Source organism: Silene latifolia, chromosome 3 (assembly GCF_048544455.1).
Source record: "Silene latifolia isolate original U9 population chromosome 3, ASM4854445v1, whole genome shotgun sequence".
Lineage (NCBI taxonomy): Eukaryota > Viridiplantae > Streptophyta > Magnoliopsida > Caryophyllales > Caryophyllaceae > Silene > Silene latifolia.
The window spans coordinates 124,757,506-124,829,594 of NC_133528.1; the positions used below are offsets into that span (position 1 = coordinate 124,757,506).

The window sequence follows — 72,089 nt, forward strand, 5'->3', positions numbered from 1 at the left end:
TTCCCGGCCTAGTTGAGTGCACGCTTCTATGTCACCCATTAAACTGGCTACAATTAATCCTGGATCGAAAGATTGGACTAAATAGGCCTGCTATAAACAGTAGACTACCCTAATGAGGACGAAAGTTAAGTTAGTGGTATTTTAGGGTGGGAAGTGGACCGAAAGGACCTTCTAATATCCGTCTCGCATTAGTTCGTCTGAGTAATTTACTGCTAAGTTGTTGAACTACCGTAGTGAACCGAATTCCCGACATGTTCCCCTCTTATTGATAGTTTTAATTCACTTTCCTGCTTTACTGCCCTCTGCTTTATTTCTCTTTCCCTTCAACTCCGTAGTTTAGAAACCAAAATTCAATTCAACACCAATTGTTACCATAGGATTAGAATTAGATAGCTGTGTTGCATTACCTCCCTGTGGATTCGATACTCATTTGCCTCGCTACATTTTTAGTTGAGACCGTTAGGTTTTATTTTTGACAGTGCGCGACGACGTGTCAAATTTTGCGCGCGTTCGTTGCCGGGAGGCAATTGTTCAATTTACTAGCTGTTTTATTTTTAATTTTTCTTTTAGTTTAAGGAACATCGTTCCTTAGACTATTCTTATATCTTGTCTGTAGTTTCTTCTTATGCGCAGGTCGCAAGGTGGTACACTACTACCTTTTGATCCCGAGATTGAGAGATCTCTGCACGTAAAAAGGAGACTATTTCAAGAACAACAGGCAGAGGAAGAGCCTAGTTCTCGTGGTAGCTTTTACGAGAACAAGCTTTTCGAAGACAATCCACCGTCTTCTCCAGTTTCCAATTCATCAGTTGAATCTATTACTTTCCCAGATTTTCCCGAAATGGCTGAGGAAGCAACCATTGCTAGTCACTCCGAGCCCACGGCTGACAATCTCTATAAAGGGTTCGAATTACCGGGAGATGCTAGGAAGTTCGAGCCAAAGCCTGCATACATCAATATGGTCGAGAAAAATCAGTTCGGGGAGTCGCAATCAAGATGCGGCAAAGATATAGAGACCTTCATTGATTATCGCTGCTCCATACCTCCTCCCGCCGGCGTGACGGTGATCGATAAAAGAAACCATGTTCATCTTCTCACTCCGCGATCGCAAGGGAGTGGTACAGGATTTAGACCGAGCTGATCACGGCATAACAGATTGGAATTCGCTAGCATTGGCGTTTTATAAGAAGTACTTCTCTGCTTCGAGAACCATCGCCATTAGAGCTCAGATAACAAGTTTCAAACAAGGGCCTGACGAGAACTTCCACGAGGCATGGCTTCGTTTTAAGAAACTAGTGCGGACCATACCACATCATGGTTTCGAAAAATGGAGTTTGTGCAACCATTTTTACAATGGTTTATATGATGATCAGAGGGCCATTTTAGATGCTGCAGCCAATGGTCGATTTGCTGACAACTTGGGGGCAACCAAGGGATGGAAAATCATAGATGATTTAGCCACTCATAGGGCTGAATATGGGAATTCAAGAGGAAACCAAAGGAGAGCCGCTGAATCCTCTTCAGTAGCCGCATTAGAAGCCCTTACCGCGAGGTTTGACAAGTATGAATTAGGGGGAGCTCTCAAGGGAGGGATGTACCAGGTTAATGCTATGACAGACGGTCCTTTCGTCTGTACAAGGTGTGGGGTAGATGGACATGTCGCTGATTATTGTCCTAGTCCTTATGAGCAATGTGCTGCCTTCCAACATTACAGGCAAAACAACACTCATTACGAGCCGAATATCCACCCCAATTTGAGGTGGAGTAACCAGAACGTACTCAATCCCACCGCCTCTCCAAATCAGCCGCAACAGCCATACATTCCTCCACACCAGAAGCAACAAGGCTATCAGAAGCCTCCGTCTTTCAACCCTCCTAACCAAGGTGCTTCGTCATCTAGTGGGGTGAGTGAGATGGGTGAGTTAAAGTCCATGATGCAGTCCATTGCAAAGCAATTACAACAGAAGGACACGGCATTCAAGGCACTTGAGACTCAAGTTGCCCAACTTGCTGCAAATCAATCTTCGAGGAAGCCGGGTCATTTACCGACTCAAAACGAGAAGAACCCAAATGAGACGGTAAATCTGATAGAGTTGAGAAGCGGTCTTTCTTATGAGGGACCGGAAGTACAGAAATCAGACCCGAGGGAAGCTGTCGCTGATGATGAACAGTGTTCTGTTAAGAGAAAAGGACTCACGACAAATGAGTTACTCGATCGACTGAAGTCTGATGCTCGATCGAGTGGAAATGGTGAAGAATCTGGTCGATCGAGTAGAGTTCCTGCTCGATCGAGTGAAGCAGAAGATGAGGTTGGTCGATCGAGAGGTAAGTTTGCTCGATCGACTGACGCTGATGCAGAAACTGCTCGATCGAGCGAGCACATTGCTCGATCGAGTGATATTGCTGATGGGAAGCTTATTCGAGAGCCTGCTAGTGCTCGTTTAAGCGAGGAATTACCAGAAAGGCCTCGTTCGAGAGGTAAGAAGCGTCCAAAGGATACCGAACTTGCTCCGGAAGACACTTTGGAAGCGAGAAACAAGGGGCTCGAAATACCAATTACGGTTCCCTTCCCGAGGCGGCTGCAGAATACCAAAGTTAATCAACAGTTTGGCAAATTTGTTGAACTTTTGAAGAGTTTGGAAGTTTCCGTGCCGTTCATCGAATTCTTGACCAAGGTACCCTCTTATTTAAAATTTATGAAAGAAATTTTAGCACGTAAGAGGACTATTAATGATAATGAGACCGTAGCTTTGACGGAGGTGGGGTCAGCCCTATCTCAAAATAAGCTACCTCCTAAGCAATCAGACCCGGGTAGTTTTTCGATCCCTTGTCACATCGGTATGCAATTGATTGATAATGCGCTATGCGATTTAGACGCTAGCGTAAGTGTTTTACCCTTGTCTCTAGCTAAGAGATTTGGTGTGACAAAGCTGAGTTGCACCAACATGACTGTCCAGATGGCCGACCGTAGTTTATCACGGCCACTAGGTGTAGCAGAAGACGTACCTGTTCAGATCGGGAAGTTCTTTATTCCCGTTGATTTTGTCGTCTTAGATATCCCCGAGGATGTGCACACCCCTATCATTTTAGGGAGACCATTTTTGTCCACTGCCCGTGCAGTGATAGACGTCGGGGGGAAGACTTTGACCTTTCAGGTAGGGGACGAGGAGCTGACTTTCCATCAGTCCAAGTTCCGGAGGGCTCTCATGCAAGCTCAGCCTTGAAATGCCCTCTCTTCTGTTGACCCTATTATTGACACTCCAGATGAAAATTTGGAGAATATTGCTGTTATTGCTAACCCTCCGCCTCATACTGAGAGCAAAAAGGAGGAAAATTCGTCTGTTTTCCTTACTGCAGGTACAGATGAAAGCAAGAAAGGAGTTTTCAAGGGACAGGGTGCAACCATTATCAATCAAACTAGAGCCAAGGATGCCAAAGAAGATGACAGAGGGGCGAGAACGAAGACAGTTCGAACCTACATAGATTGGAACTATGTTCCTCCTCCTCTTGCAAACAGTAATTCAAGCTCATGGAAATCAAAGAGGATGGTCAGCATCGCTGAAGTGACGTCCTCCAGTCAGAAGCCCGCCAAAGGGCTACTGAAAGCTGATGGGAATTAAACGGGGAAATGCCCCGTGTAACAAATTGTAATAGATATTTGTTTGAATTTCTTTTGAATTTCTTTATTACGTTTTTAATTAGGACAATTAGTTTAGACAATCCTTTAGCTTAGACTGAGACTATAGACTGTGTTTTCTGCGTATTTGGTATTTTGGGATGTGTTTGGATATGTTTTACGCAGGTTTGGGGAAGATTCACGCAATTCGAGGAAGAACGGACGAAATCCAAAGAGTCTACAAGAGGAAGTCCTCGATCGAGTACTTTTTGTACTCGATCGAGTAGAAATGGGGTCGATCGAGCTGTCTGGTTACTCGATCGAGAAAGGCCAAAGTGGAACAGGTCGATCGAGAGGGTTCTTACTCGATCGAGCAAAGGGGACAGCAAAAGTCCTCGATCGAGTGATTAAAACCACTCGATCGAGTGAAATGAACAGTGGACGGGAGTTTTCTTTCTTAAAACTCTTATTTTCCTAATTCTATTTCATTTCACTTCTAATTTCCGTCTAACTCCCCCTTAATGTGCGATTGATTTCTCCCCAAATCCCCAATTTTCTTGCCCATTTTACCAAATCCGTCACCTACAATCTCTTCATAGCTAATTAATCTTCAATAGCCCCTTATTTTTCCCCTCTTTTGTGCTCGTTTTCGCGGTTTTTTAAAGGGAATTAGGGTTTGCGGTTTTTCGATCAAAATCCGCCTTTGTTGCTTGTTATTTGAAGTTTAATTGCTTATTGTAGGATAATCATCATCAAGTAAGTTTTCTTTCACACTCTTTGCAATTTCTCTTCATTTATTTCGAATTTCATGAGGTGAATTTGAATTAGGGTTCGAAAATCCATGTCTAGTCGATTTTGTTTCGATTTAATTGTGTTTATATGCCCTTAATTAGCTTGTTGATGATCTTATCCCTATTCCTCACTGTTTCTACATGTTTAATTCGAATGCGCACAAGATTTCCGCGATTAGGGTTCCTGTAAGTCGAAATTTGTCGACTGTCAGACGGTCTTATGTTGCCTTCTTTGTGCTTAACTTCAGTCCATGCTTCCTTGCTACCGTTGTTAACCGTTTCCCGTCCCCCCGTCGTTTTTACATGCTATAAACTGCTGGAATTCTTGTTCTGTGAGTCGACTTATTCGACTGTTAGGAGTCCTACACGCTCCCATATGTGGTTTTCATGCTGTGTTAGTCCCTTTAGCAGTCATTATTTTATCATTTTATCACCACTCACATGCTGCTTGTCGTTTTTTTTGAGGAATTATTGGGTTTTGCTTGCTGTAAGTCGATTTGTTTCGACTGATAGGGCCATTATTTACTGTCACATGCTGGTTAACGGTTGTTTTAACCACGGTTAGCAGCATCTTCTCTTATCATGCCCTTTTACATTTGCAGGATGGATGCTAGTTCTTTGCCTTCTACTAGTACGTCCTCCGCCCGTCCGCGAGCGAGTCGGTGGTCCCCTCTTTGTCACCACTACTTCGCCTGGTTACCACCATAGTTCCATTCTTGTCTCCGCCTACCAGACCTTTGTCCATGCTGGAACGAGGATTCATCCCTCGTTTTCCGTCTCCTGGCATGGCGCCACCCAGGCCGCATCAGCAGGCTAGCCAGTTAGCCATCACCTCCAGCCCATCAGCGGCTACAGCTACAGCTACAGCTACAGGAGAGGGCGACGTCACACCTTTACAGCGGATGCCCACGGTACGTTTTACTTCCGCGGCTCACCGGACTCGGTTAGCCGCTTTACTTCGTTGCCCCCTCTCCTCCACCCGTTTCCTTGCACGGACCGACCTAGAGACCTTAGGAATTTATGAGGAGGTCTGTAGTTTGTTGAACGGGACGGGTATGTCGGGTCTGATCACCATGCAGGAAGCTACTATTCGTACCCTTACGTACGAGTTCTTTAGCTCCTATTCCTTTGACACCGACTCTTATGATGCTGATCACTCCAGCTCTTGCATTCACTTTCGACTCCGCAACGAGTCACACCACTGGACTTTGGCCAAGTTTGGGCAGGTTTTAGGCCTAGTTAGTGACGGTCCCACCGACCCACCTCGAGACCTCCTTCAGCCGCTTTGGGCTGCACTTTCTCACACCCCCTTCCCTTCACGGAAGGGAGCTCACGTTCACTTACCCGCCCCCCGTTACTACTTGCGTCTGATAGGAGAGACCATCTTTGGGCGACCTGAGCCCAATAACGTGACCAACACTGAGCTAGCGATTCTCGCGGGGTACCTCAACATTGACTCCGGTACCCCGTTTGTTCTAAACATTGCCTATCCGGTAGCTCAAAGATTGGAACGGAATTGGGACTCGGGTCAAGACCGCTGTTGTCTGTGGCGGGCTAGTGACTAGGATTGCCCGCCACCTTTACCCCACATCGACCCTTCACTTATTGCACCCGATAGGAGGCTTACCTTGACTGGGAGCCATGACCGACTTCGTCGGTTCCCAAAGGCGAAGGGGAGCGCGAGGACGTGGAAGATCTGTGGTTCCACGTCTGTTACCTTGCCGTGCTCTACCCTTCCGCCACTTTTACCGCTCCCTACCGCCGCGAGGGAGCGAGGCCACCTACACCCACCTACCACCTTACACTTACCCCTCCTTCTTCTTCTAGGAAGAGGAAGCGGGAGGCCGGAGCATCGTCTAGCTCTCAGACTCCGGCCCGGACCCATCTCGCCTCGACTCGGGATCGGACCCACACGACTCCCACACCTCCACCTTCACTCACTCCACCTCCTTCGATCCCGGCCTTTCCGGCCAATTTTGTCCGCCCTCCTGTCTTAGAGGCGCCCGAGGTCATGGACCAAGGGCGTCGTGATGCCGTGCTTTCGGATATGTGCAGGTACATTACTGAGATGAGATGGGATATGGCTTTGGCTGTATTCCCGCTCTACGAGTTCCATATCCGAGCCCGGCGACCGATTCCATAGGGGTGGCCACATCCCTCCACTACCTTCTGACTCAGAGGAGGAGGCGGAGGAGGCACCGGTAGCACGAGAGGTGCGGTTACGGGCTGAGCAGGCGGCACGGTCAGCTGCCAGAGAGGAGGCGAGTGACCCTCCGTTCGTACCCGGTCCGGAGGATCAGCCTGGAGATGACGACTGAGTCTCCCACTTGTTTGTTGCTGGTTTGGGGAGACCGTTTTGTTGAGTCGAGTGCGGAGAGACGGCGGTGCCGACGACGAGTAGCCTCTTGGTCTACTCACTTCCCGATTTCTGGCTGGTTTGGGGAAGTTCGTGTTTTGTATGTTCTCTTACTCTTTTTATTTCGTCTCCTTTATTTTCCTTTTATTGGTTGTATACTCCCATCCCCCATTTTTTTCTTTGGTGTATCTTTGGAGGACAACGAGGGCGTTGTCCGTTTTGGTTTGGGGAGGGTATTGCATCCTTTTGAGTCTGCATCTGCATTTGTTTTGCATTCACGTTTAATTTTTCAGTTTGCATTTGTTGTTTATTTTCATAAAAATCAAAAATCCAAAAAATTAGAAAATGTCAAAATTCAAAAAATTTCACGTTTATTTTTGCATTTAGGTTGAGTCGGAACGGTAGATTCCCGTGATGAAATTGCACTTTAACTTGTCAATTTACTTGAGCCTTGCACCTTATTGATAGTTTTTAGCTTTGTCATACGCATAATCTACGAATTTCTGTTCAAATAATAGTGATTTGTCTAGACTTGACCTATAAACGGCAAACTACTTAAAAATTCGAGTTTTAGAGCCATAATGGTGACATTCATGACCAGTTCATTAGGAATTTTGAGAGTAGTACTCCTTGCATAGCATGTTTGTCTCATTTGCACATTTATGACATTCAATTTCTCGTCAAATGCACATATTCGGGTTTGTGGTTGGTGTGACATGCAGGGAGGGTCTTGCAAATTCCCCTTTCTTTATATCTTCACCCATTTAGCTCCACTTTAGCCAAAACTTGCCTTTTTGACCCATTAGCTACTTTCCAAACTAAGCCTGCCTAGTCAAGCTAGTTAGTGTGTCTTTTGTGGTATGTCTTCCATTGCAGTTTGGTCCGTAATTCTTGTTGGAGTTGGTGTATGGATTAAGGAAGGAGGAAAGAAAAAAAAAGTATTGAAAAAAGAAAAAAAAAAGAGAACGTGAAAGACGATAGAAAAAAAAAAAGGAAAAATTTACATGAGAAAAACAGAAAAAAAAAGAGCTAATACGAAAAGGAAAGAAAGAGAAATTGTGTAAAAAGTTGTGCCCTCTTGTCAGAGTTGAGAAGATGTTCGAAGATGTACAATCGACAAGAGGGTTGGTTGTTTCAGTTAGTTGCTTCAGACGATGTCTCTAAAAGGGAAGTTTGTGACCGTCTGACTCCTCCGTTCTATCCCACATTTTTTGAGGAGATTGTGCTTTGAGTATAGTGAGTTTTGTGCCAAGTGAAGGGCACCTGTGTTTAGTCTTTCAGTCAGTTGAGATCCGGATGGTTTATTGTGGTCCTGTTAGGAACTAGCTTGACGCTTTTACCTCCACATTTCCATAACTTGTTTTGCCTTTTCTCACCTGAACCTCACTATTCCCATATTATTTGCAAATCCTCGTCTGTGACGGACATTATTGGTTAGAGTGTGTGCATTAGTACTTGAATTGTCTTTCATTTTTGTTGCATGCATGCTATGTAGGTCGCAGTTAGGTGAGTGACTGCCTTTTCTTCTCTCTTTTACATATAACATTTACCCTTTGCTTCATGAGAGAAGAGTGACCACGTGAGAGTCCAGTTTTGTTGGTCTTGCAAGGTCGATAGGTCAGCTTTATTTCTGAACAGCTTATAATTCGTTTGCGTGTTGACTGCTTAGCTTTAACTGTTGATTTTTGTTGCATTAAATTGGTTCAAGTAGACAAGTTAAGCTAGCTCTGAGTTATCATTTCCGTTCCATTAGTTTAGTTTTGAGTTTACTCGAGGGCGAGTAAAGGTTTGGTTTGGGGAGATTTGATACGTGCCTAATGTATAGTCTTTTGGCCTATTTCAAAGACGTATTTCTATGCATTTCTATACTGTTTTTATAGTATTTTGCCCCGAATTGGCTACTTTGGTGTATTTGGTCCTTTTTGTAGGAATGATCGCGGAAGTAGCGGAACCATACTCCTTTTCGTCCTTTTTGCATGCATTTAGAGGAGACGGGATTGTCCCAGAGTAAGACATTGCACTTGGAAGTGTCGTTGCACGCATTACGAGGCGTTTGGGTGGAGACGTGAGCTGAATTGAAGATACAAGTGCTTGATCGAGCTGTTTGGTGGTCGATCGAGTGGTTCCTAGGCTCCCTGAGGCTCGATCGAGCTATTCCTTACTCGATCGAGTAAGCTGCACATGACCAAGTCCTCGATCGAGTAACCTGCTGGTCGATCGAGGGACTTCTGCTGAGATGATGGTCGATCGAGTGGTCTAATCTACTCGATCGAGAGGTTTTCACAGGCGTGGGCTTTTAATTAGTCCGTGGATGTTTTATTTCGCAAGTTTTCAGTTTTACCTTCTATTTCAACCTAAGTAAATTAGGTTAATAGACACCTTATTATCTATTATTCACTTTTTACTCTCTAAGTTTCCACAGTAGAATTTTTGCTACGTTACTCTTGCTCCTTCAACTGTTACTTTTACTTTGGGATTATTTCACTCGGACTCGGTTGTTCTTTACGCCGGAATCGCTTAGATTGTAATCTCCTCTCTTCTCTTAATAATAATTAACCTTCTTGTTGTTTTTAATTCTTGTTTGTGTTATTTATCTCTCTTGCCCTAATTTCCGTTATTGAATTCTATTATTATTCCATTATGTCATCTGCTGGGAAATTGTTTGCTGTTAGTTTTATTAAGAATATGAGTAGCTAAACCCTTTCATGTTGGGATTAGGGGATCTGCGGTAGGGAAATGACGACGTAGCGAATGACCTGGACGAATTGATTAAGAGGCTCTGTCACTATAGCAATTTAACTGTAATTCCCGACCTAGTTGAGTGCACGCTTCTATGTCACCCATTAAACTGGCTACAATTAATCCTGGATCGAAAGATTGGACTAAATAGGCCTGCTATAAACAGTAGACTACCCTAATGAGGACGAAAGTTAAGTTAGTGGTATTTTAGGGTGGGAAGTGGACCGAAAGGACCTTCTAATATCCGTCTCCCATTAGTTCGTCTGAGTCATTTACTGCTAAGTTGTTGAACTACCGTAGTGAACCGAATTCCCGACATGTTCCCCTCTTATTGATAGTTTTAATTCACTTTCCTGCTTTACTGCCCTCTGCTTTATTTCTCTTTCCCTTCAACTCCGTAGTTTAGAAACCAAAATTCAATTCAACACCAATTGTTACCATAGGATTATAATTAGATAGCTGTGTTGCATTACCTCCCTGTGGATTCGATACTCGACTGCCTCTGCTACATTTTTAGTTGAGACCGTTAGGTTTTATTTTTGACAGGTACGCGACAGACGTGTCAACGTGGTTGTCAAATCAAAGAAAATAGAAGACCATATCAAAGACCTTCGAACCGTATTTGAGAGACTTAGAAAATGTGAACTCAAGATGAACCCGTTGAAGTGTGCATTTGACGTCACATTTGGGAAGTTTTTGGGGTTCGTAGTCAGGCATAGAGGTATTGAAATTAACCAAACAAAAATCAAAGCCATCAGCAAAATTCTAGAACCAAAGACGCTGAAGGAGCTACGCGGATTGCAAGGACGATTGGCATACATTCGAAGGTTCATTTTTAACCTAGAAGGACATTGCCAACCGTTCAACCATCTTATGAAAAAGGATACTCCGTTCCAATAGGATGAAAAATACAAAAATGCATTCGATAGCATAAATAAGTACTTGGCGAGTGCACCAGTGCTAGGGGAACCAATTCCAGAAAAGCCACTTGTCCTTTACATTGCAGCACAAGAACGCTCGCTGGGAGCAATGCGTATTCAAGAGATTGAAGACCACAAGGAGAGAGCACTCTACTACTTGAGTCATACCTTGGTTGGAGCTGAGTTAAATTACTCCTCTATACAGAAGATATGTTTTGCATTGGCGTTTGCCATCCAAAATTTGAGGCACTACATGCAGGTGCATACTATACATGTGGTCTCAAAAGCTGACCCAATCAAGTACATACTCTCAAGACTTGTCTTATCTGGAAGACTTGCGAAATGAGTAGTGTTACTGATGCCCGTCGTTGTGTGCACCAAAGATAAATTTATACTCCAAACTACTACTATAGCTAGTGGCAGTCAGGGTCGAACCATATGGAGGCGATGCAATTAATAGTTGTCCGATTTTAGTCTTTAAGGTAACAAGTGTGGGGGTTTGATTTGATTTGGTCTATAGCTAAAGGCAATGAAAGTCAGTAAACTAATTAAACGGATGAAATCAAGAATTAAAAGGGTGCTAAGATGGTCAGTTCACTATATGTAACACCCCCATACTCCGAGTGCCTTACCAGGACCACTCAGGTATGAAGACATCACCATCTCGGTTGCCCGAGGCATGATAATCAAATAGACAAAACAGAAACAACATTTATTATAAGTAGTTTAATGAATGAGTACAATCCTCGAAACCAAACTGAAAGTACAATACATTATTCTAAACTAACTGTTCTCAACTGAAATGTAAATAAATGCTAAACTACAGCGGAAGACTCTATCGTCATGTCGTGGCCATCCCAGCTATCCCAGTATCATCTCTATACCTGTTCAATATCTGCTCACCATCCCCGAATGGATCACCGCAGGTTTTACAAAACAACACCGGGGTCAGTACTAATCACACAATCAATATAGATAACAACAATAAGACAAACAGACACAATTGAAATCACACACACACATACACCACCAACTCCCATCATCTCAACACATCGACGTCCCTTTGGACCACCCGCCGATGGGGGACCGCAGCCGTTCCCACCTAAGCCCCGCTCATCGTACGAGCGATAACCCTGTCCATTAATGTGCACATCCCCTTTCGTGGCGGGTTCCACGAAGGGCGAAACTAGGGCGTGAGATCACTCCCGCAAGTGACCCCACTCAGCCGAGAACGCATCTCGAGAACCATCAACAAACACAACCACAATCACAATCACAATTACAATCATCATATCAATCAACTAACTACAGCACATCACCAATATCCCATTATGGGACTAATGCGAGTAGGAAATCCTACCCGGAAAGCACAACACGCAGACGGTATCTACAAATTTGTCTCAAAACGCCTCTTCTATGAACTCTCCTTCTACCATACAACACATAGATACTACTATTCAATTACTATTCATAAAAACCCCCAATTCCTAAATTAGGGTTTCACTAATCTTAACAAAACATTATATAAATTACATTAAAAGCTTACCCTCGACGCAAGGAATCCAACGACACAAACTACGATGCAAACCGACCGTCGAACTCCGGAATTGTCAAGAACGCGATTAGGAAGAAGAACAAGTTGCTTTCTCTCTTAAACAGGTTTTAGGTTTTGTAAAAAGTGATTTAGAACAATGCCGAATAAGTTTAAATACCTTAATCGCGTAATTAACAAAACCCGAGAAAAACCCCAAAAACCAGGACACTCGATCGAGTACCCAAGGTACTCGATCGAGTACCCCTACTCGATCGAGTGCCCCACTACTCGATCGAGTGCCCAACAGGCAGAAACTATTTTATTCTCGCAACATAACCTTACTCGACGAGTAAGGGCTACTCGATAGAGTACCCCCAAGACCATAAATACGGAGTATTACAGTCTTCCCTCCTTAAAAGGAACTTCGTCCCCGAAGTTCAAACCACTACTAAACAAAGGTACTCCCATAAGCTTCCCGACTCGAAGGTCAAAACAAACACAACGTAAAACATGTTACTAACCCAACTTATCCCGACAAACATACCGACACAACATATAAAAGGGGTGTAAAAACTCTTAAAAACTCTCGCGATCATCTCCTACCCCCCTAAAAGAAACAAGGTTACGTCCCCGTAACCATACATACCTGATCAAAAAGGAAAGGGTAACGCTCTTTCATGATATACTCCGCCTCCCATGTAGCTTCCTCAGTCTCATGGTTAGACCAAAGGATCTTAAGCAAGACTGTCTCACCACTCCTGGTCTTTCTAACTTTTCGGTCTAGGATCTGCTTAGGCATCTCAAGGTATGATAAAGACTCATCCAGCTCTAAGCTCTCTGCCTCCAACACATGTGACGGGTCACTCACATACTTCCGCAGCTGCGATACATGAAACACATTATGCACTCTCTCCAAAGCAGCCGGTAAAGCCAAACGATAAGCCACTTCCCCAACTCGCTCTAAGATCTCATAAGGCCCTATAAACTTCTGGCTTAGCTTGCCTTTCTTCCCAAACCTCATAACCCCACGCATAGGAGACACTTTCAGAAGAACCTTGTCCCCAACCTGAAACTCTATGTCCCGACGATGTAGATCCGCATAACTCTTACGTCGATCCTGGGTCGCTCTTATACGTTCTCGATCATCTTGATCTGTTCCACCATCTCATGTACCATCTCTGGTCCTAAAACCACTTTGCCTCAAAGACTATCGTCCCAACAGATCGGACTCCTACATCTCCTCCCATACAAAGCCTCAAACGGTGCCATACCAATACTTGTGTGATAGCTGTTGTTGTAAGAAAACTCTATCAAATCCAACCTCTGCTCCCAGCTACCACCAAAATCCATCACACAAGCTCGCAACATATCCTCAAGAGTCTTGATTGTTCTCTCAGTCTGCCCATCTGTCGCAGGATGAAATGCTGTACTCATCTTCAAAGCTGTTCCCAATGATTCCTGCAACTCCTTCCAAAACCTTGATATAAACCTCGCATCTCTGTCAGACACTATGTCCTTAGGGACTCCATGTAACCTAAGCACGTTCTTTCGATAGGCTATAGCCAGTTGTGCCTTAGTCCATGTATCTTTCATTGGAACAAAGTGAGCTGACTTGGTCAAACGATCCACTATTACCCAAATCATATTGTTACCTTGCTGGCTCTTCGGCAAACCCACAATAAAATCCATGGAAATGGATTCCCACTTCCACTCAGGCACCTCCAAAGACTGAACCTTACCTTGTGGTCTTCTCTGTTCCCCTTTAACTCTCTGGCATGTCAAACAACGGGACACAAACTCAGCGGTCTCTTTCTTCATCCCAGGCCACCAAAACGTTTTCTTCAAATCTTTGTAAAGCTTGTCTCCACCCGGATGAACTGAATATGGTGTGCAATGCGCTTCTGTCATGATTGTCTTTTTCAACTCCTCGTCATTAGGAACACACCACCTACCATCAAACCTCAAGCTACCATCGGTATGAATGGAAAACAGGGACACTTTGTCCCTTTCTCTACTCCGACTCTCCACTCCACTATTTTAGGATCCAAAGCCTGTTTACCTCGAATATCGTCATAAAACTCCATGTGTACTGTCATATCACCCATAGCATCTCCTTTCTGCATCATATGAATCCCAAAGCTCGCTACCTCATCCCTCAGCCTCATCAAAGATAGAGCTGTACACAAGGAATGTACACTCTTTCTACTCAAAGCATCAGCAAGAACATTGGCCTTTCCTTCATGGTAGATGATTTCCATGTCATAATCACCAATCAGCTCCATCCACCTCCTCTGTCTCATGTTCAACTCCTTCTGCGTGAAGATGTACTTGAGACTCTTGTGATCAGAAAATACCTTAAAGATTGCTCCATAAAGGTAGTGCCTCCAAATCTTGAGAGCAAACACCACTGCACCCAACTCCAGGTCATGAGTAGGGTAGTTCTCCTCATAAGGCTTCAATCGCCTAGAAGCATAGGCAATTACTTTACCATTCTGCATCAACACACATCCCAACCCATTCTTCGAGGCATCTGTATAGACCTCGAAATTCTCGCTCCCTTCAGGTAATTCCAAGACAGGAGCTGTGGTCAAACGCTCCTTTAAGGTTTGGAACGCCGTCTCACAACTCTCATCCCAACGAAACCTGTTCTCTTTCCTCATCAACGCTATCATCGGTCTAGCTATCTTGGAGAAATCCTTCACGAACCGTCTGTAGTATCCAGCTAAACCCAAGAAACTCCTAACCTCAGCAACATTCTTCGGTGCTTCCCACTTTGTCACTGCCTCAATCTTCGCCGGATCCACAGCTACCCCATCTTTAGAGATTACATGCCCCAGAAAAGCAACTTTCTCTAACCAGAACTCACACTTGGACAGCTTAGCATACAACTCATGATCCCTCAAAGTCTGCAACACGATCCTCAGATGCTCCTCATGCTCCTCCTTAGTCTTAGAGTAGACTAAGATGTCATCGATAAACACCACCACAAACTGGTCCAAGAACTGTCTGAAGATCCTATTCATCAAATCCATAAACACTGCCGGTGCATTAGACAACCCAAATGGCATCACCACATACTCATAATGGCCATACCTCGACGTGAAAGCTGTCTTCGGTATGTCCACATCTCTAATCTTCACCTGATGGTACCCCGACCTCAAATCAATCTTAGAAAAGACTGTTGCACCGCTCAACTGATCAAACAGGTCATCTATCCTTGGCAAAGGATACTTGTTCTTTATCGTCACACGGTTCAGCTCCCGGTAGTCTATGCATAACCTCAAAGTTCCATCCTTCTTCTTCACGAAAAGAACTGGTGCTCCCCAAGGCGATACACTTGGTCTAATGTATCCCTTCTCTATCAAATCATCCAACTGCTTCCTAAGCTCCTCCATCTCCTTAGGACCCATACGGTACGGTGCCTTAGAGATTGGCCCGTCCCCGGGCTTCAACTCAACGGTGAAATCTATCTCCCTCTTCGGTGGCAACCCGGAATCTCCTCTCGAAAAAGACATCGCAAACTCTCCCACCACTGGTATCTCATCAATGCTAGGGCTCTCTATCCGGTCATCTCTCACATGGCACAAAATCAGAGGACATCCCTTCCTCAGATACGACTTCAAAGTGACAAATTTGCAATCAACTTAACTTTGGGTTTGACTAGAAACCCACGGTAAGACACACTTACACCCTTAGGACCTCTAAGGGACACTTTCTTTTGATGACAGTCTATCTTAGCCTTATACTTTCCTAACCAATCCATCCCAACTATCATCTCAAAACCATTAAAAGGAAACTCTAGCAAGTCTACGGGGAAATCGACTTGCCCAACTATCAAAGATACATCTCTAAACAACCTCCCACACGATACGAGACTCACCGAAGGTATGAAAACTTGCTCCCTAACGGACTCATATACTCTCAACCCCAACTGTTTTACATGACTCGAAGACACAAACGACTGAGAAGCCCCCGAATCAAACAAAACAAACGTAGGAATACCATTAACAAGGAATGTACCGGTGATAACGTGCGCATCCTCCTCAGCTGCCTTCTTGTCCATCATGAACAACTTGCCACATCGGTCTTCTCGCCCACCTCCCGGACAAGTACTAGGCGATGCGGTCGGCTTAGCACCCGACCCTTGATTGTTGTTGTTGTTCATCGGTGTCTTCGCATAAGAATTACCGCCGTTGCGGTTGCCTCCACTCGATAGCTCGACCTCCCGGTTTGGCCATGATCCACTGGTGCATGTTGCTCGCAAAGCTCTGTGCAGGTCTCTCGAAAAAGATCCGGTGCGCTCGTGCACTCATGTCTCTTGTGGCCTACGCCACCACAACCAAAGCGAGTCACTCCCGTTGTTGCTCACACTTCCACGACCTCGCCCAAAGGAAATTCCAAAGACTAAACCCGGACCCGGAAGAAAATCCCTTAGATTGATTGTGGTTGCCTTTCTTGAAATTAGATTGGCCACCACCCTCGCTCTCAGACTTCCTCTTCTCTCCACCCGACCTCTCCTGAGCCATCTCCACTAGCCTCTCAGCTCTCCCAGCCCTCTCATATGCTTCCTTCACATCAGTAAGGACTCCCACGGGTAACTTATCCATAATCTTCGTGGTTAGCCCTCTCTCAAACCTCAAAGCCAGATTCTCCTCACTCAAACCATGTCCTCAAAGCATATCTGGATTTCTCATTGAACTGCCTGTAGTACTCAGCCACAGACATCTCAGCCGTCATCTTAAACTTGTCGAACTCCTCTCTCAACTTACTCCTCACATGTTCTGGTACGAACTCCTTCCTCACAGCCCTACGAAACTCCTCCCAAGGTATAGCAGGTAACCCCTGGTTGGTATATATCTCCTTGGCACTCACTTTCACTGAATCCCACCATTTGCCAGTTTTGCCTCCCTCGGATAGAATGCGGCTGATCCACTCTCATCTCATCGGGAAAGCGAACTAAATCTAGTATGTTCTCCATCTCCCTCAGCCAACTATCAAGATGGTTAGGCTCCTCAACCCCCTTGTACTCCTTCGGGTTAAACCTCGCAATATAGAGGCTGACTTTAGCATGGTCAACCTCCTTCTCCTTACTCTTATCCTTGTCCTCATTCACTCTCTTCAGGGTCTCAGTAAGAGCGTCCTGGTGTTCCAACATCTTAACGATGTCATCCGTAGTCATAACCTCAGCTCTCGCGTACAAAGCATTTCTCTTGGGCGGCATCTTGAAGCTATATAAGAAAGGGATAAACATAAACACGCGTACTAAACCTCAAAACACGAAAACGCGCTGCCCAGAACCTACTCGATCGAGTATCCAAACCCACTCGATCGAGTAACGGGCTACTCGATCGAGTGCCCCCATGTACTCGATCGAGTACCCAAACTCCAGAACCAAATAGACCTTCTGATCTCTAACCCACTCGATCGAGTATCTAGGCTACTCGATCGAGTGACCCCCTACTCGATCGAGTACCCCTAGTTACTCGATCGAGTGCCCCAAAACTCGATTCTGGACTCAAAATCGCCAAAAACCTACCCGATCGAGTCAGCCTCACTCGATCAAGTACCACTAATACGTAAGAGCTACCCGCATATTACGTCACATACTAACATGCTAAATTTATAAATCATATTATATCATCGTAAACATGTTACGCATCCTTCTACTAACTACGAAATCATTTCATTACGCTATTAAAAGCCACATCGTAAATCATTCAACTTGTTATCACTCATTAACATGTTCAACATATAATCATTCTCTTTCACATGCTCAACCTCCTACTTCAACACCAAACAATCAACACACTTCATCACTTTGTTGCACAAGTTAAACAATCACACAGACGACTCAACAAACACGTTCCCATGTGACCGGTTCAAAGTTGTAGGGCGACCCCCGCGACTTTAGGACGTCTCCCAAGCCTTTGCACTAGCTCCTACAACTTTTACCCCGGGTTCATTTTAATTGACTCCCTATGTTCATTAAGTTCATTGGTTACGGGTTTCAGGATCGTCGCTCTGATACCATTTGTAACACCCCATACTCCGAGTGCCTTACCAGGACCACTCGGGTATGAAGACATCACCATCTCGGTTGCCCGAGGCATGATAATCAAATAGACAAAACAGAAACAACATTTATTATAAGTAGTTTAATGAATGAGTACAATCCTCGAAACCAAACCGAAAGTATAATACATTATTCCAAACTAACTGTTCTCTCAATGAAATGTAAATAAATGCTAAACTACGGCGGAAGACTCTATCGTCATGTCGTGGCCATCCCAGCTATCCCAGTATCATCTCTATACTGTTCAATATCTCGCTCACCATCCCCGAATGGATCACCGCAGTTTTACAAAACAACACCGGGGTCAGTACTAATCACACAATCAATATATATAACAACAATAAGACAAACAGACAATTTGAAATCACACACACACACATACACCACCAACTCCCATCATCTCAACACCGACCGTCCACTTTGGACCTACCCGCGATGGGGACCGCAGCCGTTCCCACCTAAGCCCCGCTCATCGTACGAGCGATAACCCCGTCCATTAATGTGCACATCCCCTTTCGTGGCGGGTTCCACGAAGGGCGAAACTAGGGCGTGAGATCACTCCCGCAAGTGACCCCACTCCGAGAACGATCTCGAGAACCATCAACAAACACAACCACAATCACAATCACAATTACAATCATCATATCAATCAACTAACTACAAAGACATCACCAATATCCCATTATGGGACTAATACCGAGTAGGAAATCCTACCTGGAAAGCACAACACGCAGACGGTATCTACAAAAATTTGTCTCAAAACGCCTCTTCAATGAACTCTCCTCCTACCATACAACACATAGATACTACTATTCAATTACTATTCATAAAAACCCCCAATTCCTAAATTAGGGTTTCACTAATCTTAACAAAACATTATATAAATTACATTAAAAGCTTACCCTCGACGCAAGGAATCCAACGACACAAACTACGATGCAAACCGACCGTCTGAACTCCGGGAATTGTCAAGAACGCGATTAGGAAGAAGAACAAGTTGCTTTCTCTCTTAAACAGGTTTTAGGTTTTGTAAAAAGTGATTTAGAACAATGCCGAATAAGTTTAAATACCTTAATCGCGTAATTAACAAAACCCGAGAAAAACCCCCGTAAAACCGGACACTCGATCGAGTACCCAAGGTACTCGATCGAGTACCCCCCTACTCGATCGAGTGCCCCAGCTACTCGATCGAGTGCCCAACAGGTCAGAAACTATTTTATTCTGCAACATAACCTTACTCGACAGAGTAAGGGCTACTCGATAGAGTACCCCCAAGACCATAAATACGGAGTATTACACTATAGTTTCGGCGGCAGTATACTAGGTAGGTCTAAAAAAAACACGTGAGACGGGAAAATAAGAAGTCCTCTCGGTCCATTCTTACAGGTAGCATCTTTCGATCTCGCTACAGGTCCCTAATATCACTAATCCTAACTTTCGACCTGAAAAGTGACTAAAAAGGCTAAATTAACTCATCTTTCGATCTCATTAAACTAGTCGTCTTAATTAGGTAGGCTATTTCCCTTCCCTATCTTTCGATCTTTATTAGGTCGGTCAACTCCTAAACATTCAACTAGTCGCGTGCACTCGATTCGTCAAACATGGCAATTAAATTAACTAAAACAAAACTAATACTCACGTGGACAGTCGATCGACCAGGGTGTGCGGTCGATCGACCGTGGCGCGATCTAGGTCTACTATTCTAATGCCGCCTACTCCTACAGATTCCCTACATCCTAGCACAAGGGGTTTAGCTACTCATACTGGAAATAATAACAACAATAAACTTAACAATTAAAACATTCGAATTCATGATTAAATTAATTAAACGAACAGTTAACATAAGACAATAAATTGGTTTTGGGAGATCTAACCTAGCAATTCTATACTACGAATGAAAGCAAACAAACTGAATATAGAACAGAGGAATACCGTGTAAAACAGGAAGGAAAGATCAAAACCGAATGCAAAGAGTAAACTTTATTGACGGAAATTAATCTAACTAACGAATGTTTAGAACTTGATGATAAAACTGAAGTAAAGCTTGATAAAAACTAGATGATAAAACTCAATAACCTAGGTTACGTTATATAGAAAATATACGTAGCACTTATTCCTTAACCTAATATACAATGGGCTTCTTAATTCTCGATCTTTTTATTTGCGTCAGATTAGCGGCTTGGTCGATCGACCACTGTAACCGGTCAATCGACTGGTCTGCACTGAAAAGTACCTTCTGGAACTCGTGCTCTGGTCGATCGACCATAGAGGTCAGTCGATCGACTGCTTTAGCTGATAGTCTGCTTTTAGTTCTTCATAAAATTATCTTTCAGGCCTCGAAATGCGCACCAAGCTCGTTCCGTGAGTAAATACTTCACGTCAAACGCAATGCAAGGTACTCGGGGACGGATTTAGCTTGATTTCCGCTGGATTCTTCACATTTCTGCAATAATGTACAAAAACACGAAAGTAGACGGAAATAGGGGGAATAGTAGCATAAACTACATAAATGAGCTCTGAAATGCATGTAAAATGAGGTGTAAAACATCATATTTAAGACACGCATCAAACTTCCCCAAACCAAACCCTTGCTTGTCCCCAAGCAAGAACTAGACTCGATCCTAAAAACCTAATTGGAACGAGTTCAATCTCAGAGCGAAATGCAAACTGAATAGCCTAAACCAATTTAATGCAACAACTAACAATCAATTAGCAATATGAACCATGCAAACGAGTTATGTAGTCGTTAAAAATAGTTGAACCGTCAACTTTAGAGACTTGTCAAATTGGACTCTCACGGGTCGCTCAAATCACTCAAATAAGCACAAGGTGAATATATGTAAAGATAGAAAGAATTCATTTTGTAGTGACACTCACCTAACTACGACCTATAAGAACATGCCTGCAATCTAATATGAAAATAATCTCTACAACCGTACATATGCATTCAACCCAAACAAATGACCATGACACATGCCGAGGTAAAAATGGATATGTGAGGTATGGGTAAGAAGAGGCTAAGATAAATTTGGATGAAAACAGAGTTAAAAGCCAAGCTAGTAACTAAGGGAACCAAATTATAACAACATCCAACTTCTTGCTCAAGGATTCAATCGAACGGTGCTAATTATCAAGCACAAATCTCGCATTCTCCATAATAATCAATCAACTCCCCGTAAGATATAATTGCAACATGGGAGCAAAAATCGCCATAAAATAAAGACTTTAAATCATGCGAATTGATTTTTTTCTTCTTTCCTTCCCGGGCTGCAGTCGATCGACCAAGATGGGCAGTCGATCGACCGCCCTCTACAGCATGCGTTTCTTTTTTTTTTTCTTTTTTCGATCTTCTTCTCTTTTTTTTCTTTTTCAATTCTATTTTTTTTCCTTCTTTCCTTCCTTTTTTTCATCTTCCCAACATCATCTCAAAATGAGCATTAGCTACCAAAAACAAAGTAACAATCCCAAGAACATAAACTACTAGCTTGACAAGGGCAGGCTAAGTGTAGGATGTAGTAACGGGACAAAAAGGCTATTTTTGGCAGTGTGGAGCTTATGGGCAAAATGAATAAAGGGGGAACCTCTTCCACATGTGTCAACAAACCACAAACCGAATGCATACAGGTATTAAGCAGATTAAGTTCATACTTATGCATATTGATGTAACATGTCTCATAAGGAGTACTACTCACAATCCTAGATAAACTGGTCATAGATGACACCAGTTATAGGCTCTAAAACTCAGAAAATATAAGTAGTTTGCCAAAAATCTAAGTCAAGTCTCAAGTTCAGCAAGAACTGTAACGAAAACTCGTAGATTATGCATATATGATTCTACTAATAACATATCAGTTAGCAAGGCTTAGGCATTAAACAGCTGCAAATGCAATATCATTGAAATACTACCGTTCCGACTCGACCTACATGCTAAAATAAACGTGCATTTTTTGAATTTTTTTTGAAAATTTTCAATTTTTTTGGATTTTCTGTATATATAAGGGAAAATAAACAACAATGCAAGACAAAATGTAAATGTGAATGCAAGCAAATGAAATGCAACGCAAAACCCTTCCCCAAACCAAATCGCACAATGTCCCCATTGTGCAAAATCATGTAATGAAATAAAAGGAAAACGGGAATTTGCGAAAATTAACTAAATAAGACATGAAATAAGGACTCGGAAACTCACAAGACTTTAAGCGCAGCAAAAGGAAACCTCCCCAAACCAGCGTGAGCTAGGAGGTTTTAGTAGCCAGCAGTGCTACTATAGGTACCTGAAAAGACAGAAAATACCGCGCATAAAACCAAGAAAACAATTATTGAAACGGTAACTGTGTGCAAAATTTAAAAACGGACGAAAACAGAAATATGTCGGAGAATAAAGAGGAGAAAAGACTCCCTTGATTCCGCAAATCGACCAAACACAGCAGGGGAATGATCGAAAACAGGTACAACAGCGTATGGCGGTCGATCGACCAAAGTGAACAGGAACAGAAGCTCCTGAAATGCGCAGCTCAGTCGATCGACCACATAGGCCAGTCGATCGACAGGAAAACCTGCTGTAAGTTTCTGATTTCTTCGAATTAGCTCAATAAATTGAGCCAACATGGTCTATAAACCTGCAAATACACACAATAACGCGCCCAAAATTGCGCAAAACCCAAAGCAATAGTCTAAAGTGTATAAAATCCTAAACAAACTTATTAAAATGTGAAGTCTCGCGCACACGAAAAACGGTAAATAGTCTTAAAAAGAAATAAAATGAATGGTTTATAAAGCATTCGATCAACTAGTAGTTGATCAAGAACGACCACGGAATAGCCCACTTGCTCGGTTCCTGACTACAAGAAGTAGCCTCAACAGTGCTCATCTTCTCAGCTGCACTCTTCTCAACTCCAACATCCGCGGAACTCAACGGATCAACGGCTTCAGCATCTCCCCATTCAATGACCTCGTCCGGCTCATCAAAGTCCAAGTCGGACTCTCTCACTTTGACTGGCTCCTCATCAGGCTCCTCATCTGTGCCATAGCTAAGACATCCTAGACCGCCTCTTTGAACGATTGGCTCCTTCACAGCTGGAGCAACATGCGGCTCTTCCTTCCCCAAACCAGCTCCTGCAATATCCAAAACAGAAAAATCTTCCTCCAATTTGCTCCCAATCTGGGGCGGAGGTGTTATAACAGGAATAGGTGTAGAGACAGGCATATCAGGAAGCACAAAATAGGATTTCTTTTCAGAAACCGTATTACAAGTGACTGGCCACATGGGGTCTTTCTTCTTAGCTGTCTGGGCAAAGACAATGGAATGTTTCCCTACTTTGAAGGTCAAAGTCCCTGAACCAACATCTATAACTGCACCAGCAGTGTGCAGAAATGGTCTACCCAATATGATAGGAATGTGGGCATCCTCGGGCATATCTAGTACAACGAAGTCAACAGGGAAAAAAAACTTTCCTATTTGCACAGGAATGTCCTCTAAGACTCCTATTGGCTGGACCGCAGTTCGATCAGCCATCTGTACTGTCATGTCGGTAACTGCAAACCTAGTCAATTTTAATTTCCTAGCAAGACTCAAAGGCATTACACTAATACTGGCTCCTAGGTCACATAAGGCCTTCTCAATAAAAAAAGGTGCCAATACTACAAGGAACTGAAAAGCTACCTGGGTCTTCTAGCTTATGAGGTGCAGTGTTGGTCAAATAAGAGCATGACTCCTCAGTTAGTGCGACAGTGTGCACAGTTTCAAATGACTTCTTTTTGGACAAAAGTTGCTTCATAAATTTCATGTAAGCAGGCACTTGATTAACTAATTCAAGAAAAGGAACTTGTACGTTTAAGCTACGAATAACATTTTCAAATTTATTAAACGATACCTGTTCCTTCGTTGGCACCAATCTCTCTGGATAAGGGGCTGTAAGAAGTAACTTAGCCCTCTCCTCTAAATCTCTCATGCCGGCATCAGTGGATTTAGGCTGAAAATCCACTACCTTATCTTTGTTGAAGCTTGAACCCTCTTCAGACCGTCTCAAAAATGAACCATTAACCGTCGTCGGGTCATATTTCGGAACTGGGACTGACCCATCAGCATTCGGGTCTTGCCCCAATATTTTCGGAGTAGTCGTACCCCGAAACAAGTGGTCCCTCAAGTTATTTTGCATTGGAGGACGAAAAGACTCACCATCAGCAGCGTTGTCAGTCGATCGACCAGGTTGGTCAGTCGATCGAACGACTTCTATAGGACCAGAAGCTACTGTATGTCGCGGACCGGCCGATCGACTGGGCATATCAGTCGATCGACCGATATACTGGTAATCGCCTTTTTCTTTCCACTGTTCGTTCCAGCTTTCTTCTGACTCGGTTCCGCTTCGTCTTTTTCAGTGACATCTTCGACCATGGCGGGCCCATCAAGGGTAGACCAACTCCTCAAGGTAATTACATTTAAGGTCTCCTTTTGATCAGTTTGCGTCGGTAAATGTCCCGGAGCTCGAGTTGTATTCTTGCTAGCCAATTGAGCAATTTGGCTCTCCAACATCTTCATCCCGGCCTCTCTAGCTTGAGACTCTTTCAGCAACAAGTTTTTCAATTCGGCAAAATCAGAACCTTGGGATTGTTGCTGCTGCGGCACATAGGGAGGTTTTTAAAACTGTTGTTGCTTATGAGGGGGCACATAGTTCTGCTGCTGCTGCTGATGTGGAGGTGGAGTTGGATTTAGGATATTTTGGCTACTCCACCTCAAGTTTGGATGGACATTCGGCTCATAGTAAGTGTTTGTCTGCCTATAATGTTGAAAGGCAGCACAAGACTCATAGGGACTAGGACAATTGTCTGAAACATGTCCCTCAGCTCCACATCTGTTAAAGGACCGTCTGAAACAGCATTTACATGATAGATCCCTCCTTTTGAAGCTCCTCCCAACTCATACTTATCAAACCTCGCCGTGAGAGCTTCTAATGCAGCTACAGAAGGGGATTCAGCACTTCTCCTTTGATTTCCCCTGGAATTTCCATACTCAGCTTTGTGGGTGGCCAAATCATCAATAATTTTCCACCTCTTAGTCTCTCCCACATTCTCCTGGAATCTGCCACTAGCTGCCGCATCTAGGATAGCTCTCTGATTGTCATAAAGCCCATTATAAAATTGATTGCATAGGCTCCATTTCTCAAACCCATGGTGCAGAATAGTTCGCACCAGCTTCTTGAAACGGACCCATGCCTCATGAAAATTCTCATCAGGACCCTGTTTAAAGCTCGTGATTTGAGCTCTAATGGCATTCGTCTTCGAGGCAGAGAAATACTTTTTGTAGAATGCTAGGGCCAAAGAATTCCAGTCAGTGATCCCATTAGCAGCTCGATCCAGGTCTCTGTACCACTCCCTTGCAGCATCACGAAGAGAGAATATAAACATAGTTTCCTTCACCTGGTCCTGGGTCACACCGAGTGGTGGGGGTATGGAACATCAATAATCAATGAATGTCTCCATGTGCTTGGCTGCATCTTCATTTGCAGCTCCCCGAATTGGTTTCTCTCAACCAAGTTAATATAAGAAGGCTTCGGCTCGAATTTTCTGTCCTCCCCGGGTAATGCGAATCCTTTATAAAGATTCGCAGCTGTCGGCTGAGAGTGACTGGCTATACTCGCTTCTTCAGCCATGACTGTAAAATCTGGAGAGGTGACGGTCTCGAATGAAGAAGTGGAAATAGGAGATGAAGGTGGATCCTCCTCGAACATCTCGTTCTCGCAAAAACTAGAATGAGAACCAGGCTCTTCCTCTGACTGTTGTTCTTGAAACAATCTCCTCTTCACGCGCAAAGTTCTCTCAATCTCAGGATCGAATGGTAGTAATTCACCGCCCTGTGACCTGCGCATAAGAAGAAACTACAAGAAGAATATGAGAAAATTTTAAGGAACAGATGTCCCTTAAACTAAGAGAAAGACTAAAATAAAAACAACTAAAAATTTTAAACAATTGCCTCCCCGGCAACGGCGCCAAAATTTGATGCCCGTCGTTGTGTGCACCAAAGATAAATTTATAGTCCAAACTACTACTATAGCTAGTGGCAGTCTGGGTCGAACCACAGGGAGGCGATGCAATTAATAGTTGTTCGATTTTAGTCTTTAAGGTAACAAGTGTGGGGGTTTGATTTGATTTGGTCTATAGCTAAAGGCAATGAAAGTCAGTAAACTAATAAAACGGATGAAATCAAGAATTAAAAGGGTGTTAAGATGGTCGGTTCACTATAGTTTCGGCGGCAGTATACTAGGTAGGTCTAAAAACAAACACGTGAGACGGGAAAATAAGAAGTCCTCTCGGTCCATTCTTACAGGTAGCATCTTTCGATCTCGCTACAGGTCCCTAATATCACTAATGCTAACTTTCGTCCTGAAAAGTGACTAAAAAGGCTAAATTAACTCATCTTTCGATCTCATTAATCTAGTCGTCTTAATTAGGTAGGCTATTTCCCTTCCCTATCTTTCGATCTTTATTGGGTCGGTCAACTCCTAAACATTCAACTAGTCGCGTGCACTCGATTCGTCAAACATGACAATTAAATTAACTAAAACGAAACTAATACTCACGTGGACAGTCGATCGACCAGGGTGTGCGGTCGATCGACCGTGGCGCGATCTAGGTCTACTATTCTAATTCCGCCTACTCCTACAGATTCCCTACATCCTAGCACAAGGGGTTTAGCTACTCATACTGGAAATAATAACAACAATAAACTTAACAATTAAGACATTCAAATTCATGATTAAATTAATTAAACGAACAGTTAACATAAAACAATAAATTGGTTTCGGGAGATCTAACCTAGCAATTCTATACTACGAATGAAAGCAAACAAACTGAATATAGAACAGAGGAATATCGTGTAAAACAGGAAGGAAAGATCAAAACCGAATGCAAAGAGTAAACTTTAGTGACGGAAATTAATCTAACTAACGAATGTTTAGAACTTGATGATAAAACTGAAGTAAAGCTTGATAAAAACTAGATGATAAAACTCAATAACCTAGGTTACGTTATATAGAAAATATACGTAGCACTTATTCCTTAACCTAATATACAATGGGCTTCTTAATTCTCGATCTTTTTATTTGCGTCAGATTAGCGGCTTGGTCGATCGACCACTGTAACTGGTCGATCGACTGGTCTGCACTGAACAGTACCCTCTGGAACTCGTGCTCTGGTCGATCGACCATAGAGGTCAGTCGATCGACTGCTTTAGCTGATAGTCTGCTTTTAGTTCTTCATAAAATTATCTTTCAGGCCTCGAAATGCGCACCAAGCTCGTTCCGTGAGTAAATACTTCACGTCAAACGCAATGCAAGGTACTCGGGGACGGATTTAGCTTGATTTCCGCTGGATTCTTCACATTTCTGCAATAATGTACAAAAACACGAAAGTAGACGGAAATAGGGGGAATAGTAGCATAAACTACATAAATGAGCTCTGAAATGCGTGTAAAATGAGGTGTAAAACATCATATTTAAGACACGCATCAGTTACTTAAGAAGTACGACTTGGTATTTGTTCCTCAAAAGGCTATAAAAGGTCAAGCTATCGCCGATTTCTTTGCCCATCATCCAGTACCAGGAGAGTGGGAACTTACAGATGACCTTCCAGGAGAAGAAATCTTCTACGTAGACATTCTACCTCCATGGCAGATGTACTTTGACGGTGCTTCAAGACAAGACGGAGCTGGAGTTGTATTTATAACTCCACAAAATCATCTCATGCCATATGCCTTTACGCTTAATCAGTTGTGCACAAATAATATGGCAGAATATCAAGCTCTCATACTTGGCCTTCAAATAGCGATCGAAATAGGCGTTAGAGATATGGATATCTACGGTGACTTGAAGCTGGTGATCAACCAAGTCCTCGATGAATACGAAGTGAAAAAGGAAGACTTGATTCCCTATCATCAACGAGCATTGTAACTGCTCAATCAACTTGACTCCATCAAAATTGGTCATGTACCAAGGACTGCCAATAAGTTGGTTGGCGCGCTTTCTAACCTTGAAGCCACTTTGTCACTGGGGGCATAAGAGTCTATACAAGTCTTAGTCTGTAATCGTTGAGCGGTATCATTCTTGAAGGAGAAGAAAATGTAGATACGACCAACATAATTTGCGTCTACACAGCAGATGAAGAAGACTGGCGTCAACCTGCCTTTGATTTCTCGGACCACCAAAAATTACCTAATGATCCTAGACACAAGGTAGAGATACGTTGATGTGCTCCGATGTTTATTCACTATAAAAGGGACGCTATACAGACGTTCTTTCTCGGGATAATGGTTGAGGTGTCTAAGCAAGGACGAAGCTGATAAATTAATGCATGAAGCTCACTCTGGTATTTGTGGCGCTCATTAATCTGGGCCTGAACTTCACAATTGTGTCAAAACAATGGGGTATTAATACCTAGCCAACCATGGTGCAAGATTGTATGAACTTCGCGAAAAAGTGTGAACCTTATGAGTTCTACACAAACTTCATACACCAACCGCCAGAGCCGTTACACCCTACTGTTTCTTCATGGCCCTTTGAAGCTTGGGGACTTGATGTTGTGGGACCTCTTAATCCAAAACCTCAAATGGACATGAGTATATTCTCGCCGGCACTGACTACTTCTCACAATGGGCAGAAGCCATGACGCTATAGAAAGTCAAAAAGAAAATGTTGTGGACTTCATTCGAACCCAGATCATCTACAGATATGGTGTACCTCAACGTATCACAACCGACAATGGGAAACAATTCTTCAACCATCTGATGACAAGTTTAGGAGACAAGTTCAAGTTCAAACAATACAAGTCATCAATGTACTACGCTTCTACAAATGGTTTGGCTAAAGCCTTCAATAAGACCCTTTGCAACTTGTTGAAGAAAGTAGTAGCAAAGTCAAAGCGAGACTGGCATGAAAGAATTGGTGAGGCATTATGGGCGTATCGTACCACATACAAAACGCCTACTCTAGTGACCCCGTATGCATTAGTGTACGGAGTTGAGGCCGTGTTGCCATTAGAGTTGCAGATCCCATCTTTACGCATCGCTATCAAAGAAGGACTCACAGATGACAAAAATGACAAATTGCGATTAACAGAATTGAAGGCTCTTGATGAAAAAATATTAGAGGCTCAACAAAAGCTCTAGTGTTATCAAGCAAGGTTGTCACGCGCATTCAGCAAAAAGGTGTGCCCTCGTTCTTTCCAAGTCGGAGACCTGGTCCTTGCGGTACGAAGGCTAATCATCACTTCTCACAAACCAGTTGGTAAATTCACCTCTAAGTGGGATGACCCATACGTGGTACAAGAAGTCTACACAAATGGTGCTTATAAGATTGTTGATGAAGATGGTGTTCGTGTCGGTCCAATCAATGGAAAATTCTTGAAGCGCTACTACTCTTGAGGCTCAACAATAAAGGCTCCTAAGCAAGAGCATAAACTGCCACCAAGGCTCCTAAGTAAGAGCTTAAACTGCACACAAAGCTCCTAAGCAAGAGATTAAACTGCATACCCCAAAAAAAATTAATAATCTAAAAAAAATCCTTCTCTTTTATGAACTACATCGGCTTGAACTTCTAAAGTACTTCGTGCTTTACAAGTACATAGTCAGCTTGGGTAAACATGTAGCTTAAGTGCAGCCACACTTCCAAACAAACATCATCCCTCTTTGAACTAAGTTGGCTTGATCTTGTGAAGTGCAATTCTGTGCTTTAGAGAAATGTACGCCATTGTTCGTAGAGACTTCTCAAATATGTGTTGCAATAATTTAGGAAGTATGTCATCTTCCTAATGTCGTTAACAAATTGCTTGGTGTATTAACTCGATGCATTGCGTAGCCTCTTGAAGTCGACGAGTCAGGTATATTACATGACATCTCCTAAGAGAGTCAAAATAATTTGACTCGGGGTAGCTTGCGGTCTCTTGCTCTTGAAGTCGACAAGTCTGGTGCATTACATGACAACTCCTAAGAGAGTCGCTCGCCGTCTTGTTCTTCCCATTGACAAGTCGGTAAATTTCAGGACTCGGAGTAGCTCGTAGTCTCTTGTCTCTTACACCTCCCGCAGTCGACGAGCTAGGTTCATTGCAGGGTAACTCCAAAGAGAAACCAAACGAACCCATATCGGATTAGCTCGTAGTCTCTTCATGTCGACGAGTCGGTATATTGCATGATCTGAAGTAGCCTCCATATCTTCATGCTGTCGACGGATCGGGTACATTGCATGATAACTCCAAAAGGAGAATCGAAATGATCCGACCGGAGTAACCTTTATATCTTCATGCGGTTGACGGATTGGGTACGTTGCGTGACAGCTCCAATGAGAGTTGAAATGATCCAATCAGAATAACTCTAAATCATCACGCGATCGACGAATTGGGTACATTACATGACAACTCCGAAGAGAGTCAAAATGATTCGACCGGAGTGAATCCACATAGGTTGATAAGCCTGATTTGAAGTGACTACAAGCCTGCACGAAATACAACAAACAAGCATACAAGTGGCAAAGTCAGAGATGACGGGTACCGGCTATGCAATTACCGAATTTTAAACGAAGCCTCGGATAAATTCACAGTAGCTGGATAAAAGAAGAACAAAGGGCAAGTAATATGAGATTGATACGTTAAATAATTATAAAAACTACAAGAAACAAAATTAGGTTATTCTCATCTGTGCACCTAAATTTTTCACTTTTCCTAGATGTACCCCTGCGTATGATATAATACTAATTGCACACCTAAGCTTAGTTAGTTGTTCCCAACCGTGTCTAAACTACTCAAAACCGTCAAATAGAGGTTTTAAGTGCCAACATGTCATGAGTGGGTTGCCAACATGGCTTTTTACTTTTCTCTTATATTTCATCTAAACTTTTCCCCGTTTTTTCATTGGTTTCCCTCCATACTTCCTATTATATAATCCATACTTCCCTCCATCTTTCTTTCATTAATAACTCGAATATTTTTCACCCTCCATTTTTTTCTCTTATTTTTCTTTAATTATTCTTATATGTCTCCATAATTAAAGGAAAATAAAGGAAAAAATGGAGGCTGAAAAACAGGCCCGTCCAATAGGGTGCTCAACCGGTTCTTAGAACCGAGGCCCAAAAGACAAAGGGTCCAAAATTTATATTTTCAATGTACATAAGTATATCTGAGATGTTAATGGCGCAACGGCAATGATCTAATTGTTCAATTGTTCCTCAAAATCCACGAGCGATCAAATCTCACTACTGCGCATGCCTTTTTGGTTTCCTTTTTACATTAGTATGTAAGTGGGGCCCATTGTACTTAACGTATTGTATATTGTGTTTTATTATGCCATTTTCTCGGAAATACTAGTTACGGTGTATTTATTCATCCCCACCGTGCAATTTACTGGGTCATTTTTACTTGTTTAATTAAAGATTTTAAATTTAATTTTACTAATAAAATTAATTGAAATGCAATGTATTTTTGCATCACGAAAAAATCACGGTATATTTTGAATGTATCTCGTTTATACAATAACTATATGTAGGTCCTTATTTGAAATTTGATACATGGTTAATCAATCAAGGACAAAATTAGAATTTACTAATTTTTTATGTCGGAAATTTTTAATGGAGGTTAGACCAGTAATGTCATAAAATACACTTAGAAATTTGACTAAAATTTGGAAATTACATTATTCAGTGATACAAGCGCCCTTGCATGACTCCAATTTTCTCAAAAGATCCAATTTGGGGCCTCATGATACCGTCGTTTAGTACCAAAAATAATTAGCTATAACTAATAACAGAAATTAGCGGGAGTAGGGTCGATCTCCACAGGGAGGCTATTATATCTATCTGCTAATCTAAGTTTGTCTGATAACACATGGGGGTTTTAAATGATTTCTAAACTAATAAAGATTTAAGGTAAGAGAAATAAGGGAAAAGAGCAGTAAAGACAGAGGCAAGCGAAATATGTAATCAAATAGAGAGAAATATGTTAGAAATTCGGTTCACCATGACAGTTTACTAACTCAATTATAAATGGTTCAGACGATCTACTGTGAGAAGGGCAAGGGAAAGGTCCTTCCGGTCCGCTATCCACCCTTGAAAACAACTAACTTAACTTCGGTCCTCGTTAGGGTAACCTATTGTTCATAACAAGTCTGTTCATTCCAATCTTCCGATCTAGGATTGAATTTAACCAAATTAATGGGTTTAGAAGCGTGGACTCAACTAAACAATTACAGTTATATTGTTATAAAATAGTTCTCACGATTAATTATCTGATCTATTCACAACATCGTCAACTCACTACCATGGCTCCCCTAATCCTAACATAAGAGAAATTAGCTACTCATGCTATTGGTGTAATTAACAACAATAACATTGATTATACTAAAGAAAGACATAATAAATGAATAACAAAGATTAAGAATAAATTACTAATGAGAATAATAAAACAAAGATGAGAGAGAAAAGGATTAAGAGCTAACAAAAGAATGAAATTAAGATTAAAGAGTAAAGAAGAATTACAAAGTTCAGATCCGGAGTCAAGAGGCAAAGCAAGCAAGAGAGAAAGTTCCAGCAGTGATTAAGAGAAAAAGAGTAATTAAGCGTAGTGTAATGTGTGTTTGTTAACCTAATGACGTCTTTCTTATATAAAGAAGAGATTATTAACAAAACAATAAACATAACACGGAATAAAAATCCCGAATAATTAAGCAAATCACTCGTTCGTGTTGGAATATGCGTCCTCCGACAATAATGCGATCACAACTGTTGATCATGATGATCACATGTTTAAATCTCATTTTAAAGAATACAATTGGGAAGTAATATTTTACTGCCAACTGGTCCACACATATCGGTAATCATTGGCTGACTAGAGTTTGACATTACTGTCATGAGACGGTGGTGACCAGTTGATCCCCTTAGGTCATACCTAAAGGGTAACACTCTTAATTGATCATTTAATTGATCGTATGACGATACGGGTCAATTAAATTACTTAAAATTGACGGACGATTTTGGTAGTAATATTTACGTGTCTCATTGTAATTTGATTAAATAAGATAAGGTCTAAGTAATCGAATTATTTTATTACTTAGATGAAATTATTGTTTAAGGAAACAATTGCATTTGAATGAATAAATTATTATAAATACAAGATGTTGTGATTTATAATTGGTAAAATATTTTGGTACAAGTAATTATGAATTACTAAGTCGATTTTGTATATGACGTATTTTTATTAATACGTTGATTTTTAATATATTAAAAATACATAACAATTTTATGTGACATGTGACATGTGACAAATTGACAAAAATAAAATGGAGTCCATTTTATCTATAATGACCGAAATTAGGGGTGGTATTAGGAATATATTATGTTGATTATGTTAGTGGTAAACATAATCATTTCTTCCTAAACCTAGCCATGCAATCCTACTTGTTCTTGTGAAGACAACCTTGTGCATGCATTGGCCCTTCTTCCTCCCCTTACCCGGTTTTTCAAGAGCAAGGCCAAGGGTCTTTTGCTCTATAATTTACCTTATACACTACATGAAAAACTAGTGTATTATTATTCATTCATACATCTAAAATAAGAGGTTTTAGAGAGATAAAAAAAAAACCTTCTTTTTTCTCCCTTCTCTTAGCCGAAATACTAAGAGACCAAATAATATTTTTGGTCAATTTTATACAAAATTAATATTGTTCTAGTAATAATAATATTAATTTTATTAAGTTGTTACTTAGGGTATTAATCCTTGGGAGGGATTCTCTACTTGAATCCTTGTTCATCCACTTAAGTAAGCTCAAGAACAAGTGAGTAGGAGAACTCACTTGTGCCCATAAAATCCGAAATCTTCAATGTAAGATGATGATTTCTTCTTTAATTTTATTATTGTTTGCATGCATAAGATCAACTTTTAATTTTATGACTAAATTAAAACAACACATATATGAATATGTCAAGTAATGAGATATAGTTTTCTAACAAGCGGTATCATGAGCCTTGGTTGTTTGCATGCAAATCGGTTATAGTTTTTCCGAGTTATACGATTAACATATAAAACTTGTAAATTTGTGTTATTATGATATATAACGAAATAAATTATGCATGTTGAAGTTTCTGATCCTAAAATGTATTTAGGATATTTTGGTTAATTTATGGATTTTTATTGTTCATTTTATATAATAATGGCATTAAAAATGTGATTTTATGATTAAAATGTCATTTTCGGACTAAAATTAGCTAAACTTCGAATTTTACAGTGGTTTTTGGATATTTTTTCACATATATTATTTTTAGATGACCTGTAAATTTTCATAATTTTTAGAGTTCTTATGCTCGAAATATAGATTTTTTATGATAAAAATCGATTTTAAATGAAAAATAGGTTAATATGAGATAAATTTCGAATCTAGTCATAGAAATTTAGTATGTTGTCACATGCAATTTTACAAGATGTGTGTAAAATTATAGGCTATAATGATGTCTTTATGCATGATTTATGAATTTTTGATGAAAAATAGCATAAATAGTGACTTAATTAGTGAATAATTGCTAAAACATACTTCATGACTAAGGAAAAACGTCACATGTTGCATTTTATTATCTTTTTCAGATCTAAAATTGAAAAGTTGATGAATATAATTTTTCCTCATGTTTTTATGATTATAATTGATAAATCCGATAAACCGCAACATTGTTTTTTCCCGATAAAATTTCGAAATTTTAACCTAAGTTTTTGAACATTATGAGTGTCATGGTACTTTTCCAGAATGTTCATAAGTTTAAATTTCAAATTTTGAATTTATTTGAAATTTTTGTGATTTATTTGAAGTTTATAGCATTTTATTGTAATTTTGAGTCCATTAATGAACAATTTTAAGAAATATAAGTTAATTATAGTCAAATAGTTAGTGGAGACTAATTTTGAGTCCTAAGTTGGTTAGGGTAATTAACTTGTGCATAAATATGATTTTATTCAATTTATTGTGATTTTAAAAGGTTGAATCACGCAAATCCGTAAAAACCGTTAAATATACGACATAGGCTCCTTAAAGGCGATTTAGCATAAAATTAGGCATGTTCATACATATTATAATGCTGCATTTTATTTATGATTGTCATAATTTTATTTTATGTAATTTTTGAATTATGTAATTTTACTTAGTATGGCCTTAGTTTTTAATTGGTATTACCCGAAATGTATGGGAATATCGATTCGGTTATAATTTATTGTGATCTCGTATCACCGTTTTGTAATTTAATACATTTATTTTATTTTAATTACAAATGTATAATAGGAAATTATGTAATTTGTTATGTAATTTATTTATTCCGGAGTTCCTTGATGATGGTGTCATTCAAGAAGGCGATACATAAAGACGGTGTTACCTCGAGATGCGTGCCTAAACCGAAGTTCAAGGGACCAATGGAGTTGGTTTCCGAATATGTAATAGTTAATTAGATTTTCTATTTTAGGAAGGCCATACTAGGATTTATTTTATGTTTTGCATTTTATTTATATGTCGCATGCATCGCTAAATCGCCATAACTAAAACATGCATTGTCATTTTTATCGAGTTTATTGACCGTGTCAATTACAATTATCGTAGTTCACCGCTTTAGTTCACTTAAAACGTGATAGATAATAAATTGACATGACCTCTCGCTAAAATAATCAATTGAGACATAGCCTTACCAAATAGTAGAAACCATGAAAACCTATTTCGCGAGGGAGTGCACTCGGCCACACCGGGGTACAAACCTTGTTACGTAGGAGAAGTGGTTGATAAATGTCTATCCACCGAATTTATATTAATGAGGGGTATTGATGCCCGTCGTTGTGTGCACCAAAAATAATATTTATAATTCCTAACTACAACTATAGATAGCGGTAGCAGGGTCGAACCACGGAGAGGCGAATGTAATAATTAGCTGTCTGATTTTAGTCTTAAGGTAACAGTGTGTGGGGGTTGTTTTGAATTGGTCTATAACTAATGAGCAATAAACTAAAGAAATGTGTAAAATCAAATATAAAAGGGGTACTAAGATGGTCGGTTCACTGTAGTTTCGGTAGCAGCATACTAAGTAGGTCTGAAATAAACACATGAGGCGGGAAAACAAGAGGTCCTCTCGGTCCACTCTTAACAAGTAGCGTCTTTCGATCTCGCCACGGGTCCCTAATATCACTAGTACTGACTCTCGTCCTGAAAAGTGATTAATAACCTAAACTTTACCTATCTTTCGATCTTAGCATAGTTTAGTCGTTTTAATTGGTAGTCTAACAACTTTCCCTATCTTTCGATCTAATGGGTCGGTCATTTCTTGAGCATTCAACTAGTCGCGTGCACTCGATTCGTCAAATATAGAATTTAAATCAATTAAAACGAAGCAAAACCTCACGTGGCCAGTCGATCGACCAGAGTGTGCGGTCGATCGACCGTGGCACGATTCAGGTTGTACTATTCTACTGCCGCCTAATTCTACAGATTCCCTACATCCTAGCACGAATAATCTAGCTACTCATGATATTGGAAAAAACAACAACAAGATTAACGAATAAAACTACTGGATTCATACTTGAAATAATTAAATAAGCAAATAACAATAAACGATAATTGGCTTTGGGAAACTAATCTAGCAATTCCTATACTACGAACGAAATAGAGTAAACTGAATAAGAGCAGAAGAACACCGAATGGAATTGCAGAGAAAGGATCCAAAGACCGAATGCCAAAGTAACTTTATTGATGGAAATAATTATCAACTAAAGAACCCTAATAAGTTTTGTGATCTAATAACTGATAAAAACTAGGTAAAAAAACTGGATGATTATTCTCAGACCTAAAGCTACGTTATATAGGAATATAACGTCGACTTATTCCAAAACCTAAGAATACATTGGGCTTCTTAATTATCGATCCTTTAATTCACGTCAGAATTAGCGGCTTGGTCGATCGACCATGCAAGGCAATCGATCGACTGCTCTTCGCTGAACAGTAGCTACTGGAACTCGTGGGTTGGTCGATCGACTAAGGGCAGCGGTCGATCGACTGATGTAGCTGATACTTGACTTCTAACTTCTCGTGGATTTGTCTTTCGGGCCTCGAAATGCGCACCAAGCTCGTTCCTTGAGTAAATACTTCACGTCAAATGCAATGAAAGATACTCTGGGATGGATTTAGCTCAATTTCTACTCATTTCCGCATAAATTTGCAATTTTACATAAAAATACGAAAGTAGACGAAATGGGGCAAATAGTAGCATAAAACTACACAATTGAGCTTTGAAATGCGTGTAAAATGAGGTGTAAAACATCATATAAATGACACGCATCAAACTTCCCCAAACCAAACCCTTGCTTGTCCCCAAGTAAGAACTAGACTCGATCCTAAAACCTAGTGGAACGAGTTCAATCTCAGAGCGAAATGCAAACCGATTAGCCTAAACCAATTTAATGCAATAACTAACAATCAACTAGCAATATGAATCATGCAAACGAGTTATGAAGTCGTCAAAAAACTGTTGAACCGTCAACTATAGAGACTTATCAAATTGGACTCTCACGGGTCGCTCATATCACACAAATAGGCGCAGGTGGAAATATGTAAAAGATAGAAAGAATTCATCTTGTTAGTGACTCTCACCTAACTACGACCCATAAGAACATGTCTGCAGTCTAATATGAAAATGATCTCTACAACCGTACATATGCATTCCAACCAAACAAATGACCATGACACATGCCGAGGTAAATATGGATATGTGAGGTAATGGGTAAGAAGAGGCAAAGATAATTATGGGAGTGTGGAGGTACAGGTGATCAAGCTAGTACTTAACAAAACCATATGATGACATCCAACTTCTTGCTCAAAAATAAACGATAAAACACGGTGCTAATTATCAAGCACAAATCTCACAATCTCCGATATAAGTGTAATCAATCAACTCCCCATAAGATATAGTTGCAACATGGGAGCAAAAATCGCCATATAATAAAGACTTTGAATTATACGATTGATTTTTTCTCTTTATACTCCTTCTCGGGCTGCAGTCGATCGACCAATGAGGCCGGTCGATCGACCGCACTCTCCAGTACAGCGCACAATTTTTTTTCTTTTCTTTTCGAATTATTTCTCTCTCTTTTTTTTTCAATTCTATTTCTTTTCTCTCCTTCATTCATTTTTCATCTTCCCATCAACATCTCAAAAGAGCATATGCCACCAAAAATGAAGTAACAATCCCAGGAACATAAACTACTAGCTTGACAAGGGCAGGCTAAATGTAGGATGTAGTTAACGGGACAAAAAGGCTATTTTTGGCAGTGTGGAGCTTATGGGCAAAATGAATAAAGGAAACCTCTACTACATGTGTCAACAAATCACAAACCGAATGCATACAGGTATTAAGCAGATTAAGTTCATATTTATGCACATTTATGTAACATGTCTCATAAGGAGTAACTACTCACAATCCTAGATGAACTGGTCATGAATGTCACCAGTTATAGGCTCTAAATCTCAGAAAATGATGTAGCTTGCCAAAAATCAAAGTCAAGTCTTAAGTCCAGCAAGAAATTTAACGAAAACTCGTAGATTATTCATATGTGATTCTACTAATAACATGTCAATTAACAAGGCTTAGGCATAAACAGATGCAAGTGCAATGTCATCATTGAAATACTACTGTTACGACTCGACCTAAATGCTAAAATAAACGTGCATTTTTTGAAAATTTTCAAATTTTCAATTTTTTTGAATTTTCTGTATATATAGAGAAATTAAATAACAATGCAAGACAAAATGTAAACGTGAATGCAAGCAAATGAAATGCAACACAAAACCCTTCCCCAAACCAAATCGCACAATGTCCCCATTGTGCAAAATCATGTAGTGAATGAGAAGGAAAACGGGAATTTGCGTAAATAACTAAATATGACATGAAGTAAGAACTCGGAAACTCACAAGACTTTAATCGCAGCAAAAGGAAACCTCCCCAAACCAGCGTGAGCTAGGAGGTTTCAGTAGCCAGCAGTGCTACCATAGGTACCTGAAAAGAAACAAAATGCCGCGCGTAAAACGAGAAAACAAAATTGGGACGGTAATTATGTGTAAAGTTAAGAAAATGGAAGAAATCAGAAATATGTCGGAGAACAAAGTGAAGAGAAAACTCCCTCAACTCCGCAAATGGACTAAACGCAGCAGGGGAATGATCGAAAATTGGTAAACAACGGGCAACGGTCGATCAACCACCTCACCCAGTCGATCGACCAGGATGTCAGGAACAGAAGCTCCTGGAACTGTGCAGCCAGTCGATCGACCAAACAGACCAGTCGATCGACCGGAATAGCTGCTGTAACTTTTTGATTTCTTCGAATTGGCTCAATAAATTGAGCTATCAAGGTCTATAAACCTGCAATTACACACAATAACGCGCCCAAATTTTCGCAAAACCCAAAGCAATAGACTAAAGTGTTTAAAATCCTAAGCAAACTTATAAAATGCGAAGTCTCGCGCACACGAAAAACGGTAAATAGTCTTAAAAAGCAATAAAATGTTTGTAGAGCATGTGATCAACTAATAGTTGATCAAGAACGGCCATGGAACGGCCCACTTAGTCGGCTTCTAGCTACAAGAAGTAGCCTCAACAGTGCTCATCTTCTCAGTTGCACCCTTCTCAACTCCAACATTCGCGGAACTCAACGGATCTGCAGCTTCAACATCTCCCCAATCAATGACCTCTTCTGGCTCATCAAAGTCCAAGTCAGACTCCCTTACTTTGACTGGCTCATCCTCAAGCTCCTCATCTATGCCATAGCTAAGACAACCTAGACCGCCTCTTGAAACGACTGGCTCTGTCACAGCTGGAGCAACATGCGGCTCTTCCTTCCCCAAACCAGCTCCTGCAATATCAGAAATAGACGAATCTTCCTCCAATTTGCTCCCAATCTGGGGCGGAGGGGTTACAACAGGAATAGGAATAGAGGCAGGCATGTCAGAAAGCACAAAATAGGATTTCTTTTCAGAAACCGTATTACAAGTTATTGGCCACATGAGGTCTTTCTTCTTAGCTGTCTGGGCAAAGACAATGGAGTGTTTCCCTACTTTGAAGGTCAAAGTCCCTGAACCGACATCTATAACTGCATCAGCAGTGTGCAGAAATGGTTTACCCAATATGATAGGAATGTGGGCATCCTCGGGCATATCTAGTACAATGAAGTCAACAGGGAAAAAGAACTTTCCTATTTGCACAGGAATGTCCTCTAAGACTCCTATGGGCTGGACCGCAGTTCGATCAGCCATCTGTACCGTCATGTTGGTGACTGCAAACCTAGTCAATTTCAGCTTCCTAGCAAGACTCAAGGGCATTACACTAATACTGGCTCCTAGGTCACATAAGGCCTTCTCAATAGTAAAGGTGCCAATACTACATGGGACGGAAAAACTACCTGGGTCTTCTAGTTTGTGAGGTGTAGTGTGGGTCAAATAAGAGCATGACTCTTCTGTTAGTGCGACAATATGCACAGTTTCAAGTGACTTCTTCTTAAACAACAGTTGCTTCATAAATTTCATGTAAGCAGGCACTTGATTAACTAACTCAAGAAAAGGAACTTGTACGTTTAAGCTCCGAATAACATTTTCAAATTTATTAAACGATACATGTTTCTTCGTCGGCACCAATCTTTCTGGATAAGGGGCTGTAAGAAGTAACTTAGCCCTCTCCTCTAAATCTCTCATGCCGGCGTTAGTGGACTTAGGCTGAAAATCCACTACCTTCTCCTTGTTGAAGCTTGAACCCTCTTCAGACCGTCTCAAAAATGAACCATTAATCGTTGTCGGGTCATATTTCGGAACTGGGACTGACCCATCAGCATTCGGGTCTTGCCCCAATATTTTCGGAGTAGTAGTACCCCGAAACAAGTGATCCCTCAAGTTATCGGGCATCGGAGGACGAAAAGAATCACTTTCAGCAGCGCTGTCAGTCGATCGACCATGAATGTCAGTCGATCGACTGACTTCTACAGGAACAGTAGCTGTTTCTTTGCGCGGACTGGTCGATCGACTGGGTATGTCAGTCGATCGACTGACATACCTGCTGATCATCTTTTTCTTTCCTTTGCTCGTTCCACCTTTCTTTTGACTCGGTTCCGCCTCATCTTTTTCAGCAATGTCCTCAACCATAGCGGGCCCATCAAGGGTAGACCCACTCCTCAAAGTAATGGCATTAAGGGTCTCCTTTTGATCCGTCTGAGTCGGTAAATGTCCAGGAGCTCGAGTTGTATTCTTGCTAGCCAATTGGGCAATTTGGCTCTCCAACATCTTCATCCCGGCCTCTCTAGCTTGAGACTCCTTCAGCAACAAATTTTTCAATTCGGTAAATTCGGAACCTTGGGATTGCTGTTGCTGCTGAGGAACATATGGAGGCTTTTGGAACTGTTGTTGCTTATGAGGGGGCACATAATTCTGCTACTGCTGCTGCTGCTGTGGAGGTTGAGTCGGATTCAAGACATTTTGGCTGCTCCACCTCAAGTTCGGATGGACATTCGGCTCGTAATAAGTGTTTGTCTGCCTATAATGTTGAAAGGCAGCACAAGACTCAAAGGGATTAGGACAATTGTCTGAAATATGTCCCTCAGCTCCACATCTTTTGCAGACGAAAGGAGCGTCTGAAACGACATTCACATGATAGATCCCTCATTTTGAAGCTCCTCCCAACTCGTACTTATCAAACCTTGCCGTAAGAGCCTCTAATGCAGCTACAGAAGGGGATTCAGCAGCTCTTCTTTGATTTCCCCTGGAATTTCCATACTCAGCTTTGTGGGTGGCCAAATCATCAATAATTTTCCACCCCTTAGTCTCTCCCATATTCTCCTGGAATCTGCCAATAGCTGCCGCATCCAGGATAACCCTCTGATCGTCGTAGAGCCCATTATAAAACTGATTGCATAGGCTCCACCTCTCAAACCCATGATGCGGAATGGTTCACACCAGCTTTTTGAAACGGACCCACGCCTCATGAAAGTTCTCGTCAGGACCCTGTTTAAAACTCGTGATCTGAGCTCTAATGGCATTAGTCTTTGAGGCAGAGAAATACTTCTTATAGAATGCTAAGGCCAGAGAATTCCAGTCAGTGATCCCATTAGCAGCTCGATCCAGGTCTCTGTACCACTCCCTAGCAGCATCACGAAGAGAGAATATAAACATTGTCTCCTTCACCTGGTCTTGGGTCACACCGGTAGGTGGGGGTATAGAGCAGCAATAGTCAATAAATATCTCCATATGCTTGGCTGCATCTTCATTTGCAGCTCCCCCGAATTGGTTCCTCTCAACCAAATTGATATAAGAAGGCTTCGGTTCGAATTTTCTATCTGCCCCCAGTAATTCGAATCCCTTATATAGATTCGCAGCTGTCGGCTCCGAGTGACTGGCTATAGTTGCTTCTTCAGCCATCTCTAGAAAATCTGGAGAAGTGACGGTCTCAGCTGATGAAGTAGAAATAGGAGATGAATGTGGATCCTCCTCAAACAACTCGTTCTCGTAGTAACTAGACAGAGTACTCAGCTCTTCCTCTGTCGGCAATATCCTAGATGATCGTCTCAGCTCCACATCTTTTGCAGACGAAAGGACCGTCTGAAACGACATTCACATGATAGATCCCTCCTTTTGAAGCTCCTCCCAACTCGTACTTATCAAACCTTGCCGTAAGAGCCTCTAATGCAGCTACAGAAGGGGATTCAGCGACTCTTCTTTGATTTCCCCTGGAATTTCCATACTCAGCTTTGTGGGTGGCCAAATCATCAATAATTTTCCACCCCTTAGTCTCTCCCATATTCTCCTGGAATCTGCCACTAGCTGCCGCATCCAGGATAGCCCTCTGATCGTCGTAGAGCCCATTATAAAACTGATTGCATAGGCTCCACCTCTCAAACCCATGATGCGGAATGGTTCACACCAGCTTTTTGAAACGGACCCACGCCTCATGAAAGTTCTCGTCAGGACCCTGTTTAAAACTCGTGATCTGAGCTCTAATGGCATTAGTCTTTGAGGCAGAGAAATACTTCTTATAGAATGCTAAGGCCGGAGAATTCCGGTCGGTGATCCCATTAGCGGCTCGATCCGGTCTCTCGTACCACTCCCTAGCAGCATCACGAAGAGAGAATATAAACATTGTCTCCTTCACCTGGTCTTGGGTCACACCCGTAGGTGGGGGTATAGAGCAGCAATAGTCAATAAATATCTCCATATGCTTGGCTGCATCTTCATTTGCAGCTCCCCCGAATTGGTTCCTCTCAACCAAATTGATATAAGAAGGCTTCGGTTCGAATTTTCTATCTGCCCCCGGTAATTCGAATCCCTTATATAGATTCGCAGCTGTCGGCTCCGAGTGACTGGCTATAGTTGCTTCTTCAGCCATCTCTAGAAAATCTGGAGAAGTGACGGTCTCAGCTGATGAAGTAGAAATAGGAGATGAATGTGGATCCTCCTCAAACAACTCGTTCTCGTAGTAACTAGACAGAGTACTCAGCTCTTCCTCTGTCGGCAATATCCTAGATGATCGTCTCAACTCGCGCAAAGTCTTCTCAATCTCAGGATTGAACGGTAGTAATTCACCACCCTGTGACCTGCGCATAAGAAGAAACTACAAAAAGAATATGAGAATAGTTTAAGGAACGAATGTCCCTTAAACTAAGAAACAGACTAAAATAGAACAACTAAAAATTAGAACAATTGCCTCCCCGGCAACGGCGCCAAAATTTGATGCCTGTCGTTGTGTGCACCAAAAATAATATTTATAATTCCTAACTACAACTATAGATAGCGGTAGCAGGGTCGAACCACAGAGAGGCGAATGTAATAATTAGTCATTATCGATTTTAGTCTTAAGGTAACAAAGTGTGTGGGGTTGTTTTGAATTGGTCTATAATTAATGAGCAATAAACTAAAGAAATGTGTAAAATCAAATATAAAAGGGGTACTAAGATGGTCGGTTCACGTAGTTTCGGGCAAAGCAAAGATACTAAGTAGGTCCGAAATAAACACATGAGGCGGGAAAACAAGAGGTCCTCTCGGTCCACTCTTAACAAGTAGCGTCTTTCGATCTCGCTACGGGTCCCTAATATCACTAGTACTGACTCTCGTCCTGAAAAGTGATTAATAACCTAAACTTTACCTATCTTTCGATCTTAGCATAGTTTAGTCGTTTTAATTGGTAGTCTAACAACTTTCCCTATCTTTCGATCTAATGGGTCGGTCATTTCTTGAGCATTCAACTAGTCGCGTGCACTCGATTCGTCAAATATAGAATTTAAATCAATTAAAACGAAGTAAAACCTAACGTGGCCAGTCGATCGACCAGAGTGTGCGGTCGATCGACCGTGGCACGATTCAGGTTGTACTATTCTACTGCCGCCTAATTCTACAGATTCCCTACATCCTAGCACGAATAATCTAGCTACTCATGATATTGGAAAAAACAACAACAAGATTAACGAATAAAACTACTGGATTCATACTTGAAATAATTAAATAAGCAAATAACAATAAACAATAATTGGCTTCGGGAAACTAATCTAGCAATTCCTATACTACGAACGAAATAGAGTAAACTGAAATAAGAGCAGAAGAATACCGAATGGAATTGCAGAGAAAGGATCCAAAGACCGAATGCCAAAGTAACTTTATTGATGGAAATAATTATCAACTAAAGAACCCTAATAAGTTTTGTGATCTAATAACTGATAAAAACTAGGTAAAAAAACTGGATGATTATTCTCAGACCTAAAGCTACGTTATATAGGAATATAACGTCGACTTATTCCAAAACTTAAGAATACATTGGGCTTCTTAATTCTCGATCCTTTAATTCACGTCAGAATTAGCGGCTTGGTCGATCGACCATGCAAGGCAGTCGATCGACTGCTCTTCGTTGAACAGTAGCTACTGGAACTCGTGGGTTGGTCGATCGACTAAGGGCAGCGGTCGATCGACTGATGTAGCTGATACTTGACTTCTAACTTCTCGTGGATTTGTCTTTCGGGCCTCGAAATGCGCACCAAGCTCGTTCCTTGAGTAAATACTTCACGTCAAATGCAATGCAAGATACTCGGGGACGGATTTAGCTCAATTTCTACTCATTTCCGCATAAATCTGCAATATTACATAAAAATACGAAAGTAGACGAAATGGGGCAAATAGTAGCATAAAACTACACAATTGAGCTCTGAAATGCGTGTAAAATGAGGTGTAAAACATCATATAAATGACACACATCAGGTATTTCGGCACACCGTGCCCTAAGTTGATATGAGTTTGGATTATGGACACATTTATTCGAAATTTGGGTTGAACTCAACGAAAATATTCACGACAATTTCCGGATGTGTTTCGGGCTAGAGATAAATATTAATGTAAATTTTATCAACCAAGAGTTCTAAAAGTAGAATCGATTAAAAGGTTAATCCACCGAGTTATGTTAATAAAGGGTATTTCGGCACACCGTGCCCTAAGTTAATATGAATTTGGGTCTTGGAATCATTTATCAAGTTGGGTAGAGGTCACTAGATAAATGCAATAAAACTTGTTTAGATTATTTCTTTTACGAGTATTATTATTTTGAAAACGACATATGTTTTATTCCTTCTATTTTGTTTTGTAGACCGTTTTCATTTCTCATAACCAATGGCTACTCCAAACCCAAACTACACACCTCTCACTAATACCTCATGGCTCCGATCCTTCATGGATCATTGTAAACTTGAAAATAATGGGTTAAATTTCTCCGATTGGGATGCCCAACTCAAATTAGCCGCCCAAGGTGACGACAAGCTTCGTTACCTCACCGAGGCCTCTCCACCCAAACCTAATGCTAGGTCGAGTGCCGCTACTAGGGAAGCATATGAGGCTTACCACAAGGAGTCCGCCGCAATGAAAAATGTATTGATTTTTGCGATGGAGGCGGATCTCCAAAGGCGAACCTTTAAGATGGGCACCGATAATGAAATCTATTCCAAGCTTGTGACAATGTTTTCACAAACTCCGCGGATCGTCCAATATTAGGCGGCCGCGGCATTCTTTGATCTCGACTTAAAAGAGGGCCAAAAGGTTAGCCCTCACGTGCTCAAATTAATGGAGCTAGTCGAGACTTTGAAGATTCAAAAGGTTGAAATCCCCAAAGAACTCATTGTAGATAAGATTCTACACTCCTTATCCAAAGTCAAGGCATATGTTCAATTCCGGGTGAATTTTAACATGCAAGACAAGGACGTGTCTCTTGAAGAATTGCACAAGTTACTTGTGCAAGCCGAAAGAGACATGGGGTTAAATGTCAACCCACCTAAGGATGTGCTTAACATAAGCACCAAGAGCAAGGGGAAGTTCAAGAAGAATGGGAAGAAGGGTAAGAAGCAAGCTCCCACTTTCACCAAAGCTTAGACTTATGAAGCTAGCACCTCCAAGATCAAGAAGGGTCCTCTTGATAAATGCCATTATTGTAATGGTGTTGGTCATTGGAAAAGAAATTGTTCCAAATATCTTGGTGACATCAAAGCTGGAAAGATCACTCCAGTAGGTAAATGACTATCCTTTCTTTTATGTTTCTAATTCAACTATGGTATTGTGATACAAAGTTATGATAATGTATCCCCTTTTCATTGTAAATAGGGCCTCCACCAAGCAATGACAAGGGAAAAGAAAAGCAAGCTTGAGAAACCATCGAGAAGCTAGGAGTAGCTTCCATGAAAGCTTGTCTTTTTATTGTCTTATTTTAATTTATGTTTCGGATTTTAGAACCTTTTGATTTCCGTGTTTGACATGGAAATGTATTTTGGATATTGGTTGTATTTTGGATAATGGTGGCTTGGTTTGCAACCCAAGTCACCCGTTCTATCGTATTTTATCCTTGTTCTAAAATTTGTCTTTATCCGCTTGCTCAAAGAAACATATGATCATTCACTTAAGGTGATCGAATAGGCAACTATAATGATGGGATTCATTATAAGGCTTGTATATGATGAATTATAAAGTGATATTGAGTTGATGAACTCTCTTAAAGGAATGTCAATCACCAAGTACACTTATCAATTTAAAACAATTAGTCAACCTATGAGAGAGTCCTCCTTCTACTTCTTTTTTTTGGTGGAACTGTAAGTAATATTAATATCAGAACCAAGCCTACAAAAGAGGCATCAAGTCACCATTACAAACCACTCTCACGATTTTAGACCTATTGTAATACTCCGTATTTATGAGTCTTTGGGTACTCTATCGAGTAGGCCTTACTCTGTCGAGTAAGGGTAAGTTGCGTTTTAGAAAAGTTTCTGACCTGTTGGGTACTCGATCGAGTAGCTGGGATACTCGATCGAGTAAGGGGGCACTCGATCGAGTACCTTGGGTACTCGATCGAGTAGCCGGTTTTACGGGGAGTTTTCTCGGGTTTTGTTAATTATGCAATTAATATATATAACCTTCCGTCATTGTTTCTAAATCACTTTTGCAAAACCTAATTTACTATTTAAGAGAGAAAGCAAGCAAGTCCACCATCTTAATCGCATTGTTAGCAAGTCCTGGAGTTTGGGAGGTCGGTTCTCATCGTTAGTTATACCGTTGAGTTCCTTGCGTCGAGGGTAAGATCTATGTACCCTTTTTATTGTCTTTCCTTTAATTTGGTTAAACCCTAATATAGGGATTTGGGGGTTTTTGAGTAGTATGTGATTTCGTAGCATTTATATGTTGTATGATAGGAGGAGGGTTCATAGAGGAAGCTTTTGATACAAAGCAGAGAGACCGTATGACAAAGTGTGCTTTCCGGGTAGGATTTCCTACTCAGTATTAGTCCCATAATGGGATGATTGTTGATGTGTTGAGATTGATTGTTTGATATAGTAATTGTATTGTGACGGTCGTGATTGTGATTGTGATTGTGATTGTGATTGTTGTCTGTGGTTCTCGAGGCGTGTCCTCGGCTGAGTGGGGTCACTTGCGGGAGTGGCTTCACGCCCTTGTTTCGCCTTCTGTGGAACCCGCCACAGAAGGGATGTTCACATTAATGGACAGGGTTATCGCTCACTATGTGGAGCGGGGATTTGGTGGGTACGGCTGCGGTCCCCCATGGCGTGGCTGGTCCAGTGGACGATCGGTGATTGAGATGATTGGAATTGGTTGGTTGTGTGTGTGTGACGATTAAAGTCGTCTGCATTTATTTTATTGTTGATATATATATATTGAGTTGTGTGATTAGTCGACCCGGTTGTTGTTTTGTAAACCTGCGGTGATCCATTCGGGGATGGTGAGCAGATATTGAGCAGGTATGAGATGAGTACTGGGATAGCTGAGATTGCCACGACATGATGATAGGAGTCTTCCCCTGTAGCTTAATAGTTTATTTACATTTCAGTTAGAACAGTCAGTTTGAGAACATGTATTACACTTTTGGTTTGGTTTTGAGAATTGTAACTCTTCACTAAGTATTTATATTTAAACGTTGTTTCTTCATTGTTTATTTGATTATCATTGCCTCGGGTAACCGAGATGGTAATATCTTCATACCTGAGTGGTCCTGGTAAGGCACTTGGAGTATGGGGGTGTTACAAATGGTATCAGAGCGACGATCCTGAAACCTGTAACCAATGAACCTAATGAACATAGGGAGTCAATTAAAATGAACCCGGGGTAAAAGTTGTAGGAGCTAATGCAAAGGATTGGGAGACGTCCTAAAGTCGCGAACTTGCCCTACAGTTTTGAACCGGTCACATGGGGGAGTGTTTGTCAAGTCGTATGTGTTGTTGGGTTAACTTGTGTGTGAATGTGATGAAGTGTGTGTAATTGTTGGATGTTTGAAGTAGAAATTTGAGAATGTGAAAGAAAGGTTGATGATATATGGAAACTTGTTGTTGGAATGATAACATGTTGGATGTTTACAAGGTGGCGTTTAATAACATGATATAATGATCTCGTAGATCGTATGAAAAGATGCGTAGCATTACACGTTTAGTTATGATATAATATGTGGTTTTATGAAGTTTTTATCATGTTAACATATGATATAGCATGCGGGTAGCGTTTCTGAGTTAGCATGACTCGATCGAGTGGGACTGACTTGATCGGGTGGGTTTTTGATGATTTCGAGTCCAGAATCGTGTTTTTGGGCACTCGATTGAGTACCTGGGGCACTCGATCGAGTAGGGGGTCACTCGATCGAGTAGCCTAGCTACTCGGTCGAGTATGTTAGAGATCAGAAGGTCTGTTTGGGGTCTGATGTTAGGACACTCGATCGAGTGTGGAGGGCACTCGATCGAGTAGCCCGTTACTCGATCGAGTATGTTTGGGCACTCGATCGAGTGGGTTCTGGGCAGCGTGTTTTCATGTTTTGAGGTTTAGTACGTGTGTTTATGTCTGCCCTTTCTTATATATAGTTTCAAGATGCCGCCCAAGAAGAATGCTTTGTATGCGAGAGCTGAGCTTATGACTATGGATGACATCGTTAAGATGTTGGAGCATCAGGATGCTCTTACTGAGGCTTTAAAGACCGTGGGGAAGGATAAGGATAAGGATAAGGAGAAGGAGGTTGATCATTCTAAAATCAGCCTCTATATAGCGAGGTTTAACCCGAAAGAGTATAAGGGAGTTGGGGAGCCTAACCTTCTTGATAGTTGGTCGAGAGAGATGGAGAACATATTAGATTTGGTTCTTGTCCGATGAGATGAGAGTGGAACAAGCTGCGTTCTATCCGAGGGAGGCGGTGGCAAGTGGTGGGATACGGTGAAGGTGAGTGCTAAGGAGATATATACAAACCAAGGTTTACCTGCTATACCTTGGGAGGAGTTTCGTAGGAAATTTGTGAGAAAGGAGTTCGTACCGGAGCATGTGAGGAGTAAGTTGAGGGAAGAGTTTGTGTTTTAAAATGACCGGTGAGATGTCCGTGGCCGAGTACTACGGGAAGTTCAATGAGAAGTCTAGGTATCGAGGATATGGGTTTGAGTGAGGAGAATCGGCGTTGAGGTTTGAGAGGGGTTGACCCCTAAGATTATGGATAAGTTACCCGTGGGAATCCTTGCGATGTTAAGGACGCTTATGAGAGGGCCGGGAGAGCCGAGAGGTTGGTGGAGATGGCTCAGGAGAGGTCAGGTGGTGAGAAGAGGAAGTCTGAGAGCGAGGGTGGTGGCCAATCTAATCACAAGAAAGGCAACCACAATCAGTCTAAAGGGTTTTCTTCTAGGTCAGGGTTCAGTGCTGGGGCTTCCTTTGGGCGCGGCCGTGGAAGTGTTAGTGGTAGTTGGGGAGTGACCTGCTATAGCTGTGGTGGTGTAGGCCACAAGAGACATGAGTGCACAAGTGCACCAGGATCTTTCCAGAGACCAGCGCAGAGCTATGCGAGCAATGACCGGGCCGGGTCATGGCCAAACCGGGAAGTCAGAGTTACCAGAGTGGAGGCAACCGCAACGGCGGTAATTCTTATCAGAAACCACCAACGAACAACAACAACAACAACAATCAAGGGTCGGGTGCTAAGTCGACCACTTCAGCCAGTATTGTCCAGGGAGGTGGACAGAAGACCAGTGGAAAGTTATTCATGATGGAGAATAAATCAGCTGAGGAGGATGCACACGTTATCACCGGTACTTTCCTTGGTAATGGTATTCCTACCTTTGTTTTGTTTGATTTGGGGGCTTCTCAGTCATTTGTGTCTTCAAGTCATGTTAAGCGGTTGGGTTTGAGGGTATATGAGTCTATTAGTGAGCAAGTTTTTATACCTTCGGGTGAGTTTGTATCATGTGGGAGGTTGTTTAGAGATGTATCTATGATGGTTGGGCAAGTTGATCTACCTGTAGACTTGCTAGAGTTTCCTTTTGACAATTTTGAGATGATAGTCGAGATGGATTGGTTAGGAAAGTATAAAGCTAAGATAGACTGTCATCAAAAGAATGTGTCTTTAAGAGGTCCTAAGGGTGTTAGTGTGTCCTATCGTGGGTTTCTAGTCAAACCCAAAGTTAAGTTGATTGCAGTTGTCACCTTGAAGTCTTATCTGAGGAAGGGATGTCCTTTGATCTTGTGCCATGTGAGAGATGACCGGATAGAGAGTCCGACAGTTGATGAGATACCAGTAGTGGGAGAGTTTGACGACGTTTTTCCTGATGAGATTCCGGGGTTGCCACCAAAGAGGGAGATAGATTTCACCGTTGAGTTGAAGCCAGGGACGGGGCCAATCTCTAAGGCACCGTACCGTATGGGTCCTAAAGAGATGGAGGAGCTCGGGGAAACAGATTAGATGATCGATAGAGAAGGGATACATTAGACCAAGTGTATCGCCGTGGGGAGCATCAGTTCTTTTCGTGAAGAAGAAAGATGGGAGTTTGAGGTTGTGCATAGATTACAGGGAGCTGAACCGAGTGACGGTGAAGAACAAGTATCCTTTGCCAAGGATAGATGACCTATTTGATCAGTTGAGTGGTGCATCAGTCTTTTCTAAGATTGATTTGAGGTCGGGGTACCATCAGGTGAAGATTAGAGAGGTGGGCATACCAAAGACAGCTTTCACGTCGAGGTATGGCCATTATGAGTATGTGGTGATGCCGTTTGGGTTATCTAATGCACCGGCAGTGTTTATCGATTTGATGAACAGAATATTCAGACAGTTCTTGGATCAGTTTGTGGTGGTATTTATAGATGATATCTTATTCTATTCTAAGACTAAAGAGGAGCATGAGGAGCATCTGAGGATCGTGTTGCAAACGTTGAGGGAGCATGAGTTGTATGCTAAGCTGTCCAAGTGTGAGTTCTTGTTAGAGAAAGTTGCTTTTCTGGGGCATGTGATCTCTAAGAAGGGAGTGGCTGTGGATCCGGCGAAGATTGAGGCAGTGACAAAGTGAGAAGCACCAAAGAATGTTGCTGAAATCAGGAGTTTTCTGGGTTTAGCTGGATACTACAGACGGTTCGTGAAATATTTCTCCAAGGTAGCTAGACCTATGACAGCGTTGATGAGAAAAGAGAACCGGTTTTGTTGGGATGAGAGTTGTGAGACGGCGTTCTAAACATTAAAGGAGCGTTTGACCACAGCTCCTGTCTTAGCATTGCCTGAAGGGAGCGAGAACTTTGAGGTTATACAGATGCCTCGAAGAATGGGTTGGGATGTGTGTTGATGCAGAATGGTAAAGTGATTGCCTATGCTTCTAGGCAATTGAGGCCTTATGAGGAGAACTACCCTACTCATGATCTGGAGTTGGGTGCGGTGGTGTTTGCTCTCAAGATTTGGAGACATTACCTTTATGGAGCAATCTTTAAGGTATTTTCTGATCACAAGAGTCTCAAGTACATCTTCACTCAAAAGGAGTTGAACATGAGACAGAGGAGGTTGATGGAGCTGATTGGCGATTATGACATGGGAATTATCTACCATGAAGGGAAGGCCAATGTTGTTGCTGATGCTTTGAGTAGGAAGAGTGTACATTCTCTGTGTACAGCTCTATCCTTGATGAGGCTGAGAGATGAGGTAGAGAGGTTTGGGATATATATGATGCAGAAAGGAGATGCCATGGGTGATATGACAGTACAGCTTGAGTTTTATGATGACATTCGAGGTAAGCAGGCGTTGGACCCTAAGATAGTGGAGTGGAGAGCTGGAGTAGAGAAAGGGACAGTGTCCCGATTTTCTATTCATACAGATGGTAGTTTGAGGTTTGATGGTAGGTGGTGTGTTCCTAATGATGAGGAGTTGAAAAAGACAATCATGACAGAGGCGCATTGTACACCATACTCAGTACATCCGGGTGGTGACAAGCTATACAAGGATTTGAAGAAAACGTTTTGGTGGCCTGGGATGAAGAAAGAGACAGCTGAGTTTGTGTCCCGTTGTTTGACATGCCAGAGTGTGAAAGGGGAACAGCGATGACCACAAGGTAAGATTCAGTCTTTAGAGGTACCTGAGTGGAAGTGGGAATCCATTTCCATGGATTTCATAGTGGGTCTGCCTAAGAGTCAACAAGGTAACAACATGATTTGGGTGATAGTGGATCGTCTGACCAAGTCAGCTCACTTTGTTCCAATGAAAGATACATGGACTAAGGCACAATTGGCTATGGCCTATCGAAAGAACGTGCTTAAGTTACATGGAGTCCCTAAGGACATAGTGTCTGACAGAGATGCGAGGTTTATATCGAGGTTTTGGAAGGAGTTGCAGGAATCGTTGGGGACAAATCTGAAGATGAGTACAGCTTTTCATCCTGCGACAGACGGACAGACCGAGAGAACAATCAAGACTCTTGAGGATATGTTGCGAGCTTGTGTGATGGATTTTGGTGGTAGCTGGGAGCAGAGGTTGGACTTGATAGAGTTTTCTTACAACAACAGCTATCACACCAGTATAGGTATGGCACCGTTTGAGGCTTTGTATGGGAGGAGATGCAGGAGTCCAATCTGTTGGGACGATAGTGCTGAGGCAGTGGTTTTAGGACCAGAGATGGTGCATGAGATGGTGGAACAGATTAAGATGATCAGGGAATGGATGAGAGCAGCCCAGGATCGACAGAAGAGTTATGCAGATCTACATCGTCGGGACATAGAGTTTCAGGTTGGGGACAAGGTTCTTCTGAAAGTGTCTCCGATGCGTGGGGTTATGAGGTTTGGGAAGAAAGGCAAGCTTGTAAGGTAAAATCCGTATAGTACCCTTTAATTATAGGATTATAACGCAAAATTTACATGTGATTATAGTCATAAAACGAAAAACACAATGAAACGATAAAGATATAGAAATAACCTTCGGTCCTAGTGCAAAAAGGCAATGAGAGATCAAGTTAGATCTCCTCCTAATCGTTGCACCCAAGATGTCCGAGTAATGCCCTTGTGCTAGAGATAATCCCCTAATTGCCTTGCAATATCGAGGGGATTGTTTTGTGAGTTTGTGTTGGATGAGAGATCCGGAATTCGGGAGGCACAATTCCCAAAACCCTAATTATTTTAGTAAAATGAATATTAGGTTAGACAAGAGGAGAAGCTCTCCTTTTGTCTATGTAGGTCTCGGCCAAACCGAGTGAGAGGAGGGAAATGGGCTTTTCATTTCCTCTTCACTTAAACTCGTGGTCCGGTCCATAATTCGCTAAGTGTATATGACGCGGTTTCATTATAAACTGTTATCGGTTATCGGAAATTAAGGCATCAACTAATAATACGGGTTAGTTGAATTATTAATACATGTCCGACAAACAAAGTATTGTATAATTATATTCAATATACATTTAATTAAATATAAAACGCTTATATTTAATTTTACGAATTAACTGGTTAGTTCGCCTTTAGCACATGATATTTAATCCGTATTAAATATAATATCTCAACATCACATTTTGACAAATTATTAGTCAAATAACTCGGACTATTTGGTTAGTCAAATTTGGCATCTACATGATTGTATTTTCATACCGTCACATCACTCAAAACGTATCCTATAGGTGTGACTTTTAGGGACCAGTTGATCACCGCCATCCGTATGACAATAACGTCAAACTTATCTAGCAAGCCAACCGTTATTGATAAACGTGGACCAACCGATTATAATACAAAAGTATACCCTTTGATCCTTTTAGAGATTTATAAGTCCTTGCACTAATCGTAAAGGACACAGCCCTAACAAGCTCCCACTTGTCCGTACAAGTGTATGTGCAATGACGTTATCCGCACTAACTCGGAGGACACGGCTCAACAAACTCCCACTTGTCCGTACAAGTGTATGTGCGATAACCGATTCTCATATTCATTTAAAATTTCTCCCACTCAATGTAAAACAATTTGCAGATCTGGATCCACAAAGGTCGTATTTTACAATCGATCCGTATCTAGAGTGGTTTCCCCGACTAGAGAGTAACTTAACCGATAAAACGAATCCGTATCCGAGCATGGCCATGCATTTCGATTCTGACTCCTCGAGTGGCCCCGAGAAATATCGAGTACCGATAAAGGCTGAATATTTCCTTCAACTCGAACTCCTTCCGATCTAAGCACAGCATGAAATGACCCAGAAACAATCTACTTGGCCCCCTGTTACGGATGACCGTGAGAAAGAAACCAAAGTCACCCAAAATCTGCCTTAGTCTCAAGAGACAGTCGATAGTCAAAAGAATCGACTCTTAGGATCACCATGGAGGTCCTATCCACGACCGGGCACCGAATGTTATGAAACATTTAGGACTCCACGTCGTTGTCACAATTGTGTCCTACGAAATATCCGTATAAATCGCCTCTGTGATTGGTCGTCAACTGGTTGACTTATGGCTCGTTGAACCCACCATCAACCAACGTCACAAAATAATTGCCGAGTTATCAGCTCATGTGGGCAATTAAGGACTGAAAAATATAATGTTCGTTCAGTTCACTTTGTGGTGTTCAAAATTTGTCGTACAAATCCACATGAAAAACAAAATATATATATAAAATATCAAAACGATGATGTCGTATAGAGTACAAAAGGGAATGAATCTAATCCATAAAAGAGTACTACAACTTAGGAACACGTTTAATTCCCATGGAATTAACATGCCCTTCATGCTTATCTTGTCGTAATGCTTTAGTGAGAGGATCTGCGATGTTATCATCAGTGGAAATCTTGTCTATCACTACTTCCTTTTGCTCCACGTAATCTCGGATTAGATGAGCTTTCCGTTGTACATGTCTAGACTTGTTGCTAGACTTTGGCTCCTTAGCTTGGAAGATGGCACCACTATTATCGCAATAGATGGTGATCGGGTCATTCGAACTAGGCACTACAGATAGCCCATGTAAGAATTGACGCATCCATATCGCTTCCTTTGTAGCTTCAGACGCGGCATAGTACTCGGACTCGTCGTAGAATCTCTTTGTAACATTTGTTTCGAACTCTTCCAGTGATCGGCGCCATTAAGAGTAAAAACGAATCCAGATCGAGATTTCGAGTCATCACGATCCGTTTGGAAGCTAGCATCTGCGAACTTAGGTTGCGCATAGCTTTTGTTCGCCTCCATAAGTCAATGCCCAATCTTTAGTCCTCCGTAGGTACTTAAGAATGTTCTTGACAGACAACCAATGTGGTTCACCTGGATCTTTGTTGGAATCGACTTGTCATACTCAATGCATATGCCACGTCCGGACGTGTGCATATCATGGCATACATGATGGATCCTATTGCCGAGGCATAAGGTATCCGTGCCATGCGCTCTTTTGCTTCCGGTGTCTCGGTGCCCGAGATTTGCTCAAATGCACCCCGGAGACATAGGAAGGAACCCCTTCTTGGAGTTAGTCATGCTGATTCTCTCTAGGACTTTGTCTATGTAAGACTCTGATCGAGAGATAGCATCCGTCGTGATCTATCTCGATAGATACGGATGCCTAGAATTCTTTGTGCCTCTCCCGGATCTTTCATCTGGAAATGGTTTTTCAACCATACTTTCACCGAAGTTAAGAGAGGTATGTCATTCCCAATCGGGAGTATGTCGTCAACATACAATATTAGGAAGACAATCTTGCTCCCACTCGACTTGATATATAGACATGGTTCCTCGACCGATCGAGTAAATCCATTTTCTTTTATCACTTGGTCGAAGCGATGATTCCAACTCCTTGATGTTTGCTTAAGTCCATAAATGGAACGCTTAAGCTTGCACACTTTCTTAGGATGTTTTGGATCGATGAAACCTTCGGGTTGTACCATGTACAACTCTTCCTCCAAAAACCGTTTAAGAAGGCGGTTTTCACGTCCATTTGCCAAATTTCATAGTCATGAAAAGCGGCAATCGCTAAGATAATTCGAATGGAACGCAGCATGACTACGGGTGCAAAAATCTCATCGTAGTGCAAACCTGGCACTTGGGTGAAACCTTTAGCAACTAGTCGTGCTTTGTAGATATCTTGTCGACCTTCCACAGAATGCTTTATCTTGTAAAGCCATTTGCATTGAAGGGGACGAACCTTAGCAGTTAAGTCAACAAGATCCCATACGTTGTTCTCATACATAGAGTCCATCTCGGATTGCATGGCCTCAAGCCATAGCTTTGAGTCAGAACTAGTCATGGCACCTTTATAGGTTGCGGGTTCACTACTCGTTAAGAGTAGAATGTCATCTATGTCATGTTCCTCGACCAGACCAATGTATCCATGCGGAGGAATAGAGACTCTTCCCGACCTCCTAGGTTCCTCGGGAATATTCACCGCAGCCGGGATTGAAGGAATTGGTTCCTCCAATGGTTGCTTGGTGTTTGGTTACGGAATCTCCGACAGGTCGAAGGTTCTATCACTCTTTGCATTCTCGAGAAATTCCTTCTCTAAGAATGTCGCACTAGCCGCAACAAAAACACGTTGTTCGGTTGGCGAATAGAAGTAATGACCACGTGTTCCTTTAGGATAACCTATAAAGTATGTCTTGACCGATCGCGGGCCGAGCTTATCTTCAGGTCTCCACTTGACATAAGCCTCGCAGCCCCAAACCCGTATAAAGGACAAGTTAGGGACCGTTCCCTTCCATAGTTCATATGGAGTCTTGTCAACAGATTTAGACGGACTTCGGTTAAGTATTAGAGCGGTGACAAAGAGCATAACCCCATAATGAATCGGTAAAACCGTGTGACTCATCATGGATCGAACCATATCAAGTAGTGTTCGATTTCTCCGTTCGGACACACCATTCACCTGAGGTGTTCCAGGTGGAGTTAAGCGTAGGGCGATCCCACGAGTCTTTAAGGTGTTGATCAAACTCGTGAGAAAGATACTCGCCACCACGATCTGAACGTAGTGTTTTTATCTTTCTACCAAGTAGGTTCTGTACCCTATTTTGGTATTCTTTGAATTTCTCAAAAGATTCACTTTTGTGCTTCATTAAGTAGACATAGCCATATCTACTTAAATCATCCGTGAAAGTGATGAAATACCTATAGCCTTCTCGTGCGGTGATTGACATAGGACCACATACATCCGTGTGTATAAGACCTAATAGGTCAGCAGCGCGCATTCCAACACCTTTGAAGGAAATACGAGTCATCTTACCGATGAGACATGATTCACACGTGCCAAATGATTGAAAATCAAAGGCCGAGATAGCTCCATTTTTAATGAGCTGTTTTACGCGTTTCTCATTAATGTGTCCCATACGGCAGTGCCATAGATACGTTTGATCTTTGTCACCAACCTTTAACTTTTTATTCATTACGTGTAATATTTCGGTCGTCTGATCTAAAACATAAATTCCGTTCATGGAGACTGCCTTGCCATAAATCATATCGTGTAAAGAGAAAATGCAAGCATTATTTTCTATTACAAATGAAAAACCAAGTTTGTCAAGTGCGTAAACCGAAATAATGTTTTTCGAAAGACTAGGAACATAATAGCAGTCATATAATGACAACTCAAATCCGCTAGGAAGCTGGATCACATATGTCCCCTTTGAGATGGCAGCCACTCTTGCTCCATTCCCAACACGCAGGTCAACCTCACCCTTTACGAGAGGCTCGAGATTTCGGAGGCCCCGCACATGATTACACAGATGAGAACCACAACCAGTATCTAGTACCCAAGTTCCGTAACTTGCATGGTTAATCTCAATCATATGAATAAAAGTAGAAGAAGAAGACATACCAACAGGTTTAACGCGACCCGCTTTTATGTCCTCATGATAAACAGGACATGTCCGCCTCCAATGCCCAGATCTTGTGGCGGTGATGGCATTCCATATTTTCGGTTTTGCTCTTTGTCGTGCACGATGAGTTGCTCGACTCACCAGGCCCACTCTTACCCGGACCCGACTTCTTAAACTTCGGTTTACCTACTGCTAGGTTTGCCGGAGCTTTGCCCTTACCTTTCCCTTTGTTTGACACAACGAGAACATCTTGTTTCATGCTCCCACCGGAGCTTCATGTCCTTCTCGGTCTGTACGAGAAGGGAGTGCAGCTCATGGGGAGTTTTCTTCAAATCATTCATATAGTAATTCGCTCTAAATTGCGAATAACCATCGTGGAGTGAGTGAAGTATGCGGTCGATTACAATGTTCTCGCTGATCTTACAATCAAAGGTCTCCAGCTTCTCGACATTCTCAATCATGCTGAGAATGTGTGGGCTAACTGGTTGGCCCTTCTGGAGTCTCGCATCAAAGAAGCGAGTGGTATGCTCATAGGTCACGATTCTCGGTGCTTTCGAGAATTCCTTGGTGAGCGTGGTGAAAATCTTGTTCGCACCTTGGGCTATGAAGCGTTTCTGCAAATTGGGTTCCATTGCAAAAATGAGTACGTTTTTAATCGCACCCGCTTCCAAGGCGAAATCGTTATACTAGTCGATCTCGTTAACTCCAGCCGTGGGGCCTGGGTGTGACGGCATGGGCTCAAGCAGAATCGAGCTTCCCGTCGCCAGCGGCAAAAGATTCCGTAATGCCGCCTCCCGATCCGCGAAGTTTGATCCATCATTCTTGATCGAGTTGACTGATTCATCCGATTCATGAAGATCCGGCCCGGGACTCACGGTCCAATGTGGCACTTGGCATTGGGTCGTTCAAGTGACCAGCCATATTGTTATTAGCAGTTTATGTGAACGTGATCTACACTGAAAAAGAAAGAAAAACAAAAACGAAATAAGCAACTCATCGAGGTGATTTAAGTCTATTTTAAAATTCATTTTAACATGTAGACTCTTGCACTTGCATAATTGATCTCCCTCAAGAATGATACAAGTGATCCCAAGACTCAATTTCTGTAAATTGATAAGCCAACTGTTTAGCTAATTCTTCCGTAAGAACTCTTGGTCGATAGATTTCCGTAAATCCTATCTATAGTCCACCATAGTCACAGGATCGTACGAGTGACCATAGTGTTGAGATAAAATAGGTCAATCGGTTCCAACTTACCCGACGTAGAAGGGGTCATATTATGCCTACCGACGAAGAAGGGACTCATTGGAGTTTGACCTATAAAGACTAGTCTCAATTTTTGTTTATACGAGGAAGATCCCATCAACTAAATTATAATTCATATTAAGTGAACGAATAACTAGCGTTTGCGTGAATGAATTAATTTGGGTGATGGCTTAAAAACGTGTGACATGCGAATGTCAAAGAAAACTAACTCGTGACCTCTATATGTGTCAGTTTTCATGCAATTATTAGGTGGTTTGGTGTTTAGGCGGAATATGATGCATACTATCGTTACAATAAAATAAATAAATGAATGCAATACGTAAATAAAAATTTCCTAGTGTGGCCTATCCTAGTAAAAAGAACAAAATACAACTTTGGAATCCACCGTTGGACCCGAAAAGCTTGTCTTGGTGTTCCATCTTTGTCCATGTAGCGGGAGTGAGCATCCGGTCTCCATCTTTAGTCTTCTCAAGAATTACAATTTAAAATTTACAAATATAAACCTATTTACATTCTAAATAAAAAACTGTAATTAAAAGAAATAAAATGGAGATACGAGATCTCAAAATACAACCAAGACCGTGTTCCATCATTACGGTAACACGTTCTACTAAGGCCACACTAAGTTACAACTGTTTGCAAAATAATTAAATACGTAATTAAAAGGCATTCAAAACATTCAAAATATAAACAAGAACGATAAATTAAAATGCATCAACTAAAAATTAAATTTATTCGTGACATAGTTCCGTAATTATGTTAAATTTGTATCCAAACCACCAAAGATAATTAAAATTACATGACAAAACCGCTTTAGTCAAGTTAATTTTAATCCGAGATAATCCGTTACAATAAATCGTTTTAAAGTAACTTTAATTTACGTGGGTGAACCGTTTCACTAACAAGCGAGAGCATAAAAACGTTTTATGCATTAAAAGGCCGAAAAAAAAAAAAAAAACAGAAAATTTTTTTTTTTTTTCTGTACTGCTGTACGTGAACAGTACCAGAACCCTGAAAAAAAAAAATTTTTTTTTTTTAAATGCTTTAACCGAGAGCATCAAAAGGCAAAAAAAAATTTCATGGCTCAAAATCGTGAGCAACAAAAGATCAAAACAAACGGTTTGATAAAACACAATTGCAATTTATTCTAATCCGGATTAAAACAAAAATACAATTGACATGTTCTTCACATATTGTTGTAATTATCGTTTAAAACAACAAATCGCAAAGAACAACACGTAAACAAAACCAAAAATTGACAATGCAACCGTGTAAACTTGACACGGTTTCCAATGCAAAAAAAAAAACAGTCCGTGTAAAAAAAATAGCCGAGACAAGCAGCCACACGGTTTTTCGATTTGCAATTGATAGATCTTTACATACTATAATGAATATCGATTACAAATAATATGCAAAGATTAAATCAAAACCGAAAACAAGACAAAATCAACCAACAACCGTGTACATGGACACGGTTCCCAAGAAAAAAAACGCAGCAAATTTTTTTTTTTTATTTTAAAAATTGCCGAGACAAAAAAGGGGCAGCCGTGGCCATTTTTTTGAACAAAATTCATCGTTTCAACAATCGTTTGATGAAAAACACATATAAAAATTTACGTGGCCTCGCTCTGATACCACTTGTAAGGTAAAATCCGTATAGTACCCTTTAATTATAGGATTATAACGCAAAATTTACATGTGATTATAGTCATAAAACGAAAAACACAATGAAACGATAAAGATATAGAAATAACCTTCGGTCCTAGTGCAAAAAGGCAATGAGAGATCAAGTTAGATCTCCTCCTAATCGTTGCACCCAAGATGTCCGAGTAATGCCCTTGTGCTAGAGATAATCCCCTAATTGCCTTGCAATATCGAGGGGATTGTTTTGTGAGTTTGTGTTGGATGAGAGATCCGGAATTCGGGAGGCACAATTCCCAAAACCCTAATTATTTTAGTAAAATGAATATTAGGTTAGACAAGAGGAGAAGCTCTCCTTTTGTCTATGTAGGTCTCGGCCAAACCGAGTGAGAGGAGGGAAATGGGCTTTTCATTTCCTCTTCACTTAAACTCGTGGTCCGGTCCATAATTCGCTAAGTGTATATGACGCGGTTTCATTATAAACTGTTATCGGTTATCGGAAATTAAGGCATCAACTAATAATACGGGTTAGTTGAATTATTAATACATGTCCGACAAAACAGTATTGTATAATTATATTCAATATACATTTAATTAAATATAAAACGCTTATATTTAATTTTACGAATTAACTGGTTAGTTCGCCTTTAGCACATGATATTTAATCCGTATTAAATATAATATCTCAACATCACATTTTGACTAATTATTAGTCAAATAACTCAGACTAACTGGTTAGTCAAATTTGGCATCTACATGACTGTATTTTCATACCGTCACATCACTCAAAACGTATCCTATAGGTGTGACTTTTAGGGACCAGTTGATCACCGCCATCTGTATGACAATAACGTCAAACTTATCTAGCAAGCCAACCGTTATTGATAAACGTGGACCAACTGATTATGATACAAAAGTATACCCTTTGATCCTTTTAGAGATTTATAAGTCCTTGCACTAACTGTAAAGGACACCAGCCCCAACAAAGCTAAGTCAGAAGTTTATAGGGCCTTATGAGATCTTAGAGCGAGTTGGGAAAGTTGCATATCGTCTGGCTTTACCAGCTGCATTAGAGAGAGTGCATAATGTGTTTCATGTATCGCAGCTGCGGAAGTATGTGAGTGACCCGTCACATGTGTTAGAGGCAGAGAGCTTAGAGCTAGATGAGTCCTTATCATACCTTGAGGTGCCTAAGCAGATTCTTGACCGAAAGGTTAGAAAGACTAGGAGTGGTGAGACAGTTTTGCTTAAGATCCTTTGGTCTAACCACGAGACCGAGGAAGCTACATGGGAGCCAGAGGAAGCTATGAAAGAGCGTTACCCTTTCCTTTTTGATCAGGTATGTATGGTTACGGGGACATAACCTTGTTTCTTTTAGGGGGTAGGAGATGATCGCGAGCAGTTTTTAAGAGTTTTTATACCCCATTTTGTATGTTGCGTCGGTATGTTTGTCGGGATGAGTTGGGTTAGTAACATGTTTTATGTTGAATTTTGTTTTGGTTGTTGAGTCGGGAGTGTTATGGGAGTACCTTTGTTTAATAGTGGTTTGAACTTCGGGGACGAAGTTCTTTTTAAGGAGGGAAGACTGTAATACTCCGTATTTATGAGTCTTTGGGTACTCTATCGAGTAGGCCTTACTCTGTCGAGTAAGGGTAAGTTGCGTTTTAGAAAAGTTTCTGACCTGTTGGGTACTCGATCGAGTAGCTGGGATACTCGATCGAGTAAGGGGGCACTCGATCGAGTACCTTGGGTACTCGATCGAGTAGCCGGTTTTACGGGGAGTTTTCTCGGGTTTTGTTAATTATGCGATTAAGATATATAACCTTCCGTCATTGTTTCTAAATCACTTTTGCAAAACCTAATTTACTGTTTAAGAGAGAAAGCAAGCAAGTTCACCATCTTAATCGCATTGTTAGCAATTCCTGGAGTTTGGGAGGTCGGTTCTCATCGTTGGTTATACCGTTGAGTTCCTTGCGTCGAGGGTAAGATCTATGTACCCTTTTTATTGTCTTTCCTTTAATTTGGTTAAACCCTAATATAGGGATTTGGGGGTTTTTGAGTAGTATGTGATTTGGTAGCATTTATATGTTGTATGATAGGAGGAGGGTTCATAGAGGAAGCTTTTTGATACAAAGAGAGAGACCGTCGACAGTGTGCTTTTCGGTAGGATTTCCTACTCAGTATTAGTCCCATAATGGGATGATTGTTGATGTGTTGAGATTGATTGTTTGATATAGTAATTGTATTGTGACGGTCGTGATTGTGATTGTGATTGTGATTGTTGTCTGTGGTTCTCGAGGCGTGTCCTCGGCTGAGTGGGGTCACTTGTGGGAGTGGCTTCACGCCCTAGTTTCGCCTTCTGTGGAACCCGCCACAGAAGGGATGTGCACATTAATGGACAGGGTTATCGCTCACTATGTGGAGCGGGGATTTGGTGGGTACGGCTGCGGTCCCCCACTGGCAGGGCTGGTCCAGTGGACAGTCAGTGATTGAGATGATTGGAATTGGTTGGTTGTGTGTGTGTGACAGTTAAGCTGTCTGTTTATTTTATTGTTGATATATATATTGAGTTGTGTGATTAGTACTAACCCCGGTTGTTGTTTTGTAAACCTGCGGTGATCCATTCGGGGATGGTGAGCAGATATTGAGCAGGTATGAGATGAGTACTGGGATAGCTGGGATTGCCACGACATGATGATAGGAGTCTTCCGCTGTAGCTTATTAGTTTATTTACATTTCAGTTAGAACAGTTAGTTTGAGAACATATATTACACTTTTGGTTTGGTTTTGAGAATTGTAACTCTTCACTAAGTATTTATATTTAAACGTTGTTTCTTCATTGTTTTTTTGATTATCATTGCCTCGGGTAACCGAGATGGTAATATCTTCATACCTGAGTGGTCCTAGTAAGGCACTTGGAGTATGGGGGTGTTACACCTATCCTATCTGAAATAGAGGGACCAGGCAACAACCATTACAACTAATACACCAACATATAAACAGCTGAACTAAATTACATCAATTCACGCTGCTTGCACCAATCAACCTCCTTCTACTTCAATATTGTGGACAGCGCGGGGGGGGGGGGGGGCGCTTGGGAGGAAGAGAACAAGCGTTTGCATTTTTGTTGGAGTCGCCACCAATTTTTATGGGAAATTGGAACCGTTCGAATACCTCGTGTCATGTCAAGACACAAAGTAGAGACATGAACACCAAGAACTCGTTACCCTTAGCATTCTCTGTCTAGAATGACTCTCGTGGATGCCAATGAACACGGGTGTTCACGGAGATCTGGAGTAAGGGGTGAGGGTACGTATTAGGAAGCTCTTTTGATCGAACACCTAATCCCGCCTTGTAACACCCCCATACTCCAAGTGCCTTACCAGGACCACTCAGGTATGAAGACATCACCATCTCGGTCGCCCGAGGTATGATAATCAAATAGACAAAACAGAAACAACATTTATTATAAATAGCTTAATGAATAAATACAATCCTCAAACCAAACCAAAGTACGATACATTATTCCAAACTATCTGTTATCAACTGAAATGTAAATAAATGCTAAACTACAACGGAAGACTCTATCGTCATGTCGTGGCCATCCCAGCTATCCCAGTACTCATCTCTATACCTGTTCAATATCTGCTCACCATCCCCGAATGGATCACCCCAGGTTTACAAAACAACACCGGGGTCAGTACTAATCACACAATCAATATAGATAACAATAATAAGGCAAACAGACAGCTGAACTGTCACACACACACACACCACTAACTCCCATCATCTCAATACTGATCGTCCCTTTGGACCAGCCCGCCCGATGGGGGACCGCAGCCGTTCCCACCTAAGCCCCGCTCATCGTACGAGCGATAACCCTGTCCCATTAATGTGCACATCCCCTTTCGTGGCGGGTTCCACGAAGGGCGAAACTAGGGCGTGAAGTCACTCCCGCAAGTGACCCCACTCAGCCGAGAACGCATCTCGAGAGCCATAGACAACCAATCACAATCACAATCACAATCATCATATCAAACAACTAACTACAAAGACATCACCAATATCCCATTATGGGACTAATACCGAGTAGGAAATCCTACCTGGAAAGCACAACACGCAGACGGTATCTGTTTGTATCAAAACGGCTCCTCTACGAATTCTCCTCATATCATACAGCACATAAAGACTACACATCACAAACTACACACCAAAACCCCCAATTCCTAAATTAGGGTTTCACCAATCTTAACAAAACATTATAGAAATTATATTAAAAGCTTACCCTCGACGCAAGGAATCAAACGACACGAACTACGATACGAACTGACCGTCTGAACTACGGGAATTGTCAAGAACGCGATTAGGAAGACGAACTAGTTGCTTTCTCTCTTAAACAGGTTTTAGGTTTTGTAAAAAGTGATTTAAAACAATGACGAATATGTTTAAATACCTTAATCGCGTAATTAACAAAACCCGAGAAAACTCCCCCGTAAAACCGGACACTCGATCGAGTACCCAAGGTACTCGATCGAGTACCCCCTTACTCGATCGAGTACCCCAGCTACTCGATCGAGTACCCAACAGGTCAGAAACTATTTTATTTCGCAACTTGCCCATACTCGACAGAGTAAGGGCTACTCGATAGAGTACCCCCAAGACATATAAATACGGAGTATTACACGCCTGCCTCGATAGCGGCCTCTACTAATGATTAGGGACATCATTTATACTTGATATATCGTCGACTATATGCATGCAATGCAACATCCAAGTTTTAATCCTAACATGTGAGAATTAGACTAAGTCGGTTAACAATTAATTAGCATACAATTAATGTCGAAGTAGGATTTAATGTTCAATTACATGTGAAAACATACAAATAATACAAGAAATATGATAGCTAAAATAAAGGAAATTACAATAATAAAAAATTACAATAATTACAATGGGACATGCGATTTATGTCGAAAATACCTTTAAAACGGATAATTTGAGAAAAACGAATAAATGAGAGAATTAACGAACAAAACAGAAGGCGATAATACGATTAATAGTCCATTAATACGTAATCTAATTAAATTAGGTCAAGGCAAAAACGGAGTTCAGGGACAGAATTCAACCCGGAACAGGCGCAGCAGAGCTGCGTCCCTTGGAATAGGCGCAGCAGTTGCTGCGTCTGTTCCTGACCTGAATTCTGGCTGTGAAGCCGGAATTGCGTGTTGTTAATATTCGTTGGTAAATTTAATGATTGATTAAATTATCTACTCGGATGGAAGTGATTAGTAGATTATTTACATGTGATTGATGGTCATAAAACAATAAAACACGGATGAGACGGATTAAAGACGGATTATTTACATGGACGAACGATTAATTAGTGACATGGGTGAATGAAATAAACTAAACATGATGAGTTAATGACGAATTAATGACGAATATGACAATGAACAGATGAAAATATATCAAAGGATGAATTCCAGAAACTCAATATGAACAAATTGAATTTCTACAACCCGGATTGAATTTAATGACGAAAACCCGCAAATATGAGATTACTTGGGATTTAAGCCGGATTTTAATGACAAATTAAGCATGTTAATGAACAATAAATAATATACATGTGAAATTAGTGATGATTATATCGAAGAAATAAAGAACAAACGAAAACAAACAAAAGACGAACGAATTACAGAGGACGGAGGAAGAAGAAAGGAAGCAGGAACTGCGGCAGCCTCACGAAGAGGCGCAGCAGGAACTGCACTCCTTCGAAGAGGCGCAGCAGTTGCTGCGTCCTTTCTCGACGGTTTGTCTTCTGGAAATCCATAAAAAGAGGTTTTAAAGTATGGTTTTAGAAATCGGTTTTAATGATATTTTCGACATAAACCTTACATTAATGATACAAAAAGTAAATAACAATAATAAAAGAGAGATTATACACCCTCAGACTTACATGTTTGACGAAACGAGAAGGACTAAGATATCGATTAGTGATGCTCGACGCGAATTATAATGCAAATATGAAAGTGCCCTCGTAAGAGGAAAACAATTAGATTAATTAAGTTGATTGTTGTGGAGTTGGTCAAATTGGTCGGTCATGCAAACGAGGCTAGTACTCAGAAGGATCCGAGCTTACGTGGTCGAATGTTCAAGCACGTAGGCGCCAAAAAGTAAGAACAAAGGTCTAGAATGCAAAGGGAGAAGAGAAGGGCGGACACTCGCGTGAGAAATATGAGGAGCGAAGGCTCCTATTTATACTAATCACGTGAAAGATTTAGGGTTTCGGAGACTCTTTGGAAGTGAATCTCGGAAAGATATGAAAAAGATACGAAAAATACGCAGAAAAGGACCTGGGAAGAGGCGCAGCAGCCACTGCGTCTCTTGGAAGAGGCGCAGCACTGCTTTGCGTCTGTTTCCCAAGTGGTTTCCTCTGCGGAAGAAAGATTTCCGTGTTTAAGTTATGGTAGGACGGAATAATTTGGTTTTCCTTAATATTTTATGTGAATATTACGGGAAATTGTTTACCAAAGGATAAAGATTATGAAATATTTATAAAATATGGAATAGAAATATCCGGAACACTCCGGAACATTCTGACTTGGGATTTAACGGTTATCAGAAAATGAAGACGGTTTTAGGCCCGGACTCCAAATGTACTCTAATTACTGTCAAAACGACCGTATCGGCATGTAGATGACAACTAAGAGGTAGACATTAGTGTTTGAGCAATCACTTGATGATAGACTTATGAACTGTCACAAATCATTCCGTATAGCAAACATGCGGCCCAATCATCACCGGGTGGTTTGCGAGAGGTGCAGAAAGGAGGTATCTATAGAGCCCCCATTTTGACTGAGGCTTGGACAAGGCGAAAGTCAAAGTATAGCCATCAGGTCAATCGAAGATTACAACCTGACGACTATGGCGACGCGAGGCGGCTCAAGGGGTCTGAGCCAAAGACCTGTTGTCGGGAACATTTTAGAGTCTGTCAACTATCGGGGAGGGTCATTTAAAGTCCATTAGACTACGTAAGGAGGCTCGCCAGCCATAAGAAGAGACCATACCTGAGACTTCTTCCTCGAGATGCTTCTGAAGGTACATGGGAGCTAAGGGGCTAAGGTCAAGCGTGGGGGCTAAATAAGGTGAGTAGCAGGACACAGGCGGGAACTGCTGAGAGAAGACTGCTTGGGTAGTCTTCGAGAAATAATTGCGAATAGCAGGACACAAAGGGAATCGCCGAGAGAAGACGCTTGGGTAGTCTTCGAGAAATAATTGCGAATAGCGGGATACAAAGTGAATCGCCGAGAGAAGATCGCTTAGGTAGTCTTCGAGAAATAATTGCGAATAGCGGGACACAAAGCGGGAGCTGGCCGAGAGGAAACAATGCTGATCTCCATGTCTTGAGAGGGAAAGCATATCCGCTTACTCTCGTTGGGGAACATGATCGGGAATTAATCTCCATGTCGTGAGAGGGAAAGTATATCCGCTTACTCTCGTTATAATGAAGGCGTGTCGAAACACCTGTGAAGGAATAAATGCTCGTTGAGACAAGCAAAGGTCTTGGAAGAAATAAATAATATGCAACGATGATCTGCTTTCTTGGCTTGGAAAATGCGGGCCGGAACGAAAGAAAATCGTCAAACAGACCAAAAGGATAAAATAGCACCGGGGAAGAGGCGCACCAAAGATGGGCCCACAAATAACGAACTCATAACGAATTTTTGAAAATTCGTATGGAGGGAACACAAGGAAGAGGCGCAGCAAGAGCTGCGTCTCTTGGAAGAGGCGCAGCGCCTGCTGCGTCTATTCCCCAAAGTGTATTTTCTGCGTAAAAACGCGATAATCAGAAGGTTTTGCAAATCATTATTTCGAAACATAAATTACATATTTCTCTCTCAAATCTTCACCATTTCCGCCAAGGTTTGATCCAAAAGCTTGCATTAATCATGACTAATCGAGGTATGTGTCTCATTCTTGCATTAATCTTCGGTATATGTCCAATTTTGGATCGAAAAATTAGGGTTTATGACCCAATTAATCGAAAATTTGGGGCTTTTCCCTCAAATGCATTTGTCTTGTGAAATTAACATTAGAAACGGATAACTGGTAATATAAGGAACGTAACCATGTATTTGTCTCGAATTTTCGTTGAGTTTTGAGCATTTGAGTGAGATTTGAGACGGTTTCACAGCTAAACCGTAAATTGCTTCGAAAATAGCCTTAGGACTGTCCATTTGCGATGAAACTCGATATTTGGGATCCTTAGATGATGGGTAAACTTCCTACCATCTCGGAATTTTGGTTTGCGACAACTTTTTCAGGACACTTTTCTAGGGCACAATTGCCGTTATAGCGAAATGCTGCCGAAATTTCGATTTGAACCCGAAACTAGGCTTCAAATTAGGCTTGACTTGACCCAAACTACCACATGAGCGATCGGGTTGGTGAGAATGAGGCCAAAGATGGCGAGAAAAGAGCGGTTTCAGGGCTTCCGAAGGCTTGAAAATCCCTTAACCAAGGCTTGTCGTCACGTGACGCGGCCTAAATTTTCTTTAATGTTGCAGGTGATGAGGCTTCTACTTCTGGGATAACTCCCATGGAGATAGACGTCGCTGCTTTCGAGGAGGCATTAGAGCAGGCCTTCACGGCCGCGATGATGGCTGCTGGGGACGAGGTCCATGAGGAGGAGGCTATTGAGGAGGAGGAGGCCCCGAGACGGGCCAACGTTGGACGAGGGGGTCGTCAGCTGAGAGGAGCTCCTGCGTGGGCTGAGACCTGGGAGAGTAGGCACTTGTTGTGGGCTGCAGAGGGCCACCTGTCCTGCAGGACGGTGAAGAGCTTGGTAAATAGGAATTCACTACTCATCACCAATCTTCTTTCATTCATTTGTTCACATCTCTTTCAATTTTCATTCGAAAGAAACTAAAGATAGCTTTTGTTTCAAATCATAATAGGAGGCCGGGAACATCAGGTCGTTCTCGGGTTACATGACAGCGATGGAGTGCTACGAGCGACTGTCGGCGGAGGACCGTGCCATGATCGAGCGCGGAGCGTTCGGTGCTTTGGTGCAGGCCTGGAGGGATATCGCGAAGAGGAAGCTGCGGGCTAACCTTAGCCTGGTCCTCGCTTTCTTGGACCGATTCTGGGATACGACTTCCACGTTTCACATGCCTTTTGGTGAGGTGGGAGTCACTCTAGAGGACTACGGCATGATTTTTGTTCTGCCGTGTGGGTCTGAGGCTGTGGAGTGGCCAGAGACTGCCATGAGGGTGGACTCGGCCGAGGCTAGGAGGTTGATCGGCTGGAACTTGTCGCCGAGGGCTGTCACAGTGCCGGGTTCGGTGCCCAGCTCCTACGTTCGAGACTACTTTGCGGGAAAGATCCCGACGTTGGTGACGATTGACGGGAGGGAGACGGCTCCTCCTCCCTGTACAGCTGAGCAGAGGGTCCGTTTGTGGCTCTGGTGGTTTCTGTCTTCGATTTATCTCGGAGACAAGGGCGAGAAGCTATCGACGAAGCTTCTTCCCTTCCTTTCTGACCTGAGCTCCCTAGGGCGTTGGGACTGGGTCATTGCTGGTTTTGCGGTCCTCATCCGCTTCATGAGGGCCATTGTTCGTCCGGATTGATGGAGAAGGGGACTTCTCCTGGCGCTGTCGGACCTGGACTACTGCTGGAGGTATGAACCTTCATTTAGATCAAAATTAATTCCTTTCCTTATCAAATTACGAAAGATCGTCAATAACTATCTTGCTTCGCAGATGTGGGTGTACTCATACTTCCCGGGCCTCGCGCCCAAGAGGACGGAGCCGCTGGAGAAGGCCTATCCCGTGGTGAGGGATTGGGTGATGTGCAGGACAAAGAGCAAGCGTTCTTCTCACGGTGTCTACCGGCGGGACGTGAACGCTCTTCAGCTAGACATCGTAAGCATCTCATATTCATTTGCTTCTATATTGCTTTTAAATTTATCATAAGAATGATTCCTTTGTTTATATTGTCCCAGTGGGTGCCCAGGCCTTGGGCGGAGTACGCTGACACGCCTCATTTTGTGGCCGAGGTCCTTCGACCTAGGAGCTCGAGCCGGCTGCTGTTGAGGACGTCGATGTGTCCTGTGTGGTACTTGGGCGAGCGTTTGGCTCGTCAGTGCTCTCGGGACGTGTTAACGGTTCCCATCGACCCTCCTAGGACGATGTTCAGGGAGCCTTCTGAGGCAGAGAGGGAGGCGGACTTGGCTGGCGCTAGTGGTGACGCCCTCCTTCTTCCTGGCGAGGACTACTCGGCGTTCCTCTACGGGAGGTTGGCGTACTGGCCGGTAGTGGTGAGCATCTTTTACTCTTCCTCTTTACTTGATTTTTTTTTTGAGAACTATGATGAAAGATCATCGAAAACATTTGGTTTTGCAGGAGGTTGAGGCGGCGGGCATCGAGCCCCCAGAGTACCCCGAGACCCTCGAGTACACTGACGCGACCGGGAGGACGACGATCTCCGAGCTGCGTGACTTTGACGTGGCTGTGACGGATGCTGGCCTGGACGACTCGCAGCATCTGATTTGGAGGGTAAACCTCTAATTTTGCAT

At 41.9% G+C, this 72,089-nt stretch overlaps 1 protein-coding gene across 1 annotated transcript; it reads left to right on the forward strand.

Moving 5' to 3' along the window:
• The first annotated feature begins 5,192 nt into the window (after nucleotides 1–5,192).
• On the forward strand, nucleotides 5,193–27,973 carry LOC141649628 (uncharacterized). Its single transcript, XM_074458312.1, has 2 exons — nucleotides 5,193–5,318; nucleotides 27,575–27,973. The coding sequence occupies exons 1-2, from the start codon at nucleotides 5,193–5,195 to the stop codon at nucleotides 27,971–27,973; spliced, it is 525 nt and encodes a 174-aa protein (XP_074314413.1).
• The last annotated feature ends 44,116 nt before the right edge of the window (nucleotides 27,974–72,089 follow it).

Excerpts from the sequence above, each read along its gene's own strand:
- LOC141649628 (XM_074458312.1), top strand. The coding sequence starts at position 5,193 with ATGGCGCCACCCAGGCCGCATCAGCAGGCTAGCCAGTTAGCCATCACC. Across the intron at positions 5,319-27,574 it reads CTTTACAGCGGATGCCCACG|GCTATAAAAGGTCAAGCTAT; the intron begins GTACGTTTTACT and ends GTTCCTCAAAAG.